The following is a 72,089-nucleotide window of genomic DNA, read 5'->3' as shown; positions in this document are numbered from 1 at the left end:
CTTCCCTCAACTCCAATGGAAAGATCTATCAAAGAAAGATGTAGCAAATTCTTCCTATTCTATAGGCCCTGTGTCTGCATCTCTATCCCCTTTCCACTACTTAACCCAAGTATGGGCTACATCCTGCAGCTGGTAAGCAGTTAATTTAGCACTTTTACTAGAATTCACCCCCATAATATATGTTACCTTCTGCACCATGACTAGGAATTCCTATGGATCCTCTTCAGACTTGGATCCCAAAAATAGAGAAGGATTCATTTGGGTAAAATCTAAAATCCTGGATGTGGCAGTAATGGCCACTGGGTTAGCCAGAACAGCGGCTGGACAAATATTTTGAGCCTCTATAGAGTGAGATAGAGTAGTTAATGCAGCTCTAAACTCTATATGAGAAAGATATTTGTTCAAGGGATCTTCCTAAATGGGCGGAGCTGCTGGCTGGTTTATATTTCTTCTTCCATTTGTCTTTTTGGGAGGCATGTTCTATAAATAGAAGGAAGAGTAGATTATAAAGAGATTTTAACATGAGCATCATGGTTAGTTACACGACATGAATATTAAAAGAAAGGAAAATTTTCTTAAAATTCCTTGTAGCCTCTTGCCCATAAGTGTGGCGCGCTTCACACCCTTGCACAAGACTCTAATTGATGTGGTTTTCAGACTTTCTATGACACTTTAAAACCTTAGGCTCTAATAATATGTTTGTAATGTCTCAAGAGTAAACCCTAGGTTCCACGCGGTGCTTATGATCCCAAAAAATGACAAGCTAACCCATGAACTGGTACTTTCTATGAGCACTAGGTAAAACTGATAACAAAAAGATCATATGCAGAATTTAACTGAGGAACGCCATCAGGTTTAAATCATAGTACTGATAATGTCTGTAAAATAATACTGGTAATACTGATAAAACTACTGATAATGATAACTGAAAAACTGAAGACTAACTATCTGTACTAGTCTAAAAATCCTCTAGTGATTGACTGTGGAGTTGATAGGAAAAAACCCCAATTAACTCTGAATGAATAGAAAAATATTGAACTAATAAATTAAACTGAGGTAAATAAACCATGTCCTTGAAGTATGAGGACTCACCACTGCTACAGCTGATGATCTGGTATGTCTATGCACGATCAGGGAACTGAGTATCCGACCCTATGATATAAAACATCATAGCACAAGAAATAAGTATCTGATTATTACTTTAAATGTACTGGTATGCTAAATAGGGTTAGGCTGACATGCAAAGTTTCATGTGCAGGAGTAATAACTGACTGAACAGACAGCATGAAGTACTAAATAGAATGTATGAAATCTACAAAGACTAAGAATGCATGACCAAGCATAAAACATGTTCTGAATATAATATGTAAACTAAAATACTGGATACTAATAAATAAATAACTTATAACTGTATGTTATGGTTAAGCAAAACTAAAATTGAATAACTGATCTTATCACTAGACTGAGAATGTGGGAGTTATCATCTAACCAACATGCCCCAATGAGCAAATTAGGGTCCAACCTTTGTCCCCAGTTGGAAGGATGTCAGTACCGTGCGATGGATACTAATGTTGGCTGTATGGATCCACTAATGTGTTGTCCCAAAGGACTAAGGGTGTCAAGCCAAAACTGATGGGTGACCTCTGAGAGGTAGTCAAGCCTGAATTGATGGGTGACTCCTCATATCCTACGCTGGCTATATAGTTCTAGAGTACAGGGACTGATACTAGTGACTTTACCTAACTGATGGGGAAGCTGCCATCCCTACACTCGCTTAGTGCTAAATCCGACTCCAAACTGAACTGACTCAGGATACTGAACTGTTCTAAGTTTAACTGATTATGATAACTGACTGAAGTGATAATGCTCATAACATATCTGAAACCATTCTGAAGATACTGAGACTAAGTAAATAGATAAGTTTTTGGGTATTCATAACCCCCAGGACTCGTTAGAAATGATAGCAAGATCATACTAAACTTTAAAGACATAATGTGAAAGCATTTATTCAAAACTCATTCTTATAGACATTTCATCAAACACTTGACATTCGTAGTTCAAGCTAAGCATGGGAATAGTTTTAAACTTGTAGTAATAGCATGATTTCAACATCAACATCACTAATTATGATTTAAATCATCGAACAACATTATTCAGACTTGTGGGGTTTAATAACAACAACAATTTCATGTAAACATGGTAAAGAATAAAAATTCATGAGGATTCATGGTTAAAAATCACAATAACTTGTAAAATCATAACATTGAATTTGAAATTATATTCTTGGACTCCATGGGTGGAAGGAACCCATGGATGAACATTTAACATATCTTGACTGAGAAATTCGTGAAGGTTCTTGATGGTTTTCTTGAAACCTGAGCTTGAATCTTGAAGGGCTAACATTTGTTCTTAAGAGAGAATTAACTTCTTGGAGGGAAATTATGAATAATAGGGCACATAATTCCCCTTTAGGGTTTTAATTTCATATTTTGGATGGATTTGGGGCCATGGGAAAATACCAAACTATCCCTGGAAATTTAAAATACAGACTGGAAATCTCAATTTTGCACTATGGTGCGATGCAGTGCTATTGCATGGCGCCACTGGAAATGGAAAATCCCAAATTTTCACCATGGTGCAATGCGGTACCATCGCAGTGCTTCACTGAAAAAGAACGAACATGATTTTGGCCATCACCGCGATGCGGCATAATTGCGATGAGCTACTACCTTTCACTAAAAGTGTCATAACTTCTCACCCGGGTATTGGATTTAGGCTAAAATTGGTATCGCTGGAAATATAATTCAATTTTCAACAATTTTGTGGGTCTTGATCTAGAAAATTCTCAGTAGAACAAAACATATGCTCGTTTGAAGTTGACTATAACAACATTCTTCTCAAAAACTCAATCGGTAAGGGATATTTTGATTCGTTCAATAGCTTGGAGTTATTTAAGGCCTTAATATGCATTAAACTCACTCATAAAACTACTAAATAACTATAATTTATTTTGCATGAGCTTGAAACATGGTTCTTATATTGGTTTGGATTTTTAGGGTATTACATAAGGTATGCTTAGTAGAGAACTTGCTATCTGTGTAGTCATTGTAGTGATAGCTTGAGTATCTTAATTTTAGAAGTATTTTTCTAGTATTACTTATATGGTTCTTAATGTGAAGAGTTGTTTGAAGACAAAAAAGGCTATAAGTGTGGGGTGATGATCTTAGGTGGATTTATGCACCTAAGTGTGGTTATCTACTTTTATTTAACTTAGTTTCAAGAACTTCTTCTATTCTTAATGAGTTTTTTCATATAATTAAGCATATCAGTGTAAAAATATTTATGTACAAGGTTTAAGGTGAATTCAGAACAAGTTCGGAACCAAACATTCATTTAGAGTTTAAACGAGGAAACTAGTGTTCTTAGCTTGAGCTATATGTTATTCTAGCTTGTCTTGTTGAACTCTATTGTGTTATAAGGGCTAATTCAAGGTATTTGATGATATAGGAAGTTTTGTGAGATTTTAAAATCAAGTTTGGTATGATATACAATCTGATTTCGAAGAGTAAAAGCAACCACGAACCAAGGAACTCAAAGCCAAATTGAGGGAGCAAGATTTGATGAAATCTGGAAAATTTGAGCACAAGGGCGGGCCATAATATTGGATATCTATTAATGGTGTGCCATACCCTTTTCCACAAACCAAAATTCAATTTAAAATGACCATCCTCAATAGGGGAGTACCACACTCTCTTTTCTCCATGATAAGGGTGTGACACATTGGTGTGTCAAAATCGACCACTTGTTTCCAAGAATAAATAGAACACTCCTATTATATTGTGCACATATTGGATGAATTTTTGATCTTGTAATACACTTGAGGATGCTTCTATTATGGTTTTCAATATTTCTTTTAATTTACTTTTGGATGATAAACATGAATTCCTAAATTGTGATTCTTTGTAAATCCATGAGTGGCTAAACACACTCATCCAGGGTTGAGGCCAAGAACATGAGTACTTAATCTTAATTAAGTTGGATTATGTTATTTATCATTATTGGTTATTCATATATCCTTGTATTTACTATTCTATGGACCCATAGAATAAACTCATAATTCTATCGTGAGTCCGAACAGAGGAACAATAGATTAGAACATAGGATGTATGGAATAGGATCCTAATCATTCAAAGAATTGAAGTTAAGATTTTTTGTTATGATAGGAATATGCCTAATTCTCCCTATTTTGTGCATGTACGAAAAGAAATACAAATGCATTTAACTTAGTCTTGTATCCTCGCTATTGATATAGTTGTGAGGCCAGGCTAGATTGATGATTGAGGCTCGACAAAACATAATCATGTTATCAACCCCATGAATCAACAACCAAGATAATTAACTAAATAAATGGGATTTTATATCTATATAGGATTATTTGCAGTGCCTTAACCTTGGTTTCTCCCCATTATAGTTCAAGTACTTTATATTAATGCATAGTCTACAATTTATTTTTAGTTTTCAATTATCAAACATTCTTGGTTACTTTTGCACTTGTTAATCTTCATAGTAAGACTATAACTAGATCATTGTTGAGCACAAGTCCTTGTGGGATCGATACTTGGCTTTCATAGGCCACTTTACTACTTGGGTGACCATGTACACTTGTGTGTGTGCTTGGGTGAAACAACGACTACCATTATTACTGGCCTATAGTTGTACCACTTGGTGATTGAAGCATCATAAGAAAAAAATGGGTACTAAAATCTGACTGAGCAGAAGAACGATAGTGACATTTTGCATTTTATGTTTATGTAATTCCCTAAAAAATTCTAGCTAAGCTTCTAACTATTCATCATATGTTTATAGGTCAAAAAATAATTATCTTTAATCATAGAGAAGTTCCATGACCACTAGTGTGTAAAGTGCTTTAGATGTGAAGAAGGTTCATAGGAAACACTTAGAGCAAAGTTGAGTTGAGAACTATTGTTATCGAGTGAATTTTGGAATTTGATCCTACAAGGGTCAAATTTAAACGTGTATAACTTATAAAATATATTGAATTTTAGAGATCAATATCCACCAAATTAAAGGTACTTGAGTCCACTTTCTAACGCATCTGATTTATTCATAATTCGGTACCCGAGGGAAAAGTTATGACCATTTTTACGAGAAAAGTAGTGAGTGCCTGTGATAATAGTGTGGCATACCTTATGTGATCCATGATAATGGAGCTCCATGCCCATGATCCTAGAGATGATAAAAATCACGTTTTCTTCAGTTTTTTAGGACAAAGAAGTCATTTACGCCCTAAATGATCATATGACTAATACTAACATGTTTTCCCTCATCCCATAACCCAATCACATGATTTCTCTTCTCACATACTCTCAAGAGCATCCAAATAAGGGTTATTCTCCAAAATTTAATATTCCAAGGCTCATAATCAAGCTTCATTCGAAAAGAATTTATCAAGTTCAGATATGTGGGGTTTGAACAAGAATAATCGTCCATCCTTATGCTTAAAAGTTTGTTTTTTAATTAAATTTAAAGAATTGATTTACTAGGGTTCATACCAATTTTTCTTATGTTTTAAAATTATGATGTTTTCTCATGAGATAAGCCTTATTTAGCCAAAGATTTCATGTTTTCTTATGTTTTTATCCATGAAAGTGATCTTATGCATTGAGTTTGGTATTTTGACATGAAATTTCTATTGAGTTGGTAAAAGATTACAATTTGAGCATTATTTTTACAAGAAGTTTAAGTTTACTAGTTCAAGTTACAAAGTATTATAGCATGATTAAAGTTTTATTTTGATCTTATGATCTCAGATAAGGCATGAAATTCACAAGTTTCTTTATGAGTATGAGTTAAGCAAGAGAAGCATAGTTGGTTTTCAGTTTATAAATCCAAATGCTATTTTAAGGTGAATTTCATAACTATGAGCATACGAGTATATATTTTGAGAGTGGTATTTAGCATTGAGAGGGGAATGTGGGTTTAGTGCATCCTATTTCCCAGAAACTACGTGCCACCATAGGTTTAAGGGGCCTCGCAGATAGTGTATCCTTGCCCCAAGTTGCTCAGTTTAGTAATCACTCTACGTTATGGTTCTATTTCAATAAAAAGGATAGAACAACTCTCCTGAACATGGGATAAATTTTGGACTCCATGCTAGCTCACATGGTTTATGTCGATTATAAGAATCTCCCATAAGAGAAGTAACGAAGATTTTAGAAATAGAGTGTAATAACTCACAAGCTTTATTTAGATGTTATTTTATGATTTATGCTTATGTTATTTCAGCTTTCAGTTTTATTCCTAATCAAGGTAAGTCTATTTACACTTATCATGCATGTTTTAAGTTTATGATATATATTAATTTTTACTTATTGCATTCACCCCCACATACTCAGTATATTATAGAAGTAATAAACACATATGCATTTGTGTGACTGCATTATTTCATAATATAGGTATAGTTGCAGGCCACAACATCATGATCAGGTTGTTCGCAGCTTCCAGCCAACAGGTGATGAGTTTTGTTTATTCAAAGGCTTGAGTCAGTTTGTAGATTTAGTATTTTATTTTTATTTATTTGTATTTATTAAGGATAGTTGGGGGTCTTGTCCTGGCTATCTATAGTCAGCATTAGTAAGGGCTTCATAGACAGTCAGTCAGACTTTATATATTTAATTACAGTTAGTTTTCTTTTATATCATCAGTGATTAAATGTTTTTAAATAGTATTGTATTGAACAAGTTTAGCTAATGACATTTTTTCTTCTTATTATCTCTATTTTTATGTATTTTATTTGGTTGCTCAAACGTTATGCTAGTATCACGAGTTAGCTTGGGGTCACTTATGGTTTTAATCACCGTGTGATATTCAGAGGGTAGTCTTGGGGCATTACAAACGTTGTATCAATACAGATTTCAAGTTTCCTAGGGTGTCTGTGAAGCTGTGTCTAGTAGAGGCTTGAGAAATAGTACAAGGTGTCTATACTTTTCTTCAAGAGGCTATTACGCTTTTAAGAAATTTTTTCTTTCTTTCATACTCTAGATCATGTAGTAAAGTTGTCCACGTAGAAATTTCTATGGATTCGTGTGTTAGTCCAAAATTTTTCAACTATGATTATGCTTGAGATAATATATGTAGTAAATCCTCTCGATTGATGCTCTCAGATTTACTATCAGTAACTTTAGAAGTTGCACAAAGGGCTTGAGAGGAGCTCGTTAATCTATTTTAAGCCATTCAATTTAAAATCTTATGTCCTTATCCATATGAGTTGTATCGTTAAGATATGATATGATATGATATGATATGATATGATATGATATGATATGATATGACATAATATGATATGATATGATATGATATGTATTCAAGTTTCGCTTTAACCCTTTATTGCAAATAGCACTTATGAGAGGAGAGAGTATGTACCTAGATTATAGAATAGAGTTTTTATTAAGGGATTTGTAACTTAGCGTGTTATGATTCATAAGCAGTGGAACAACCTTAGAGTTGGAAGTATGAATTTAGAAGTGTAGTGACAAGAAAGTTGGGAATATTGATTGGTTAAGAGTATATTGATGGTTTTATGTATGCTATTAAATTAGGATTGTGGTGATATGACTTTGGGTGTTAACTAAGGGTTAGTGAGTGAGGCGTAGATTTCATGGTTGAAGGTAAAGAAGGAATTATTTGTTAAGGTGACTTAGAGTATGCTTGAAGTAGGAGAGGAGTTCTTGATGGCGTTTCATTATGTTAGAAAAGCATAGGTCGTTAATAAAAGTATTTGGTGGCTAAGGATTGTTAATCTAGTCTTCCCTTTGTGATCGTGAAAAGGAAATTGGTTGATGCTTATAAAGATATAAATACAATTTATATGTATGGGTGGATAAGTAGTAGTGATGTGTGAAAGTAGTATATGCTAGTGGATATAATAGGATAGACCATACAATTATGATTAATTATTATTGTCGTGAGATTCTAGCGAACTAGTGTTTCTTGATGTTTTGCCAAGTAAGAATAGTATGTGAGGTTGTGTTATTAATTATGTTTCGTACTAGACACTAGGTTTGAACAATGGATGATCCTCAAACTGGAAATAATAGCTACTTGGGATGGTGATGCTAGTTATATAGCAGGTGATCTAGTAGGCTTGAAATAATGTATTCAAGGATTTAAGTTTATTCATTCACAATTATGTATAATGGTGTGTGAGTGATGTAGAGGTGTACGCAAGGTGATATATGGTTGTATTATTTTCTAAGATTATTAAGTATTGTATGTGCATAGATAGTACCCTTGAATTACGTATAGAGAAGGCTAGTTGTATAGTATATGTTCTTAATGGCTAAGTTAGGAGTTATAGGTTGACGATGTTGGGTCATTATGTGTATAAGTGGATGAATGCATTGTGAGCTAGTGAATTCCTAATAAGAGCTTAGAGTTAGTTGTTGAAGTGATAAAGAGGATTACTCTTGAGATGAGAGCTCTAAAGATACATATGATATTATGTAATACCCCGTATTTCTCTAGCTCAGTTTAACTCTCAGTATATAAGTATTTCTATATAAAAATTTTAAAATACTTAGAATTTTTCAGTTTAGAGCTTACTATTGCATAGAAAATTCAGTCAGCTTTCCAACGATATAAATTTTGCCCAAATCTGATACCCGGGTGAAAAGTTATAGCAGTTTTTGGTAAAACAGTGTACCACCTAGTGCAATACTGTGTCGTGGAGCCAGTTCAAATAGAATTCGTCAGTTTCTAGTGAAGCTCCGCGATAATGGCACATCGCTCCAATGTTCCAGTTCATAAATGTCATTTTCCAGTAAGGGATAGCGATCCCACCACATTGCGCCAAAGGCCATTTTCCCAATTGTCATTTTCCAGTAAGACTTTGCAATGGTGCCACATCACACCAAGGGTCAACTTCACACTCGTCCTTTTTACACAATTCCCAGTTGATTTCCAGTGGCTCACCGCGATGCCACCGCATCATGGTAAAGCCCAAAATCGGGCATCCAGTGATGAAATTTGTAGTTATTCCCAGGGGTAAATTGGTCTTTTTGCATGGCCCTAATCAGTACTAAATATAAGATTTATGCCCTAAATAACCTAATTAGTCATTATTTTATTAAAGTTTCCCCAAAATCAAGAGCTTTCTCTCAAAATACAAAATCCTAGCTTTAAGAAATCAAGAACAATTCTCAAGAACTCCTTCAAGAACCTTCAAGAATTAATCTTCTCAGGTATGTTAGGTGTTTTTCTTGGGTTTTCTTTCACCCATGGAGTCCAAGAACCCTATTTAAACATAAAAGTTTATATATTTATGACTTTTATAAATTCATTGTAATCATGTTCATGATATTAATTGGGTTTCGATCCATGATTTAATTACAAGTTTCATGGCATTGAATAGCATGTGTGATGAATATATAACTATATTGATAAACCCTTGAATTTACAAGTTAGTATAGTATCCATGATGTTCAAGTGTTGACTAATTTTATATGAAATAATCATGCTCCCTAAGTGTTTGATAAAATGCCTATGTGAATTGAATAGTAGAATCATGACATGTCATTATATGGTCCCATTCATGTACAAGTTCATGTATATCAAGTGTTTGAAAAAATGCCTAGGTGAATGTATTGTTAACAAGTATCTATTGTTATGCTTTTCAAGATCATGCCATGCTTTACTTTTCATGCTATCAAGTCCTTGGGGTATTTAATACCCGAAAATCTAGTTGTTTACCTAGAGCTACACTAGTACAGAATAGTCTCAGTAATGTCATAAATAGTAGTATTAAGTTAGTTACAGAACTCAGTGAAACTCAGTATCATTCCAGTTCAGCTCAGTATAGAAATTAGTGTCTTTAGTTGGGAGTAGGATTCAGCACCGAGTGAACCAAAGGATGGGGACTCACCTGCCAGTAAAGGGTGTGATCCTTAGAAGTGGTCCTTGCATTCTAGAACTACGTAGCCAGCGTAGGTTGAGATATCAACCTGCCATTTGAGGGTTGATAAGGTGTTTTACCTGCTAGTTGAGGGTACTACTGTTCTCTTTCAGGGCACCTGCCAGGTGAGGGTGACTCTTCAGCTTGTCTTTACCCGTGGTACGATACTTACACCTTTCCAACTGGGGTAATAGGTTGGACCCTAATCCATTCATAGAGGGGCATATTGGTTAGATGATTACCTCCCACAGTTTCAGTTTTAGTATCGGTATAGAACTCAGTTCAGTTCTATAAAATTAGGACTGTCAGATATAGTCACTCAGTATCAGTAATTCAGTTATTAGTAATCTCAGATATCAGCTACTCAGTATCATAAATTAGTACTTAGCTTCAGTAAAGGCTCAGATACAGTATACATGTATGTGCACAGTATTGTATACTCAGCATTTTACAGTAGTACCAGTTATTCATGTACTTTTGTTCAGTTACTTTATATCATTCAATCAGTTATTGTTCATGTATATGAACCCTTGCATTTAGTCTTACCTCATCTAGCATACTAGTACATTTCACGTACTAACGCATACTTTTTCTTTGCTCTATGATGCCTCATATTATAGGTTCGGATGCTTAGGTTCCTAACCGTGCTTAGATAGATTCAGATAGCATCCATAGATTCATTAGTGATTCCTCATCTATCGAGGATATGCTTTTATTTCAATATTTTAGTAGCTTCAGTATTTCAGTAGTCGAAGTTAGTTGGGGGCTTGTCCCATAAACTCCACTTTCAGACAGTTCAGTTAGAGGTTTTTTAGACCACACTAGTTCAGACAGTATGCAGTTTTCAGATATTGTTTTTAGTTACTATATTTATCAGTATTTAGATTATGAACCTTATGGAATTCCAGCCTATTTTATGCATTATTTCAGTATTATTATTCAGTGCTCACAGCAGGTACCAGTCATAGGTTAGCTTGTGGTCCTTCGGGGTTGTAAGCACTGTGTGGCACCTAGGGTGCAGACTCGGCGTGTTACAAATTGAATCCTATTGTTTGGACTAATATTATGGTGTTATATGTAGTACTTTGTGACTTTGAGTTAGGCTTGGACATGGTGAGAGTATGCAGTTCAACTCAGACTTTAATTGGGGTAGTAACATATACCCATGTGAAGGTTATAAGTTGCATCAAATAAGTGTAGTATGCAAGTGGAAATGTATAATTGAGACGAGTGTTTGAGAAGTGTTGTTAAGCTTGAAAGTTAACAACTGCATTGCCTAAGACTTAGTAATCCTATTCTAGCTTTTGTTCTATATGCTTATATCCTATGTTATATAGTATTAGCCATGTTGTGATTCCTTATTCGAACTATATACTCATATCATGCCCAAAATTCATTCTCTTAATTGTTATTAAAAGTTATTATAAGGAGAGTTTGAGGAAACTCATATTTCCTTCTTAGTAACTCTTGGAAATTTTATCATATTAGCTATCACTTTGTAGTTCTATATGTATGATCGTGTCATGAATCAGTTTCTTATAGTAAATCAAGTCAGCTCAGAAATCAAATTCATATTAAGGGTTTTATCTGTTCAGCTTGTCTATATCCTTCATCTGTAAACATGATGACTAAGTGCCTCTATTTGTTCACTTCTAATAATAATTCAAAAGGAGTACAAGATTTCCCTCCTAGCATTGCGCTCTTCTAATTTTATGTCTACATTATTCCATACAATTCCTAGGTAGGTGAACAAGTTCCATATGTATCAGCTAATTCAGTACTCTATTAAGGGGTGATTTCCATTATGAAACATGATAAACTTTACATTCAGTTTCATGTTAGTAAATACATTCTTTTTATCCCAATATCAGTCTTTACTCGAGGATGGATGATCCCAAGGAGGAGGTATTGTAATACCCCAAAAATTTCTAGCTAAGCTTCTAACCATTCATCATATGTTTATAGGTTCAAAAATGATTATTTTTAATCATAGATAATTATCATAATCATTTAACTAATGTGAAAAGTGTTTTTGATGTGAAGAATGTTCATAGGAAACACTTAGAGCAAAGTTGAGTTGAGAACTATTGTTATTGATTGAGTTTTGGTACTCTATCCTATAAGAGTTAACTTTAAATATTTATAACTTCTAAAATATATTGAATTTTGGAGATCAAGCCCTATAAAATGGAAGGTAATTGAGTTCTCTATCTAACGCATCTAATTTCGCTTTAATCCAATACCCGAGCAAAAAAATATGAGCATTTTTGTGAGCAAACCAGTGAGGGTCTGTGATAACAGCATGGCGCACCCTGTGTGCTCTACAATAAAATCATGGCATGCACTGTGTGCTCAACGATAAGGGAATTCCATACCCATGGTTCCAAAGAGACTAACACTTATGTTTTCTTTATTTTTTGAGGGCAAACAAGTCAGTTACATCCTAAATGATCCAAAAACTAATACTAACATGTTTCCCTCATCTCATAACCCAAAAACCTGATTTCTTTTCTCCCATACTCTCAAGAGAATCCAAATAAGGGTTCTTCTCCAAAATTCAAGATTCTAAGGCTCATATTCAAGCTTCCTTCAAAGAAAATTCATCATGTTCAGGTATGTGGGGTCTGAACAAGGATACTTTTTCATTCTTGCCTCAAAAGTTTGATTTTTAATTAAATTTAGAGAATTGATTTACTAGGGCTTGTACCCATTTTTCTTATGTTTTAAGACTATGATATTTTCTCATGAGTTGAGCCTTATTTAGCCCAAGATTTAATGTTTTCTTATGTTTTTAGCCATGAAAGTGGTCTTATGCATTGAGTTTGGTATTTTGACATGAAATTCCTTTGAGTTGGTAAAAGATTACAATTTGAGCATTATGTTTATAAGAAGTTCAAGTTTACTAGTTCAAGTTACAAAGTATTATAGAATGATTAAAGTTTTAGTTTTCATCTTATGATCTCAGTAAGGCATGAAATTCATAAGTTTCTTTATTAGTATGAGTTAAGCAAGAGAAGCATAGTTGGTTTTCAGTTTATAATCTCATATGTTATTTTAAGGTGAATTTCATACCTATGAGCATATGAGTATATATTTTAGGAGTATTATTTATCACCAAGAGGGGAATATGGGTTTAGCGCATCCTATTTTCCAGAACCTACGTGCCACCATAGGTTTAAGGGGCCTTTCCAGAGAGTGTCTCCTTACCCCAAAAGGCTCAGTTTAGTGATCACACTGAGTTAAGGTTCTATTATGATAGAAAGGGTAGAACAACTCTTCTCAATGTGGGTAAGACATTGGACTCCATGCTAGCTCACATGGTTTATGTTGATTATAAAAATCTCTCATAATAAAAGTAAAAAAGATTTTAGAAACTAAGTGTAATAACTCACAAGTTTTATTCAAAAGTTTTATGATTTATGCTTATGTTATTTCACCTTTAAATTTTATTCATGATCAAGGTGAGTCTATTTACACTTAGCATGCATGTTTTTAAGCTTATGATATATATCAGTTTATTAATTACATTCACCCACAAATACTCAGAACATTTCGGAAGTACTGACCACATATATGTTTGTGTGGCTACATTATTTCATAATGTAGGTATCAATTGTAGCCCCCAACATCATGATCAGGTAGTTCGCAGCTTTCAGCCAACAAGGTGATAAGTTCTCTTTATCTGAGGGATCGATTCAGTTTGTATATTTAATATTTTATTTTTATTTATTTTCATTGATTAGGGATAGTTAGGGATCATGTCCCAACTACTTATAGTCAATATTAGTAGAGTCTTCATAGACAGTCAGTCAGATTTTATGTATTCAGTTTCAGTTTTAATTTCCTCTTATATCATCCTATGATGTAAATGTTTTTAAATAGTATTGTATAGAACAAGTTCAGCTAATGACATTTCTTCCGCTTATTATTTCTTGTTTTAAGCATTTTATTCAGTTGTTCATGATTTATACCAGTATTATGGGTTATCTTGGGATCACTTATGGTTCTAGGCACCGTGTAACGTCCAAAAGGAGTCTCGAGGAGTTGCAGTTTATAATCAGTACGATAATTTATTAAACTAAGTCTTGCCATTAGGCAAGAGTTGTGTATATCAAGCTACGTACTACAATTAACGAATAAGATCTTTCCCCTAGGACAAGAGTTTCAATTTTAAGACATGTTACAAGTTCTAATAGTATTTTTCAGCTTTTAACAGGTCTTGCCCATGAGGCAAGAGTTGTGTATATTTTAACAAGCTAAGAACATCAATTAAAGAATAACGTTTTGCCTCTTGGGCAAGAGTTTTTAGTTTTAACATATGCAGAAGTGTACTTATTCTCATCGTCCCTCTTGATATTTGTGTACATACCGAGGTTGTTTTTTTTGCAATATGAAGATACGATAGCAACATATTATAGTTCTCTTCAAGTGTTCCTCTTATCACCACATAAGAATGTTTTATTGCTCGCCATCCTTTGTTGTAAGATATGATTATTTCATATCTCCTTCTTATTTTATATATTGAAAATTTTGGTGTTATTACATTAATAGAATCTTGCACAAGCTCTAGTATGTAGTCGCATATCACCTTTGACACCGCATTTCTATGGTCAAATGTTATGAAGTCAATCGAGCAACCGTGACTCTTTTCATATATATTAACCTACAAATGTAAAGATTCATCTATCGTTGTAGCATAAAATGTCATGTGCAATTGTTATCCAGACATCTCAGTCAATATCTCATTTTGCTTATTTTGACACTCTTGAATTGAATGTTACGTGTGATTGCAACATCCGACATATGCCTTGTGCCTCATAAATCAGTTTTGATATCAATTATTCTCCTATTTTTTCATGTCTTGTTAATCTTAGTGTCACAACCAAAAAACAAGGTTCATGATGGAACTTGCCGCGGCGTACCTTGACAAGTAAGCCTATCACTCAAACTGATATAAAAAGAGGAAAAGACAGAAATACCCCAAGGTACAACTTTTAGAACGAAGCAAACCATACAAGTAATCATAACAATGAGGAAATAAATTATCCAAAATACCAATCATGCCCAAAACCAGGTGTCAATAGTGTAAGAACTAATACTATAATCCAGGAGTCAAAGACATCAGAAAAATAACCACAAAGAAATAATATTTGTCTTCAAATACTAATGAAGACATAACTAATACAGAAAGATAGAGGTGAAAACTAGATATATCAATGTCCAAACTCTACCTTGAGTGATCTGAAGGTGCCCGAAATCAACCAGTCTGAGGTGCACCCAAACTTGAAGCTACATCGAAAGGGGTGAAGTAGGAGTGAGTTTGGTCCACTTGTACTCAGTAGATATAATAGACCGGCAAAGCAGAGTAGAAAATAAAGCATACAAAATATGCACAAAGGAAACGTCACTTGCAATCAGAAAATATCCCACAATGGTATCTCACACTACTTGAACTAATAGTTCTAATATATCCCATATATTCCAATATCACATCAGGATAGAAACAAGTACGTCTTATATCACATATAAGTAGAATAAAGGGTAACATGCATATACAAGATCATCAAATACAAGTAAAAGAAGGTAACACAACTACATAGATGGCAAGTCAATATGGCAATACAACACAATATAAACACAATAAAGTAAGTGCAATGTATATTATGATGATGATGATGATGCATGAGGTCATCGAATAACCTCCGGGATCATTGCAAAATCCTCGTATAAATCTACAGAGGCAAGCCTCCCAACACAGGACCCATGGGGGGTCGTCAAATCGTATACAATCCATATATCTCATATCTCCTTTTTGGAAATTTCTTGGAAAGGGTCTTATAAGGTTTTATAATATCTCTTCCCGGCACATCCCTCGGAGAGGGTGTTACTCAAGTATTGCCACGGTGGTACCAATGTTTCATGAATGAGTATGATATTAGGATGTAATGCTCACAACCAATCATAATGAGTAATTACACAACCAACCACATGATATATTTACACTACAACCACAATGATACATTTCCACAACTACGTGAGCCAATATCAAGTTATTATTTTTATTTCATCCATAAATTTTCACATGTCTCATATGACAATAAAGTATGAATATAATCACAATACACCATTGATATCACATTAAGCATTTTAACCACACAATACAATTATTCACATGTATTCAAGACTATCAATATCACATAGGACCCTACACGATAATGCATATCACATAATATCTCAATTTCGACAATTACATCACATATACACCCCCACACGGGTACAATACATAAATAGCCATTTTTCATGACTAGTTATTACCCTTAGCATGAATTTTGTACCATCATTTATTACCCATCCCAGTCTAAAAGAGTTAAGTCATAGCCTACCTCCAATGCCGAAACTAGTCTGCTACACTTCGAATCCATGACCTTACATTCCAAAACGATTCCAAAATCAACTAAAACTAATAAATATAGAATATATGCATCAAAAAAATCCAACGATACACATATTGACTATTTTTAATTTGGGATTAAAACGGACCCCCGAAATAGATTTTCAAAAGAGAAAGGTGAAATCGTAAATTTATGTCAAAAATGTGTTCTCCATATTTTTAGGAACTTAAAATTAAGTCAAAGATGAGGTTCAAATCAAATAAAAATTATTTTTAAACCTTATCGAGAAAAAACTTTGAAATCCAAGTTAAAATCAAGAATTAGAGTTGTTTTGAAGGTTAAATTGATGAAAAACTAGCAATTATAAAATTAAAACAATATTAATGTGAAAAGGAGTGAAATTGGGATTTAAAATCAATTCATTAAGATTTTTAGGGGTTTTGAGAAAATCAATCAAGAAATTACTAAGAAAACGGGTGATGTATTGCCTTAAATTCATAAAGGAATCAAGAAATAGATGTCAATCTAGTGTCCAAACTCCCACAAGCATTACTTTTAAGCTCCTGCCTTATTTTAGGGTTCAAGTCTCAAGAGGCAACATGAAAGAAGGAACAAAATGGGCCAAAAAGGGGGGGAAAAAGTTGTTATATATTCTAGAAAAATTTACTATAGTGCATATTTTTCTAAGTCAAAATGGACTTCGACGGGGTGCTCGGGATTCATTCGGAGTCCGATATAGGAAAACGAACTATGTAACCACACTAAATTCGATGCTCCAAACTCAATGGAGATATCAGATTTTCAAAAAAAAATTTTATTTTCACAAAATCAACACTCGAAATCCAAAATCACAATTTTCTAAATCGAGGGTCAAAATGAGATTTAATAGCTGTAAAATTACACCAAACATGCTACCACCATAATATCAATGTTCTGGATCTATTGGCGAAGTTGTATTTTCCATCCAAGATCTCTTTGACCAAAATGTGGGTTCCACACCTATATTTTTAATTTTTCGACTTTTTGATCAATAGGTTGAAATGAGCTCGGATGCACCAAGATCCGAACCAAAGGTCTACCAAGCCTAAAATTGATAGTCTAAAGTTGTTGTCATAGTGCATTCATCCATACATCACGTGGATCAAAATATATCCATATAAGTCCAAAATAAGGCTCTCAAAGCCATCAAAAATTATAATATTGCATTTATGATACCAAAATGTATCAAAAATTGTGTCAATCACCCCCACACCCCAGAAATATCATAATGCAACTACGAGGAAGGGTTAAAATAGCCAAATAAAATAGAAACACATATTTTACATATTTCATCAAAAAGTTGATCATTACATCATCCACCACTAAAATCTAGTTCGTCCTCAAACTAAAGGCAAAAGAAATACCTGAATCAACAAAGAGCTAGGGATAAGTACTTATATTAGACTCAACCTCCTAAGTAGGCTCATCTATAGTTTGATGTCACCACTAGACCTTAACCACAGGGATCAGTCTATACTACAACCGCCTGACATCCCTAGCGAATATGGAGACCGACTCCTCAACAAATGACAACTGCTCCTCTAACAGAACTGACTCCCAAAGAATAACATAATACTCATCTAGAATATAATGACTAAGCATAGAAACATGAAAAGCTGGATGGAAAGCTGATAAATTTAGAGACAAAGCTAACTCATAGGCCACATCAACAATGGTTCGAAGAATCTCATATGAACCAATATACCTGGGGCCAAGCTCACCCTTTTCCCAAACCTCATCACACCCTTCATGGGTGAAACTCGAAGGAATACATAATCACCAATACCAAATATCAAGGCACGAAATCTACGATCAGCATAACACTTTTGCCTACTCTGAGTCGCTCTAAGTCTATCCTAAATAACCCAGACTCTATCCAAAGACTCATGAAGCAAATCTATACCTCAAGATCTAACCTCAAAAACATCAAACCAACTAATTGGAGAGCGACAACGACTACCATACAATACCTCAAAAAGAACGATATCAATACTGGAATGGTAGTTATTATTATAGGCAAACTCAGCTAACGCCAAAAGCTGCTCCCACTAGCAACCAAAATCCACTGCACCAGCATGGACCATAGCCTCTAAAACCTAAATAGTCTACTCTGATTCACTATCAATCTGCGGGTGAAACATTGTACAGAGATCAACCTGAGTGCCCAACTCATCCTGAAATGTCTTCTAAAAGTGAAATGTGAACACAGAACCACAATCATAAATAATGGACACCGACAAATAATGCAGATGCACAATCTCACAAATATAGATATGGGCCAACCTCTCAGCACTAAATTAGACCTGAACTAAAATAAAATGAGCTGATTTGGTCAATTTATCCATAATGACCTAAACATTATCAGAGCCATGAGATGTACAAGGCAAACCTATCACAAAGTCTATAGTTGATGACGTCCAAAAAATGCCTCTTATTAGATAATGATATGGTCGCTGTCAAAATATAGTAACCCAATATAGGTTGGGGTCAAAACCAAAGGAAACACATGAATTTGTAGATCTCAGCAGTTGTAGTCAATGAGCAGAACAAAAAAATAAATGGAGGTTTTGATGTAGTAATCTCGAGCAAGTAACTGTTCTAACTTTAGTTGTAATCAGTGTAGGTTAACACTAGGATTGTATTCCCCCTGGCTTCTTAACTTCACAGGCTTATCGTGCTTCGCTGAACCAACCCGATACTTTGCATGCAGAATCGACAAGTTATGTACCTTCTACAGTCTTTTGGATGAGCAGAAGGATTTTACTCTTTACCTTTTGAGTCTCAGAATGTCGCATTACCAACCCTTATCTTTATCCCAGTTAAATATTACCTTTTGAGTCTCTAGTTTTAGATAAAACCTAACCATCTTACTAAGATAGGACACAAAAGCATGGATCGACAGTTAAACTCCAACTTATTATTGTCTTTATGTTTTTCTAATCATTGTTCCCCTTTTAGAGTAAGCGGCAATATCTAGGTGGGATCCTAAAGTGTGCACCGATTAAGAAAATGATCATAATGAATACAAATCAATACATACATGGGTATAGATTCAGAATAATGAAAGTACTTTCCTTACTTCATCAATCCGCCAGGGTTTCCATAATCCTAGCTATGGGTTTTAGCCTCTTATGCTTATGAAGAAATCAATACCATTCATATTCAAAAGCATAGATGAAATCACAATGATAAGAAAAAATAAAACCCACAACCGTAACTGAATTAATTAACCAAAGTTAATACAAGAAAATTCCAAGATCAAAATCAGATCTTGGAATAAAAATATATTTGTGAATATCAAAAGAGTGTAACTCCTACTAAAAGACACATAAAGGGTATTTATAGTACATGAGGAAACCCTAAGACCAAATCCCAAATGAAATAGGAGAAAACCAGGTTGATGGTCACATGTGGTCCGTACCCATAGTTTGGTACCGGGTACAAGTAGTACCTATAGTCCTGACACTAGGAACAAGTACAAACTGCAGGTACCGAGAGCAAAAATCCTGCAAGTTTAGCTCTTAGGATTTTGGACTTCTAGTACTTTCTTTGCCTACATGCGGTCCATAGGTCCTATATACGGCCACATGTTGACTTGGTAAGTGTTGGGAGTCATCTTTTTAGCTCTTTTTCAATTCCTGAACATGCTTTGATCATCAACAAGATGAAAAATATCTCGAATATCCATAATTGCTCTAAAAATGGACAAAAATATCTTTTTCATCTTTTTCATGATCTCATCATCAAAAATATGATTTCCTGCAAAACATACCCAAAAGGCATCATATCTAACAAAATAACCTTAAAAACTTGTATTTTTTCCTTATTTAAGCATCGAAAGTGCTATATTTTATAGCACATCAACACCCTCAACTTAGAATATTTGCATTTCCTCAGGCAATAAAACATAACAAAAACAACGCTTAACTAGGAGAAACTATGTTATTCAAGGCAGTCAGTCAACATGTAAAGCTCAAAACACAACATCCCTCTCCAATCTTATTTTTCAAAACCAACTTTGTATGAACAAGAAACACAACAATGTGACACAATGGGATCAAGGTATGAAAATTACATTATCAACAGACAACCACTCATATATACAAGTTATACTACCCCAAACAAGCAAATAACTAGCAATATAATTCAAGTACCCTTACAAAAAGAATGTCCCACTCACTCATATGAAATCATGCTTGTCGATGCATGGACGGTCAAGAAACACTCACACTCTGAAGAGAAGTTCCAATCAATGTATGTCAAATACCACAGGCTTTCCCTTATTTTCTTTACCTTAGCATTCAAATAGTCAAGTTAGTATCACTATAGGAATTTTCTTAACTTATAATGTAGGTTTGGGGATTGGTATAGTACATATGGACTTATCAAGCGAGTAAGCCTCCTTGGAACTACACTAACTTTAGGGTATCACTTAGTAGCTAATTTCCCCTTTATTCCGCCCTTATTTCTCCCTTTTTATTATTTATTGCACATTTAGGTTGGGTGTGGTCTTTTATTCTTTCTTTTTCTCTTTTTCACAATCTTTCTTTTCTTTTTCTTTTTCTTTTTCTTTTTCTTTTTCTTTTTCTTTTCTTTTATTAATCTACCACACCCAGCCCTACTAACTTTTTCTCTTATCTTACCCTTCTTCATACCAATTTATACTATGCACCCGTATAATAGCCACCTTCAACTTTGGCATTTTACCTAAGTTGAGGTGCACTATTGTAAACTTCTACCTAGCTTAAATTCATCCCGAAGATGTGAAAAACATTTCATCCCGAAGATGTGAAAAACATTCTTTAAAGATGAATACACCTTTATACATATGGTATTATCAATATTTTCACTTTTTATCATGTGAAAAATTGAATAAGCTTTCCATCAATACCAAATTCACCCAAATTCAGCACCCAGGCGAAGAGTTAAAGCCTTTTTAATGAGATAGTGTATCACCTGAGCCATCAACGTATCGTGGAGCAGGCCAAATAGGCAATTTTCAAAATCTAGTGATCCTCCATGATTATCGTGCATCACGCCAGGGCTCAAATTCAAAATTATTATTTTTCCAGTGTCTGAGTGCGATGTCTCCGCATCGCGCCAAACTTCTAGGTCCCATCCAGTATTACAATGCAATTTCACTGTATCGTGCTGTCAGCCCAGTTCTCAGTGGGCAATTTCCAGTGATACAGCGCGATAGCATCACATTGCGCCAGCCTACAAAACTGAGATATTTTGATAAAAATCAAAAGACGCATTAAGGGTTAAATAGGTTTTTTCCCATGATTTTAGTTCATCCTTAAACACAAAATTTAACCCTACATGACCTAAGGATATCATTATTCACTCTATTTTTCCCAAATTAAGTTGCTCCCTCTCAAGCCAAGGAACTTTAGCTCTCAAATTCAAGGGCCAAATCGTAAGAACTCTTCATTAGTCCTTCCAAATTCATTAACTCAAGTATGCATGGTGTTTATTCATGAACTCCTTTAGTCCATGAAGCCCAAGAATCTCTTTTCAAAGTTCAAGTATATGGATTTTTATGAATTCCACATTGGTTTTGCTTTTGTTCATGTTGATAATGACCAATTGAATTCTAATCCATGTTTGGTGATAAATTTTAAGTAGAATTAATTATTATAGGTATAGATTCATATGAACCCATGATTAAGCCCTTGAATGGTGAAATTACAACTGAATCATGATGTTTACTTATTGCGTATTGTTGTCTGCGTATACTATGCTTACTATGTGTTTGATTAAATGCCTATGGGAAGGAAAAGTGTCTTACTAGTATGATGATATGAAATCCCCATTCATATACAAGTTCATACATGTCAAGTGTTTGATGAAATGTCTAAGTCAATGGGTTATGGATATATGTGTAGCCATTGTTGTGCTTTAGAATTTATGCCATGAATTACTTTTATGATATTGAATCTTGGGGGTATTTAATACCTGACAATTTAGTTGTGTGCCTAGAGCCATTATCATGTTTTCATGATATCCTCAGCCAGTAGAATTCAGTCAGTCATGTGACTCAGGAAAATTCAGTAAACACAGTAATCTCAGTAATCTCAGAAATCTCAGTACTTCAGTAATCTCAGTAGTATTCCATCAGTCAATAAAACTCAATGAAATCATTCAAGTTTAGTCCAGTTAATCATATTCAGTATCTATTCAGATGGAAGTAGGATTTAGCACTGAGTGAACCCAAGGATGAGGACACACACTGACAGTTGAGGGTGTGATCCTTAGAAGCAATCCTTGCGTTCCAGAACTATGTAGCCAGCATATGTTGAGACATCAACACTGACAGATGAGGTTTGATGAGGTGGATAAACACTTTCAGATGAGGGTCCCACCATTCTCTTTTTGGGACACTATCAGATGAGGGTCACCCACAGCTTGTCTTTACCAGTGGTGCGGTATTGACACCCTTCTAATTGGGGTTACAGATTGGACCCCAACCTAGCTATATCTCTTTATTTAGGGCATGTTGGTTAGATGATTACTTCCCACAGTTATAGTTTCAGACTCAGTCTCAATAATAGAACTCAGATAGTTCTTCAGAATTTTAGGACTGTCAAATACAGTCAACTCAGAATAGTACGTAACTCAGTTAGTTCCATCAGAACCTAGACTGTCAGCTATAGTCACTTAGTATCAGTTATATTAGCTATCAGTGATTCATGTTATCAGTAATCAGACTCAGTAGTCAGTACTATCATAAATTTAGTCACAGTCACTTATTCATGCATGTATTCTCATGTTCATGTTATTCAGTCAGTTAGCATTGTTCATGCATTTGAACCCTTTACATTCAGGCTACCTTACTTGCATACCATTATATTCAAACATACTTACACATTTGCGCTATGGTGTTTTATACCATAGGCTCAGAAGCACGAGCTCCAGAGCATCAGTAGCATTCCTGTTTCAATAGTTAGATTTAGCAGTGAGTCCTCATCATTTGAGAATGATATTATGAGTTATTTTATTTATTCATTTTAGCTTTCAGTAGATAGATTTAGTTGGGGACATGTCCCATCAACTCCTTATTTAGACAGTTAGAGGATTTTTAGACTATCATGTTCAGATAGTTTATTTCAGTTATTTTGGGTATTTCATGCCCCATCCAGATGTTATGTTTTATCAGTTACATTATAGTTTTGAATCTTATGGCCTTTCAACCTTTATTTCAGCATTATACAGTACATTTTGTAGTGTTCAGGTACAGATATCAGTCATGGGTTAGCTTGTGATCCTTCGGGTTCATGAGCACCATGTAGCATTCCAGGTACCAGATTCGGGGCGTTACAATAATGTCCAAGAAGGACTAGGGCCAAAACAAGTTTATTGTACTAGAAATAGGAAGGTGAATAGTGAAATAAGAAAAAATAGGCTACAAGGATCAAAATAGGGATCAAGGGATTTCATTCACACATGGAAGGTCATTTAGGCTAAAAATGGACTAAAATCAAAATTGACCTATGATCCTTTACTAATCAACTATCCTTCAACCGAGGCAAGACTAACCAAGAAAGTCCTAAATTCAACACATAAAGGGAACTCGATAGTATCTCGCACACACATAGCATAGAGTCAATCTTACCAACTACTACCTATCTAATTCATGCATTGTTAGAAAGTGATTATCATGTCCCTAATTCTAATGCCATAACAAGATCCATAATGTTCACACATAGATACATTCAAACAGTTCTAAAACACAACTTTCTTTTGGAGGGGTATCAAAAATAAGTCAAAACATGACTACTGCCCTAAATACCTAAAAATCACATAATTATGCACAAACTAAACACAATACAAAATAAAAATACAATATGACACAACATTATCCTAGACATTCCAGTTCTACAACCATATTGTAATCGACAGGAAAACAAGAACGGTAATAAAAACCTACGGTGGCATTGTATTCCCACCCCTAACAAAAACTATGAACTACCCTCAATGCGCTAAATAAAGTAAAATAGAGGGCAATGAGAACATACCTGATATGTGCCAGGCACCCAAATTAGAAGCATCTCTAGATGGATCCATATTAGATGGCAGAGGTAATGGTGGTTGCGGTGCACTACTGGATGATGTACCTACTGCTATAGATGTATGCCTCTGTCTATCAAAGAATTCAAACTCCATTAAATCATGCCTGGACTTTTTAACGGCCTAGTGATATGGTAAACTAGGGTCCTATAAGTCATCTATGAGACCTCTCTTAGCCCCAACTACTTGGAAATCTTCATCACCCTCCACAAGAAAATCAAAGTATCTAGAAATATGTGAAGGTGATATCTGGACCATTTGGTGTATAACTGAGGGAATGGTTACAACATAGTTCTTTATGAGAGAGCGTACCTCTACTCATAATAGTGCAGCACTCAGTGCAGCCTTCTATTAGGCCTATGCCTACTCAAATCTAGTCCTAACCCCTTATCTCATTTGCTCATAGAAGGTAGTCATCTCACTCTCAACAGCCCTCACTCTAGCATTTGTGGCCCTCTGGCTGTCCACTAAGCTCTGAAAAAACTCACTAGAATAGTAATCATACCTATCACAGAAGTTGTAGTGGATGGGAGAGTAGGCTCTGTAGATGCACCAATTAGCTCTGAGGTCGACGTCAGGGCTGAAGAAGAAATAGCATGTGTCCCCTTACCCTGCATACTGGAGTTTGGAGCCTCTCTCTGCTCCCCTATCTCCATGTCAAAACTAGCATCATATCATCTTAATGTGCCTCAGTAGGCTCTGTGGAAACTGTTGGGCCCTCAAACTGAGACTGTGGTACTACTACATCCTGTCTTAATCTCCTAGAAGTGCCTAGATATGCCTAAACCTTTATGGTCTACGTTTGTGTAGTTGCCATTGCAGTTACTCTCTCGTCTACACCTGATATCTCAAGCACACCTGCCTCATCACACAATCTCTGAATCAAGAAAGGGAATGGCATATTAGTCAACTCCCCAAATATCATAAAACTCATGGCGAAGAATAGCAGTAAAATCAACATCATATCCAGTCATCAGATAGGCAACTAGTGTTGCTCCCTCCCATGTAAATGTATTATTCAAAAAAGTAGGTATATATTGGTATCTAATCAGTAACCACCAAAACTTGGCGTCCAATATCAGTAGGCCCTTCTTGATCACAGCTTGCCCCTTCATCCATGAGGTTGTATCACCCAGTGGTGAAATATAACTGGCTATCCACCTAGCCATCTCGACCCTCTCACATCAGTTCTCATCATCCCATATGATATGTCAATCATGCGATGATCAGTCTATAGTCGCACTAAGGTATAGATGTAGGAGTAATATACTCTGATCCAAAGATAACTCTGCGGATACTCTCTATTGATACATCAACTCTGACCCTTCTAACTAGTGTGTGCTCAAGCTATGGCTTCTTAGAAAATCTGATCAGGCTTGGATAATACCACATAGGAAGGACTAAGATAGCTCTATAGGATGCATAAAATTCCCGTACCATAGTCGGGCTGTAATAATCGAGTGGCCTAGTCATCCAATCTATTTGACATCTATCAAATATTACTCGCAACTATGGTACTCGATCTAGCCTTGATAGATCAATTTGGTGCTCCTCATAAATTACCTCGTAGGCCTGCCTAACTCCCAAAAATGATTGTCTAGCTCAAATATATTTTGCATCCCTTCCAGAGTATGTGCATGTGTGAGGCTCTTTTGTACTAATGTATCATGGGATGGCTGCTTGATACCCTCAGTAGACTGGGGTACCTTTACCTGTTGTCTATGAGTAGAGTTACCCTTCTCAAACTAGGACATCATAGATGGCTGCTCTTGCTCAACCTCATCACATAAATCCTAGGACCACTTCTTATATTGGGGGGCCTCAGAAGTAACCTATGGAGTAGACTCAGACTCTGTCTCCTCATCATCATCATCATCATCAGGTGGAGGATTATGTGGTGGTGGCATCCTGGATGACTTCATCCTCAGTTACGCTACAACTGACTGAGCATCCTGGGGAGTCTGTCCTCTCGTGACTCTACGTGTTGAGGGAACATCTATATGGCGCTGCCACGGATACTCCTCTACTGAACTACTAGGTTCGGGAGACTCTACCCGTCTCTTTGAAGTACCGGCCTTCATCTTCTTCACCACTTTAGGTGACATATGTACCTGGAAAAATAGTTGTTAGATTCCAATAAAAGTGAGGGATAGCAAAAGTCAAAGAAAAACTCAAAAGTAAAAAAGTTTGAATTTTTCCTTAATTTTTGCACCCTTATAACCAATTTGAAATTCCAACAAGTCCAATGTATGCACACTTATCATAAATCACAGCTTTCAAAGTAAACAAACATGCACAACTCTTGGCATTAATTTTATTCATTCAAGTTCAACTTCCGATTAGGGCCCAACTTTAGATTTTTGTTTAAAACAAGGCCCTACGTCATGTTTTTAGGCTACTTCAGGGCTCCAATATATAAGCATGATATTTTGATATTTTGATATTTTATGATTACCATCCTTCTAACTATATCCATTACTCTCCATTCCATATTGATATCTTCTCATTTATATTTGACATCTCTCTCCTCGTCATGTTTACATCTTACCGAAACCCCATGATGGCCTCAATTAAGGTGTCTAAACTTGCACCGCTATTAATGGGTTGTATCTCATCTCCCAGTGTCATGGTACCTATCAATAAGATGCACAACACAACTAACAAACAAGGTTAACATTCGTGAAATCAAATCTCTCAATCACTAGTATTTTCCAACTTAGATTGTCTCACAATTAGATCAACTTGTTGAACTTTCTTGCTTTACATTGGTATATGAGGTATCAACTTGCTACTCCTGGTTAGAATGGATTCTTGTTAAGAGAATAATAGATGAATCGATTAAAAACTAAATAACTTGAAACAAAAAAGGTAACTAGGAAATTAATGATAAAACATACAATGAGAAAGGACAAGAAAGAAAAACAAACTCAAAAACCAATTAATCAACTAAGTAGATCAATTTCTAGCTATTAATTAGCGTTAAGAATTAAGAATGAGATTAAGAATCAAGGTAGGTGATAAGAATGATGGAACCAAAGTGAAAACAATTTTGGAGTGCCTAATATGTGTTTGTTGAGTTGTGATCGTATGTGGTAACTTGCTCACGCATGTAAGGCACACAGATTACACCAGAGAACTGGTAAGAGAGATATGTGGATAGCCTTCTGCATGCACAAGTGAGGCCGCAGGTCACCTTAGAAGATTGTCTACTAATGTGTCATGGAAACACGATACTTTCAATGCTTAAAACCTTGAATTTATACTTGGACCTCGGTTGTTTTAGTAGATATGATGAACTTTGGTGTTTATTAGAGGTAAAATAGGTCTACAATAGTGTTGGGATTAAAATGAAAGAAAAATACCTAAAAACACAAGTTCTGATTAAGATATGAGTTACCTCACGAGTTGTCAACACACCATATGACTCGTTGGAGGACTCATAAGCATAATAGAACCCAAATCCAAATTGAGAATCTAAGTATAGAGAAGATACAACTGGAGCATCTAAGTCATAAGCTGAAGGTACAGGTTGTGACTAAGAATGGTAAGCATAATAGAATCTAAAGCTACCATTCAATATTTAAGTCTTAGAAGTATACGAGTCCAAAGTATGAGTACGAATCGTATAGAGAAGCTGTAAGCAGACCAGTTTTCAAAGCTTGGAAAGAAAGAATTCCCAAATGGATATGAGAGAAGGCCACGAGTCGTATGGTTTAGGTATTACTCATGTACAGAAGTCGTAAAAAAATAAAAAGTTAAAGCCTTAGGATATCAGACACTGGAATGGATACGAGAGGTAGGGTACGACTTGTATGATGGTGGTATGAGTTGAAGAGCGAGTCGTACCATGTATCGACATAACTTTACCTTTCCTATTTTTATTAGAGTTTCCGAGTATTTTTGAGATACTATAAATACCCTAGGGTTTATATTTTATTAGGTAGCATTCTTTAATATATTTTCACATTCCAATATACTCTAATACATATTTTTGATTTGTTCTTGAGATTTTAGGTTATTATTGAGTAGTAGATTTAGAATTTTATTCTTTTATTTATTGTGCAATTAGTTACATATTTTCTTTATTAATTATCATGGATTGTTGCATGAACATGAGTGGTGAACTTCCCTAACTAGGGTTGTGGTAACCCTAGTGGATTAACTGCATAAGGGGAGTAGGAGATTCATTCATTCTGAAGTAAATTGCCTGTATCTTAATCTTCTTTGTATAAATTGACCTCAAAGCTACTGCAAAAACTTGGGGATAGCCTATATTTGTAAACATCCTCACAGGGGAGTTTGTGATTAGGAAAAGAGGATTAAGGCAGTAAATTGAGATTCACTTCTATCATTACTATTCCTCCATCTCATCTAATTAACTCGAGACTCAAAAGGTGAAAGTTTAAGTGAAGTCATAGACAAGGAGCTATAAGGCTACTCCCTGGGGATCACAAGGTAAAGAGGGAGATTTATCAAAACATTCACAAGACTGTTAATAATACATAACTTGTAGACTTTACATACAAAGCAGTAGAATAAATGGGTTGAACATGAGAAACTTACAGAGTTAAGAAGCCAAGAGGAACACAGTCCTAGTGTTCATCTTCTATTGTTTGCAACTCAAAGCACTCAAGTTCGGTTACTACTTATTGATTTCTTCAAAAATCCCCCATTACCTTTCCACACTGCTCGTGAATTACATCAATTTAAGCAATTATTTAGCATCTTCCCTGTGGGTTCGACCCCAACTTAGTTGGGTTACTATATTTGGCATCAATCGCAGCATACTTTTTTACGAGGTTAGTTTTGGACGACATTAAATTTGGCGCCGTTGCTGAGGAAGATGGTGTAATTTGTTGATTGAATTTGGTGAAGTTTGCGGGTTTTATTTTCTATTTTTGATTTTGCATACACCATTGTATGTCAAACACTAGAAAAAGAGGCAATCCCTTACTCTCTTTGATCTAGAGCCAGAAAGAATTATTCAAACACCATGAAAGATGGAAAAACATATTTGTAATGGTGTTTTGGCTGGGGTTCAAGAACCTTATAATGTGCCTCCTCCTCCATCACTAGATGATCCATAGAATATTGCTAATAGATAGACTAAATAATTATTAGCAGCAGTAACTGAAGAAGCTAGAGTGTCAGAAGAGTAGGCCCGAATGAAAAGGCTAGACTAGATCAGAATGTAGAGCTACCCAAGCCAAGACAAGCGCTTGCACAGCAAAGGAGACTCCAAAAAGAAAAAGGTCTGATGATTCTTGCTTATAAACACCTTCAACCATATGATCAAGATAAAGACATTGGATATGTTGAACCTGCTAAAACAGGAGCCATCGTTCCACTTGCATTACCCCCATAATGTTAAATTTGACATTACCATTGCTATGATTTAATTTCATAATTTGAAGGGTGCATTTTTGGGATCAACAGCTGATGATGCAAGCATGCATCTTGCTAATTTTGCTGGATTTGTTTGTCACATGCTATTCAGGGGGTAGATCAGGAAGCTTTGAGACTACGGTTGTTCTCATTTTCATTGATCGGAGAAGAATTATTATGGTTAGGGGAACTTCCAAAAAGTTCAATCACTACTTGGGATGAGTTTTGCAGATAATTTTTGAATAGATTTTTCTCTCCTACAAGGATGTTGTAGTTGAAAAAAGAAATTTACAATTTCAGATAGTTACCTACATAATCCATAAATGAGGTATGGTTTAGATTTAAGAAGAAGCTGATCATGGTACCTCATCACAGAATCTCAGGGTCCAACTTATTGGAAATCTTTTATAGATCACTAAATATTAGTTCTAGAACAATGGCAGATATAATTTTTAGGAGGTGCATTTCCACATCTTCGATCGGATACTATGCAGAATATGCTTGATGATATTTCAGTGACTAATAAAGGTTGGCATACTAGAGATGCTGAGCGTGGTGTTAGTACATATACTATTGGAGCAGACAATGCTTAAACAACTAGTCATGATATGGTATCATAAGAGGTTGCACAGCTTCAGATAGCTATTGGGTTGCTTACAAAATAGCTCGCAACGATAACTACTAGGAAAATGAATGAAGTTATGGCACAGGTATCTACTTCTAGGACTTTTGAGATTGAATCTAAAGAGGAATCAAAGTATCTTGATCATAGGTTGGCAGATTTTAGAGCCCAAAGGCAAGGAAATAAAGGTTGGAACTATTATAATGATAGATACAGAGATAGAAGTAGAGAGAGATAGTGATTGGAAGTGGAAAATGACTACAAGGACAAAAGTGACAAATACATTCCACCAGACAGTCGTGATTCAGAATCTAGAATAAAGGCAATGTTGTTGAAATTGGTCAAAGGGCAAAAAAGTCAAGAGAGCTATTTTAAAGAGATTAAGACAGACTTGTCAAGGCTGAATCATAAAGTTGAGTCACATGCTACCATAATCAAACAACTGGAGCAACAGTATGGCCAAATGTCGGATACATTAAATCAAAGGCAACCAGTCACTCTTCCTAGTAACACAATTGCAAATCCAAAAAATATGGTCACTGCCATGAAATCCACTCTGAGGGGTAAAACTACTATGAACCCACCTGTACCCACTGTTGATGAGCAAAAGAATAATGATGATGTTATTGATATGGAGAGTAGTATCAAGCAAGATACAGGAAAAGGTGAGACCGGGGAGCCTATTCTGAAGCCCATTCCTAGACCTCTTACTCTTTTTCCTCAAAGGCTAAAAAAATAAGAAGAGGGTAAGTATAAAAAAAATCTATGTTAAAGAAACTATCTGTCAACATCCTACTTGTAGCGGCATTGGAGAAAATGCCAGGATATGCAAAATTTATGAAGGATCTAATCAGTAAGAAGAGGTCAACTAGTTATGACCCAGTCGACAATATCCATCATTATAGCACTATAGTAACTAGATCTTTGGTAGAGAAGAAAAATGATCCTAGTGCTTTCACTATACCTTGTACCATTGGATCTTTCAAATTCACTTGTGCTTTATGTGATTCGGGTACTAGAATTAACCTCATGTCATTAGCAGTATTTAAGTAGTTAGGGTTGGGGTCTCCTACTCCAACTACCATGAGACTAGTGATAGCAGATAAGACATTGAAAAAGCTAGTTGGTATTTTATATGATGTATTGGTTAAGATGGCTTCTTTCATCTTTCCTGCTGATTTTGTGATATTTGGTTGTGAAGTGGATTTTAAAGTCCCAATTATCTTGGGAAAACCTTTCTTGCCTACAGGAAGGATGTTCATTGATTTGGAGCTGGGACATCTAATGCTGAGACTCAATGATGAACACGTGATATTTAATGTATGTAAATCCATGAAGTATACTGATGAGTTGAGAGTTATATCAGTTATTGATGTGTATGATGAAGAGATAGATTCTTTCTATGATGTTGATGTAGTAACAACTTAGGAAGATACTTTTTATATTGTTCCTATTGAAGAGAGGTTGGGTGTTGAAGCTCTAGCAGCCGTGATCATGAACTTTGATAGTGATGTTATTGAAGATTATGATGAGATGGTATGTGAAATCCGTGGTAGCGGTTCATACACTTATGCACCAAAGAAGCTTGATTTGGATAAAAATAATAGAACCACTCCACCGGCTCATCCATCTATTGAGGAGCCACCCATCTTAGTATTGGAGGCTCTCCCTTCTTATTTGCGGTATGGATTTTTAGGAGCCAACAACACTTTATCAATTATCATTGTAGCTGACTTGGGAGAGACAAAAATAGAAGCTTTATTGTCAGTACTACAGAGGTTTAAGAGGGCCATAGGTTGGTCCATTGTAGATATTATGGGCATACCGCCTGGTATTTATACTCATAAAATCCAACTTGAGTTGGATTGTATTCCAAGTATAGAGCATCAATGTCGACTCAATCCTCCTATGCAGAAGATGGTGAAGAAAGAAATAATTAAGTGGTTGGATGCTGGTGTGGTGTATCATATTGCTGATAGTAATTGGGTCAGTTCGGTACAATGTGTACCAAAGAAATGTGGTATTACTATTGTTCCTAATGACAATAATGATCTAGTGCCAATGAGTCTAGTTATACGATGGAGAGTATGTATGGATTAAAAAAATTGAATGCATGGACTCAGAAGGACCATTTTCCCATATTTTTCATGGACCAGATGTTAGACAAATTAGCGGGGAGAGGATGGTACTTTTTCTTGATGGTTATTCAAGTTACAACCAAATTACTATTCCACATAAAGACTAAGGGAATACAACCTTCACTTGTCCTTATGGGACCTTTGCATTCACACGTATGCCATTCAGGCTATGTAATGCTCCAGCCACATTTTAGAGATGTATGATGTCAATATTCTCTGACATAGTAGAAGATACCATCAAAGTGTTTATGGATGATTTTTTAATCATTGGTGATTTTTTTTATGACTTCTTAGTTCACTTGGTGAATGCTATTAGGAGTGTGAAGAATTCAACTTGGTATTAAATTGGTAAAAGTGTCATTTTATGGTCAAAGAAGGTATAGAGATTGGACATATAGTTTTAAAAAGGGGTATTAAGGTAGATAGAGCGAAGATTGAAGTGACTGAGAAATTACCTCCATCAATTTCTGTGAAGGGCATTCATAGATTTTTGGGTCATAATGGGTTTTATAGGCGGTTCATCAAGAATTCTCTAAGATTGCCAACCCTTTTTGTAGGCTTCTTGAGAAAGAGGTGAAATTTAAGTTTACTGAAGCATGCTTGAAGGCTTTTGAGTGTCTAAAAGAGAAGTTGATCACTGTTCCTATCATTGTATCTCCAGACGTCCTTGCCATTTGAGATAACGTGTGACGCGAGTGGTTTGGCCTTAAGGTCTGTACTAGGTCCATGAAAAGAAAAGATCCTTCATCCCATCTACTATTCTATCAAGTCACTAAATCCTGCTGAGAAGAACTACACCGTGATGGAACAAGAGTTATTGGTAATGGTTTTTACCTTTGAGAAGTTTGGGTCTTATTTGATTGGAACAAAGGTAATTGTGCACACTGATCATGCAACATTGCGGTACTTAATAGTGAAAAAGTATACAAAGCCTAGTCTGATAGGTGCGTGTTATTGCAGCAAAAATTTGATTTTAAGGTCAAGGATAGAAAAGGACTAAGAATCAAGTTGCGGATCATTTGTCTAGACTTGAGGAGGAAGCTATGCAGAATGTTGAAGATGGGCTTAAGAATAATGACAGTTTCCTAGATGAGCAGATATTAGCAGCTTCCCAAGATCTAATTCCATGGTTTGCAGACTATGTAAATTATCTAGCAAGTGGTCTAATCTCAGAAAATCTTTTCTTTCAGCAGAGAAAGAAGTTTATGCATGAGGTAAGGAAATTTTTTTGGGATGAGCCTTATTTATTTATAATTTTTGTGGAAGGTATTATTCATAGATGCATACCTAAGGTGGAGATGATAAGTATACTTGAGGCTTGTCATTCTTCACCAGTTAGGGGTCATCATGGAAGAACCCACATAGCCCACAAAATTTTTCAATGTGGGTACTATTGGCCAATAATCTACAAAGATGCACATGATTTTGTTTCCACTTGTGATCAATGTCAACGACAAGGTAACTTCTCTAGATGCCATAAACTCTCTATGACTCCTATCTTAGAATTGGAATTGTTTGATGTATGGGGTATAGACTTCATAGGTCCTTTTGTGAGTTTGTTTGGCATGAAGCATATTCTTGTGGCTATGGATTGTGTTTCTAAATGGGTGAAAGCAGTTGCACTTCCAAATAATAAAGAACGTGTTATCATTAGTGACAGTGGGTCATATTTTTATAATCGTCTATTACAATATCTGATTGAGAAGTATGGAGTGAAACATAAGGTGGAAATACCTTATCATCTACAGACTAGTAGACAAGTTAAGGTGTCTAATAGAGAAATTAAGTCCATCTTGGCGAAGACAGTGAATGCCAATAGGACTGATTGGTCACAAAAGTTAATGATGTATTATGGGCTTACGGAACAGCGTTCAAGACCCTAATTGGTGCTTCACCTTAACAGCTAGTGTATAACAAGGCTTGTCACTTGTCTATTGAGCTTGAACATAAAGCACTATAGGCTTTGAAGAAGCTGAATTTTGAGTGGAAGGATGCATCCAAGTCAAGGATGAATAGTATGAATGAGTTGGATGATTCCAACTCTGGGCATATAAAAGTTATGCACTTTACAAGGAAAAGATGAAGATGCATCATGATCACAAAATTGAGAAAATAATCTTCAAAAAAGGTGACCAGGTATTGCTCTATAACTCAAGGCTTCGTTTGTTTCCAGTTAAGTTAAAGTCTAGATGGTATAGTCCCTTTACTGTGCTTAGAGTGTTCCCATATGGTGCTTTGGAATTGAAGAGGGATGGTGAAACCCCATTCAAGGTGAATAGGCAAAGAGTAAAGCATTATATGGGTAACACTAAGGAAATTAATGTGATTTTTGAAATGGACCTTGGTGAAGTCTGAGTAACCAAGGTAGCCATGTCGTGCCATGATGTTAAATCAAGCGTTCCATGGGAGGAAACCCATGAGGCTAGTTGGTGAAATCTGAGTACCCAACTTAGCCATGTTAGGTTGCTACGTTAAATCAAGCGCTACGTGAAAGGAAACCTATGTTTTCTACTTATTTATTTATAGGGTAATATGTTTGTTCAGTGTGCAGGACTAAAGATTGCAGAAAACATCCAAAAAATTTCAAGAAGTTTGGTTATATGGACTTTTCATGAGTCGTATCTTCATGGCATGACTCGTGAGTAGGAGTCATAGGACCTAAGAGAAAATTCAGAATCAAATAAACTTATTAGAATCTTTACGACTCTTAGAACCAGTCGTACCCTAAGGTATGACTCATCAGATTGAGTCATATCCACTTTAGAACCTAGGTAAGGTTCCAGGTCTATACGAGTTAAATAAATGACTCGTAAAACTGGGTACGAGTCGTACACATGACTCGTACCCAAGCCTATTAAGTCAGGTTCATGGGTAAAGAATTGAGAACCCAAAAATGGGTATCCAATACCCGAAATTAAACCCACATCTATTGTTGATGAATTTTTTAGCTTCAAACTCACGAAATTACTCGAAAACACTTCAAATCACACACCAACTTGGTTAGAGTTCTTTACTTGGGATGATCTAAGCACGAATTTAGGGGAATAAAATTTGAAATTGGGAAAACTACAAATTCATCCAAGCAAGTAAGTTTTTGAACTCAACCTTATTATATTTCAAGCTGAAATCATAAATGTGAGTTAGTTATAACTTGCTTTAAGTTGAAATTACTTGGTTGTTGCATTTTGGAACCCTGGTTCTTAGGTTTACATTAAAAATGAAAGTGGGGAAAATTTTGATATTTTTATGTGGCTATTTTGTGTATTTTGGACTGATATAGGGTAAAAATGCTCTACAATTGATAGGTGGGCAGACGGATACTACACAGACTGATGCAACGAGTAGTTTGAGTACTCCTCCTCTGGTACAGTCTGTACCACCATGCTTGAAAGGTATGACTTCTGGTTTTATGATGATTTCACAGGCCATGTGGACCAAGGTGATGATGAGATTGGGAATGCGAGAGGCCAAGGTCCACAACATGGAAGGAGGTGTAAAGCCCTAGGTTGACATGCAGTTAGCGAGCCATGACAGATGAGTACAATAGCGGCTTGATGTGCTTGGGTAGAGGATTACTCAATAGTTGGGTAGCGGGGAGACAATTGATATTACTGAGATCAAGTCTGAAGCTGAGATTAAGAAGATGTTCATGGAGTTGTATGGTAGAACAGTGATCCCGAAGCCTATGATTGAGACAGTTATGCCCATGGTCTATGTGGATAATATTTGGGCTATTCCGTACCCAATAGAGGTATCGATTAAGGAGACCCAAGAGTAAAGAAGATAGAGAAAGAGAAGAAGGCGTGAGGAGAAATATACTATGACAAAGGCTATGGAAGATAGCCTACAGAATGAGTAGGATCGAGAGGTGAGGGTCTGTGAGATAGCTGTTGGAGTCGCTGGTTCGAGACCAGCAGTTACTGATGCTGAGGGGGACGGTGTTGTGCCCCCAACTACTTTTACTGACTCAGTCCTGACAGTTGATGGAACGATTGCTGAGGAGAGTGGGACCCAACCAAAGGGCCCATATATTGATACTGCATGATTCGATGCCTTGAGAGCCCAGGTATGACTTCTCATCCTTACTTTCCATTTTTTGGAACTGGGGATGATGCAAGATTTTTTTAGGTAAGGGGGTGTATATTTTGAATGTCTGGAAGTAGCTAAAAATCTATTATGGCTTGCGGGTTTGGTGCTGAAAAGTAGCTTAGATAGGGAGAAAATCTGCACCTATGATAGAAGACTAATTTTTAATTGATTTTGAAAGTGATTTGTAATGAATTGTAGTTCTGAAATTGATTTATGAATTTGGAAACATGATTAACGGTGAATTTGAAATGATTATGTTGAAAGAATTTGTGTTTAATTGAATTGTGCTAAAAATTTCAGACCCCTCCAAAATTTTTGTTAACAATGTGATATGTGTATGTGTGAGACCGTTGTGAATCTTATAATGGCATTAGGATTAGGGATAGAAAAATCAAGGCAAACAATTGCATAACTAAATATGTAGTACTTAGCAATGTAACCCTGTGTAAATGTGTGTGAGGTATTACTGAGTTTCCAATGTATCAGAATCTAGAACTTGTCTAATTACTTTTACCTAGGCCCAGGATCATCGAGTAGGAAATGATCACAGGCCATTTTTATTCTAAGTCCACTCGATCCTAAATACCCAACCAAATAAGTATGAATCCCTTTAATCCGAAAGTTCGAGCCAAATTGACCCTTTTCTTTGATTACACTGATTTTACCTTCCCATTTTCCTTACAATGAACCTGTTTTAGCCCTGGTCCTTCTTGGGTACTGTGCACCTAAACTCAGGCAAATTGCCTAAGTTGAGGGTGGCTATTATAGGGGTACGTAGGAGAAAAGAAGTATGAAGAAAGTCGTGTAAAAGAAAATTTTGAAAAAATTAGTAGTTAATTGCTATCCCCTTTTTACCTGTATTTGGAGTCGTATCAAGTACAAGTGCAGTGAAAATAAAACAATAAGAAAAATTTCAAGAAAATAAAAAGAAAAATAAAGTGAGAAAACCGTACCTGGCTCAATCTGAATATGTCAAAATAAAAAAGAGAGACATAAGGGCGGAAATAAAATTGAAGAATAAGTGAACCCTGAAGAAAGCATAGTGACAAGGAGGCGTAGTCACTAACTAAATCCTAAAAAATATCATGCCAGCCCCAAGCCTACGTTACAAGCCGAAGAAAGTCCTGTAGTGATCCTACCTCTACTGTCTGAAAATTTAGAAAAAGAGCATAAGGGCAAGCCTATGGTATTCCACATACACCGGTGATACTTCTTTGTGAGCGAGAGAGTCATTTTTTATATCCCTAAATAAATTAATTGATCCATACTGAGAGTGAATGGAATTTCTTTGACAGTGAGCGCATACGGGTTATATTGCTATATTGCTGGATTATTTGGTGAATGTAATTTGTGTCTAGTCCCAGTTGTTTATTATTAATGTAATCCCATCGTCGGATTTCCTTGTGTTTCTCTGTGTGCTAAATTGTTATACACAGTTTGAGTCTTGAAAAGTTAAAATTAGGAGAGGAGTAACATGGTTGAAAATTGAGTACAAAATCACTGCCATGGGATCTTAGGATCTTCCTATTGAAGCATCATTTTTATGTTTTGAGATAGAGTTTGATTTCTATTTTCCTCAGGACACACAAAAGTCTAAGTTGAGGGTGTTGATGTGTCATGGAAACACGGAACTTTTGATGCTTAAGACCTTCAATTTATGCTTGGACCTCGATTGTGATTCACTTTGGTATTATTACAGGTAAAATAGGTCTACAATAGTGTTGGGATAAAAATAGAAGAAAAAGACCTAAAAAGACAAAGTCTGATCAAAGATACGAGTTACCTCATGAGTCTTCAACACACCATACGACTCGTAGGAGGACTCATAAGCACAACAGAACCCAAAGCCAAATTGAGAATCTAAGTATGGAGAAGATACGACTGGAACATTTGAGTCGTAAGCTGAAGCTACAGGTCGTGACAAGGAATCGTAAGCATAACAGAATCTAAAGCTACCATTCAATATTAAAGTCTCAAAAGTATACGAGTCGGAAGTCTGAGTACGACTCGTATAGGGAAATCGTAAGCATACCAGTATTCAAAGCTTGGAAAGATAAAAGTCCCATGTGGATACGAGTGAAGGCCATGAGTCATATAGTCATGGTATGACTCGTGTGCAGAAGTCGTAAGAAGAACAGAAAGTTAAAACCTTGGGAGATCAGAAACTGGAATGGATACTAAAGGCAAGGTACGACTCGTATAATGACGGTACGAGTTGAAGAGCGAGTCATACCGTGTACCAACATAACTTTACCTTTCCCATTTTTATTAGGATTTCTAAGTATTTTGGAGATATTATAAATACCCTAGGGTTTATCTTTTATTAGGTTACATTCTTTTTGCTTCTTTTCACGTTTTAATATACTCTATTACATACTTTTGCTTTGTTCTTGAGATTTTGGGTTATTATTCAATAGTAGATTCTAATTTTATTCTTCTCTTTATTGTGCGATTAATTACATGCTTTCTTTATTGATTATCATGGATTGTTGCATGAACATGAGGGGTTAACTTCCCTGACAAGGTTTGTGGGAACCCTGGTGGATTAACTACGTAAGAAAAGTGGGAGATTCGTCTATTCTAAAGTAAAATGCATGTATCTTTATCTTCTTCGTATAAATTAACCTCGAAGCTACTGCAGAAGCTTGGGGATATCCTGTATTCATAAACATCCTTACTAGGTAGTTTGTGATTAGGAAAAGAGGATTAAGGTAGTAATTTAAGGTTCACTTCCATCATTACTATTCCGCTATCTCATCTAATCAACTCGAGACTCAAACGGTGAGAGTTGAACTGAAGTCATAGACAAGGAGCAATAAGACTATGCCCTGAGACTCACAAGGTAAAGGGTGAGATTTATCAACATGTTCACAAGACTGTTGATAATACATAGCTTGTAGAATTTACATGCAGAGCAGTAGAATAGGTGGGTTGAACACGAGAAACTTACGGAGTTAAGAGTCCAAGGAGAACATAGTCCTAGTGCTCGTCTACTACTATTTGCAACTCAAAGCAGTCAACTTCGGTTACTACTTACTAATTACTTCCAAAAATCTCCCAATTACTTTTTCTCACTGCTCATGAATTACATCAAGTTAAGCAACTATTAAGCATCTTTCCTGCGGGTTAGATCCCAACCTAGTTGGGTTACTATATTTGACATCGACTGCAACATACTTCTTTAGGAGGTTATTTTTGGGCGCCATCACCTAGAAAGCTTGAATTCCCTTCTGTGGGCCCCTATTTTTTCCATCTCTTGAAATATTCCTTTGTCCTTTAGGTTATGCCTTGTACAAACACCTTTTACTTGCTTTTTCTTTCCCTTTTGTGGATCAAACGCACCCTTTTTTGAGTAATCTTCCTCTTCAAAAGATAACATCATCAAGAACATAAGAACATTCAAAAATGGAGCCTTAAACAAATGAACTCAAAATTTGAAGAAATTCGAAACACGGCCCAAGCAATTTTAAACTCAAAAGTTCAACCAAAAATTTCAGATTTTAAAATCCACTTTCAATTTTCTTTAAACTCAAGCTTCATCAATGGTAGAGTCTTCAATTTAGCTTCGATTAAGCTCAAACTTGAGATTTAGATTCAAATTGGTGCTAGGGAACAAGAATTTAGCACTAGAGACTCAAGAAAACACCACCATCAAAAACTCAAAATTTAGACTAGACCCAACACGTGAATAATACGTTTTTTGTGATTTTTGTTTTTTTTCTTCAATAACACACTCAAGATTGAATTCTTCAGAATGAATCTAAGCTCGGTTCTAATTAAATGATAGGAGTGAAAATACGAAAATAAGGATAAAGTAAAGGAAACCGATAACAATTAAAAGAGGGATAAAAGATAGACACAAGTAAAGAAATCATAAACGAACTATGATATATTAAACCTGGACCCTTAAATGATAATTCTAGACATGCACCTAAATCCTATGAATACCGAGAAGGATATTAAACCCCTCCAACCAACGTTTCTAAGCAAAACACAAAACTCCCAATAAGCTTGATAAACACTATCAAGTGTGATTTTCATCCAAAAACATTTAACCTAAGAGAAAATTAGTTATTTATAGTCAAGGATATTTATTACAATTAGGTCTAAAAGTGACCCTAAATGCTAAATGAATTCAAAAGCGGCTCAAAAATCAAATACCCAAGACTATGAACCCAAAAGTGACCCAAAAGCCCAAATACTCGAGACAAGGCACTCTTCCTTCATCCATCCTCGGGAGATTCTCAAATATAGATCCAAATTAGGGTGGCTTTTAAATTTTAGCTCCAAATAAAAAGGGTTTGTTAAAATAGCCTTAACTTGTTAAGTCATATTTTTTTGGACGAAAATACCCTCCTGCAAAATATTTGTCGTTAAACCTCTTTCTTCTAAATTTTAGAATCGACCTCCTACCTAAATACTCATTATTAAATCTCTTTCTTCCAAATTCCAGAATCGACTTTCAAATATTCACAGAATCGACTTTAGCCATAAGGGTTCTTCAGGTATGAAACTCATCACCAAAATTCATTGTGGTAATTTTTGCTTATTGATGCATTATGGTAATTTTAGCTCGCTATATAATTATCATATTGATTTGATTTTTGGGAAGGTGAACGTAAGCTAAAGTTAGGATATGTTGTTGTTGTAGTAACATATTTATCATTGATGAATTGCGTCGAACAGGTTGTGAGGAGTTTGTTATTACCGTTATAATTATGTTTGAGTAGTTGTGGGGGGTCGGTCTTGGAGGGAAAGGTCATTAATATGGTAGTTAACGTTGATCATAACATATTTTAGGAAGGCCAAACGTATAAGATCAAGGTGGTACAAGAAATTAGTTCCAAGTATTTCAAACTAGTGATATAATTAGCATTAGAAGATGATGAGGAATTGTGCCAAATAGGTTGTGGGGAGTTTGTTATTACGATTATAATTGTGTTTGAGTATTTGCGAGGGTTTGGTCTTGGAGGCAAAGGTTGTGTTTTCCATCTCGGATGAATCCAGCCTATTTTTTAGAGAGTAAAGAAGCACTAACTTATTGATTCTAAGAGAAAGCACCTTAGCTATTAGCTTGTATAACATAGAGCAACAGGTAATGGGTTTAAATTCTCTAATGGTAGTAGGATTTGGCACTGTAGCTAACAAGGTTACTATTGTACAATTCACTACATTATACAACTTTCCCGTGTTAAAAAAATCCTTCATTGTTGAACATGCATCATATTTAATCCTTTATCTTTTGTTAACTATAGTAGTATTGGTTACGTCTACTTTAGGATAGTAGTATTCATGAATTCATCTATTTTTACTGCTCGTGGTATGGAAGGATAAGGGGTTATTAACTGAGAGATTTGGAAGCATACAATAAAAGTCTAAGTATATATTATCATTACCACATCCTTTATCATCTAGTCTTTGTCTTTGTCCAAAGCAATTTTGTTTATGAAATTACCAAAAAGATAAGAATATCAAGGAAGCGATCCTCTATTTATTAGAGCCCCAATACAACCCAACAGCAGTAGTACTATATCCAAATTGGTTGAGTATTTGAACAAGCTTAGTAATCTAACTTGCTTAGGAGCTGGCGTGTCATCTTCTTCATCATGTATTGGGTGATTCTGGTCAGGATCATTGTATAAATCATTTCCATACAGATGGAGATTTGATTGTCTAGAATGTTGAACATGGTGGCTCTTCTCCTCATAAATATGATCAACACATTTTACCTCACAATCTGATGTATCGGTGTTGAAGCTATGTCCCATCTGATTGCCGTGTCCATAATGACCTCTTACAATGCAACGATTATGTGTATTTGACCTACAACGTTAAATTAATATGATTAGAAAATCTTTATACATGCAAATTGATGTTGTGAAACTAATTTGACCTGTTGTATTTGCTTAAGAATACATAGTGAAGTATTCGAAGTTTGCTCTCTAACATCTAAAGCTTTTCGATGAGATGTTCACATAATTAAGCATTTATCATAGTGTTTAGATATCTTATGTTTGAGTCTAACTGCACTAAAATACATGGGGTTTGAATCACCTAGCTTATACACAAAGCCCTAAATTTTTATTGTAACATGCTCTCTTCAATATTGCTCCGCTTCTCAATAATATCAGTACATCATTCTCTTTCAAGGCCATACTATCAGAGTATTGAGTTGATGAACTATGTTGTATCACTTGCAACGTATCTCTGAAGTAAACAACCCTCTCAGAATCACCCCTACAGTGTGTTATTTAGTAGTTTCAAGTACGATTTTAGCATCTTCAGATTTTGCCATACATTTCAAGTTATGCCCCATGGGTAATAGTTGACACTGTCTTAGTTAGTAATGATTTGGCATATAAGCTATAACTCTTTCCCCAAAGTCAAAACTTAGACAGTTATGCCTCATGGGTAAAATTTGACACTACCATAGTCTGTAATGATTTGGTAAATGACCTATAACTCTTACCTTAGAGGCAATACTTTGACAGAGATGCCCCATGGGTAATAGTTGACTATGCCTTACTCTTTAATGATTTTACTTGTTGAAGATATATATTCTAAATTAAATTGTTACTAATCTTTTGTTGTTTTATTTTTCACAAGGGTTGTGCTTGGAATGGATGAAAATGAAATGAGTATTGAAATTATTGATAGAAATAATGAGTTACAGGTTATTGAACAAATATTGGAGGCTAAAATAGCTAAGCCATCCAAGATTAAGAGGGTACGCCAAAAAAAAAAAAGGATACTTGATGTCAAGACTACTCTCTTGAGACACAATGCCTCTTTGAATGAGGTAAATGTCAAGTTGATCTTCATTGACAAATAAAATATGATGACGTGCATGTCAAACATTGCAATTAGACACAATATCCAATTTAAGATTATCAAATCAAGCACAACAAGATATTCACTGGGATGTTTGGACAACAACTACATGTGGCAGTTTCATGCCTCGAAGATTGCAAATTCTTTGCTCTTTCAGGTTACTACATATGAAAAGGCTCATAGTTGCTCAGTTGATTTCATAACGTTCGACCACAGGAATGCAACATCAAAGGTCATATGTGACTACATACTAGAGCTCGTGCATGACTCTAGTAATGTAATCATACCCACCTTTATGGTAGATGAAATGAGAAGGAAATACGAAATCATCATATCCTACAACAAAGAATGGCAAGCAATACAGCATGCCTATAAGGTGATAAGAGGAACTGCGGAAGAGAACTACAACAGGTTGCCATCGTATCTTCACATGAAGAAAGAAAACAACCCAAAAATGTACACAAACATAAAGAGGGACGATGAGAACAGGTACAAATGCTATACTATTGATATTGACAACTTTTACCCAAGGGGCAATAGTTTATCCTTTATTTGCACTGATTAGATTATTAACATAGATGGAACTCTTGCCTCATGGGAAAGACTTGGTTTAGAAAATTGTTGAAATTGAAAACTTTTGCCTAAGAGGCAAGAGTTCATCCTTTATTTGCACTGATTAGATTATTAACATAGATGGAACTCTTGCCTCATGGGAAAGACTTGGCTTAGAAAATTGTTGAAATTGAAAACTTTTGCCCAAGAGGCAATAGTTTATCATTTATTTACACTGATTAGATTATTAACATAGATGGAACTCTAGCCTCATGGGCAAGACTTAGTTTAGAAAATTATTGAAATTGAAAAATTTTGCCTAAGAGGCAAAAGTTTATCCTTTATTTGCATTGATTAGATTATTAACATAGATGGAACTCTTGCCTCATGGGAAAAACTTAGTTTAGAAAATTGTTGTACAAATGCTATCCTGTTGAAGTTGAAAACTTTTGCCCAAGAGACAAAAGTTTATTCGTTAATTGGACTGATTAGATTATTAATATAGATGCAACTCTTGCCTCATGGGCAAGACTTAGTTTAGAAAACTGTTGTACTCTGATTATAAACATCAAATGCAAATTATTACTAATATTCTTTTGCTCAACACAGGTTTCAATATGCATTCTTTGCTTATGGCGCTTCAATCATTGGATGGACCAACTATAGACCGATAATAATGATAGATGCAATATTTTTGAAGGCAAAATATCATGGTTTCCTCATGATAGCAGTGTCAAAGGACGGAAACAACAATATATTTTCTTTGGCTTTTGGAATTACAGACTCAGAAAATAATGAGTCTTATAACTGGTTCTTCAATCAGTTAATACATGTAATTGGGGTACGTGAACAATTGTCTATTCTATCAAATCGTCACCCAGTCATTGCAAATGTAATTACAAATATCTATCCAGAGTGTCAGTACGGGATATGCATCTATCACGTAGAGAAAAATTTAAGAAAAAGATACTTCTCAGATGTGGTTCTATCACTCTTCTACAACGCAGCAACACATACAAATGAACTGAATTTTATACTTTCATGGATGAGATAAAAAAAGTCAACAAAGTTGCTATGGAGTACTTGAAAGAAGAAGAACCATAAAGATGGGCTCGCTCGTTTTATACCAGCAGAAGGTACAATATGCTTACAACTAAAAACGTGGAGTCCATGAATGCAGTACTGAGAAAAGCCAGGTAACTGCCAATACTGGGACTGATTGATTACATTCAGAACAAGTTACAAGGTTGGTTTTATGAAAGAAAAATAGAATCACAAGGAAACTTTCATGACATCACACGTTGGGCGGAAGTGGAGGTGACTGACAAGATTCAAGTCGCCTTGATAATAGGGAAATATACTGTTACTATTTTTTTATCACAGATTATACATAGATGGTTTACTGTTATTTGTGATTTATTGCTAGTTTTTTTATTTCTTTGAGATTCGCACGCGAAATATGTGTTTTGTTGCTTCTACTCATAGTTGCGTGATCGTTTGTGATTTGATATTGTATGCTTGATTGTAGCTATTTTTTGGTTGCCTCAAGATTCGTCCCTATATATGTTTGATTACTCTGTATGGCTGATTATGCTCATATACTAGATATTTCACTATCATAGTTGATTCTACTCCTAGATTAGATGCATTATCTATTTTATCGCTGTTTATTTGTAGTTGATTCTCTTGCTCATATGTTGGAAGCATCACTATTGAATCAGCTGTTGTTCCTGAGCAAGGTTCTGTCTTTTCCATATAATACAGGGTATTTGACTTTGAAAGCTCATTCTTTGGATGACAGATCCTTCTTCTGCACTTTCCCTGACCAAGCCAAGCTTCAAAAATCTAACTATCTCCTATATTGGCCCTTCTCTTCTATTTTGAAATAGTACCTAAATTATTACTCCTTATTATTGGTCACTTATTATTATATTTTCTATTAGTTCAATATTATATTGTGATTTGATGTCATATGCTTGATTGTAGCTATTTTTTGGTTGCCTCAACATTCGTCCCATATGTATGGTTGATTGCTCTGTATGCTTGATTTTGCTCATATACTAGATGTTTCACTATAATTTGTCATTTATTTATCATTTTATTTACAGGTAGACCCCATTGATGCAACAACATTTGTTGTAAGAGAAGAAGGAGTTGAATATTTTGTAAACCTGAAGAGTAGGACTTGTCAATGCTTGGTATTTCAAATAGATGAGATACCATGCACCCATGCAATTGCAGCGATAGAGAGTAGAAATCCTACCAGTTGGAAGCACATCATCATGGATTATTCCGGATAGCATAAAGGATCTAATCACAAACCCCCCAGATAAGGAGGTTTTTCTTGGGAGAAGACAAACATCCAGATATCCTTGCAGAACAGAACTTCAAGAAATAATTACAAATGTTCAAGATGCAAAAGAATCGGGTATAACATATCAAATTGTCACTATACTCCTATCCTTCATCCATATGCAAGAAGATACAGAAAGAAAAATAAGAAAACATGATTAGTTTTACTTTTTTTCTGAGAAGTTGGATCAAAATAGCAGTTATAATAGGATTTTTTTATCCCTATTTTAGTTAGTAACAAGTACTTTTGACTTTCAATCACGAATGTCTTCATATTTATATTGAAGTTTTAACTTGTGGTGAAGTATTTAACTCAATACCTTCTTATTGATTGTTTATAAAAATTACTTAGCATGTTAAATTTTTTTATATATTGATGTGCCAAAATATATCATATTAACTAGATTTGGGGAAGGACTACACTCCCAAGAGATGTGATGTGAATAATTCCATGGGATACACTTTAAAATTTGCCTTGAAGGCAAGATGCAGAACAAGTTGTGCCCCATGGGCAAAAGTTGACACTAGCTTATTCTGCAATGATTCGGCAGATGATCCACAACACTTGCCCTAGAGGCAATACTTAATCCCCAAGAAACAAGTTATGCCCTATGGGCAAGAGTTGACACTAAATTAGCGTGTAATAACTTAGCAGATGATCTGTGGCTCGTGCACTAGAGGAAAAACTTAATACAACAAACGAAAAAGTTATGTCCCAACGCCAAACGTTGATACTAAATTAGTGTGTGATGATTTGGTAGATAATTTATAAGTCTTGCCCAAGAGGAAAGATTTTTAGACCCAAAGGAACAAGTTATCCCTCATGGACAAGAGTTGACACTAGCTTATTCTGCAATGATTCGACAGATGATCTATAACACTTGCCCTAAAGACAAGACTTAGACATCAAAGGTGGTTCAATTCTAATTTTTTTCAAAGAACATTCTTCCTCTACCATACAAAATATATTTATAGGAATATTACAATCTTACAACCATATGAGAATCAATTTTCTTGACCAAAAACTAAAATACTATAAGCCAAGAACAAAAGCAATAAACATTAAAAACTACAAACAGAAAAGTACAGGGGAGTATTCAATTGCGAGTAGAAAATAAGATGATACCAATCAACAAAACCAAGCATCTAACCAAATAAATAAAAGTGGAGAACCAACTATTGAGGAGAAGATTACAAGGTCTAAACTGTTTCTTATTTTATGTCATTTAATTGAGGACAAATGTGATTGAAAAGTTCACAATGATCAAAATACTCATATAGCATTTGCACATAATTAATGATAAGACAGCCCCCATAGGAACAAGTTATACCTCATGGGCATGAATTGGGCTTACCACATTGTTTACTAATTTAAGAGATACTCAATAACTCTTTGCTCAGGGGCAAGACTTGCCACAAGGAAAGGCAAAAAATATTCTTCGATAATAAAACATAAATATACAAAGATACCAAAAAATGAATCAGTAGCAATTCTGCATTGTATACTTCACGTTATCGCATCAAAAATAGCCTATTCAATTTGAAAAGACTGTTTAAGCTTTACATAATCGCATAAAAATAGCTAAAAATCCTTCATGTGCAGTGAGTTTCAATAACTACAAAACTAAAAATAGCTAAAAATCCTTCATGTGCAGTGAGTTTCAATAACTACAAAACTAAACTACTACTCGTGGTGCGTCCTCTTCCTCTTTTCCTTTCCAAATGATCTGCCAACTTTTTCTGTACTGTTGTCTTTTATACCAGCTTCTAGTTTTCTCTTTCCATAATCCCACAACAAAGCTCCATACCTCATGCGAACATGACCAATGTCATCTCTTTAGGAATATCTCTACCATGAATGACATATTTAGCAAACGCACAAACAAATGCTCCACAATCACTATGATGCAAAAAAAAATATTGCGTGAATAATTGAAAAACAACAAAAAGAAAAGTGAAATGAACATTTAAAAAATGAATGCAATGAGATAACATTGAGTTTGAGCCTTCAACATTAATGTAAGCACATGATATAGAAAGAATGTAAGCACCCATACCATGTAAGCACCCTCCCTCAACATTAATGTAAGAACCCATACCATGTTACGATAATGTATATGTATAGAAAGAATGTCCTAATTGTGCAAATAAATTTTGCACGGTATGCCTTTTTCATCTTTGAAACTAAGGCAGTAACCTGCTTGCTACAGTACATACATAAGTAAGACAACCTTATAGTATAGTGTACTGACGATATATATGATTATATTGTTTCATTAATATCCAGGCATCGGAATCAAGTAATCAGGAAGAAGGGTGGGTGGTGTGCTGTGTGTTCAAGAAGAAGAATTACCATAAGACTCTTGACTATCAGCAGAACTCTCCAGAAGTACAATTATTCAAAAACCAAACAACGATAGTGTTCTTGATCAAATACTAATGTACATGGAAAGGTCATCATGCAAACAACAAGACTTTGAAACAAACACAACAACAACCTCTATTCCACATGGAATGCACCGTTCTTGATCTTTTACATATTGTTGCAAACATGCCACAGACTGAAAATTTAAGCTTCGTAGGAGGGGATATGTTTCAGTCTACTCCCCATGCTGATGCTACTTTGCTTAAGGTATGCACAAAACTTTTATTCTTAACATGTCCTTCAAAGTTCTATTTTGCTTCATGCTAAAGGTAATCAAAATAGAAAAAGTAAACACATGAAAAAGATAACGTAATTCAACATGTACTATATAGAAATAAAATACGATTTTGATCTTGTATATATAGTGTAATTTTCTAATTAACTTTTGCAGCACTGAGTATTTCTAGTTTGTATAGTAGAGGCTACAGGTCACTGATTATGATGTTTGAGAAAATACGACTTTTTGCAGCTAGTTATGCATAATTGGAGCGACAAAAATTGTGTGAAGCGATGAAGGAAGAAAAGAGAAGGTCCTTATCATTGACATGGTATTGAATAGAGATGAAGATGAAGTAGACATGACTGAAGTGAAGCACCTTTTTGATGTACTGATGACGGTGATTCTTGCCGGGAGGGGGGGGTAGAGAACTGAGAAAAAATGGGAAGGCTTCATGAGCTACAAGATTATTCTTTTTCTTTGTCTAAGATCCCTCATTCAAGTTTTTCACTAAAAATTATACACTCATGGGTCGTTTAGTAGGGTGCACTAGTAATGTTGACATTATCTTTTATTGACAATTTGCTTTTTTATATTTAACAAATAGGTTGCGTTAGAATAAGAATGTTACTTAATAGGGCTTATTTGAATAAGAATAGTACTCTCATTGTTAAAGTCGTGATTACTATGTATTAAACTAGTAGGAGTACTAAATATATCGTATAATTACATGTACTACTTATACATAGGATTAAATAAGTAGAAACGATTAAGTCTTTTCTATCAAATGATTGACTTTAATAGAAATTCATAGCCTTTAATTAAAAATTGAACTGTCGAAAGCAACTGCGATGGGATAACAAATCAAAACAACAATCTGCATTTCAACAATAAAAAATCCAGTGTAATCCCACAAGTGCAGAAATCAAAACAAAAATGTGCATTTCATCAAAAGAAATCAAACTATAAACAAAAATGTGCATTTCATCAAAAGAAATCAAACTATCATCTAAGAGGCAAAATAAAGATATCCACATTACAAAGGCCTATTACAAGACCTCCAACTTGACACAATAGAAATTACATAGTACTAGTAGAAATTATCAAAGATCTCAAATCTAGTAGCACAAAACTTTTTTGGTTCAATTGGCGATAGGGTATTACAAGATGGGAAATCGAACCCTCACCAACAAGGTGAAAGTTTCGTCAACCAACCAACTGAGCTGCTAGGTTTCCTGCTAGCACAAAATTCAGGTAAACCAACTAAGCTACTGAGATTTCCCAATAGCACAAAGTTCAAATAGTCAGTCAACCGAACTACTAAGATTTCTAGTAACATAAAACTTTTAATTTCAATCAAGATTTACTTTTTTCATGAAATCAAGAATGTGGGATTATTCAAAATTCACTTAGTAACACACAACTAATAAAATTAAAACTTCTTAACCATACACCATCAATCTGACAAATCACTAAACATAACTCTCAAAAATACAACAACTTTGTATTATGAGTTAAAACCTTTAACGTAAACAACAAAAAGAGATTTAAATACCCAATTCAAAAATCACACAAAAAAAAAAAAGATAAAATACATGTAAATGACAAACTGAATTTAGTAGCAACTTACCTCAACAATGATGTCAATTAAATTTGAAGGCAAAAGTCCCGAAGAGTTGGAAGCAACATCCACTGAAAGGCACGCTATTTCTTCATCAAAAGCAACATCCATTTTTTTTGTTAAGCGAGTTTGAAATATTGAGAGAAATCGGATGAAGGGGAAGAGGAGCAAGAGAAAGGATTTTGAGAAATGAGAAAAAAAGATGAACAAGAATTAACTGACAAAAATTTTTGGGGGGGGGGGGGGGGGGGGGGGAGAAATTAAAAAAACTCTAAATAAAGGTTAAAGAGAAATAAATTTTAAAAAGGAAAAAAATGAAGAAATAGATAATGGTTGGAAAAAAAGGAAAAGAGAAGAAAAAATAAAGGTTTAGACAAATAAATTAAAACGTGAAAATAAAGTAAAAGGAAAAAACAAAAATTAAAAATAATAAAAATCACAATAATAAATTTAAAGGAAAATAAAGAGTGAAAAAAAAATAGAATAATAAAAGTAATGAAAAAATTAAAAAGTAAAAATAATAAAAAATAAAATTTGAAAAATAAATGAGTATGGAAAGGTTAAAAATATATTTGAGATGTGGAGGGGCAAAATGGCACTTTTAGTATATTAAAAAGTAAGGAAGGCTATTCTTCAAAGACATTCTTATTTGGAATCAAATATCTAAAGCCACCCATATTTGAAATCAAATATCTAAAGCCACCCATATTTAAATCTATGGCATGCAATTTCCTGTCCATCCTCCCCATGGTGAATCACAATACTACTCATCCCTAAAGCTTCGCCAATTACCTTGAGCTAAAATCTTTGGAGCAATGTAACTTGTATCACTAGTTCTCCCTCCAAAGGTTGCAACTTATGGGACACCAATGAGATGACATATACTCAAGCCAGTATTCCCCTTCAAAAACTGAGAGGTATCCAAAATTTGAAATACACATTCAATTTATCCATTCAAGGTGTACTTTTTTCTACTTACTTTGTTTTCAAGATGAGATATTAAAATTATCGGTCAAATCTGATATAAATTTCGATAAATATCTAAGGAAGATTGAAAGTTTTAACTTTTGATAAACATAAAAAATCAAACTACTAAGTGCATCCTTCTTTGTCATTTTCCCCAAGTTGGATCCAGAACAAAATTTATGAAGTCTGTTATCAAAGCGACCTCACTATTTCTTTGATACAACAGAAGCAGAGCCACGTGGATTGAAGGATGGTTAACTGAACAATCTTCATTGAAAAAGTATGTTGTGTATATCTGCATATATATATAGGCTCCAAAAATTGCTTACCAATATATTAAAGAAACACACTAATGCTACAAGGATACAAAACATTGGTATCAGCTGCCAAAAGTAAAACTGCACTCTCTTTCTCAAACAAAACTGACAAATAATTGGAGAAAAACAACAAACAAATAAAGAATAAAGCCATGACCTTGTACAAACTCTATCATGGACACATCATCTTCACTTTTACATATGTTGTATAACACATGATGATGCTTGTTTCACTATAAAACACTCTAACACCGCTGCCATATAATGAGGGATTTTACAGCTACATGTGAAGGTCTTGCAAACTGCAAGAGCTGTATAAATGTTATTTGGATTTAACTTGTATACACCGACAGCATTAACAATTTTCACATTGTTATAAGGTGTAACCTGTCTTATTTACTAGATTGCTAATTCCACTTTACATGTACGGTTACTTGTCAGTCTATAGAAGTTAAACTCAACTTTGCTGCAACTCTAGTCAACTGCATAACTGGTAACTGCATGCTCTTTCACCTTTTGCTAATCAGTCATTAACAGCAACATACTCAGCATTAGGGCAGGGGGTGAGGGAAGCCTAAGTTTAACCTATTGACTTTGATAGCTCTAACCTCTTTCAGATTCTAACATATGTACCCTAACTTTGTATTTTGACAAACCAGAGCTATATGTGATTACAGAGAGAGCAACATCAAATTACTCGGACGGTTGAAGCTGGATATGCGGGCAAGGCCTATATGGTTCTCCTCTTGTCCACAGATGCTTCAGCTCACCTCTTTTTGTTGCCAACACCAAAAATGTGCCTGAAATTGACAGTAGCAGATCTTAGTGTACTTTTATATCGAGAAACATAACAAGAATATGAAAGAATGAGTTTTTAATGTTTAGAACAGTAGAAAAAGACAGCTCAATGCACAAAGGATGCTGCGTAAGCAGGGTCTGGGAAGGGTCGCACCCCAAGGGGTATTGATGTAAACAGCCTACCCGAATGCAAGCATTAGTAGCTGCTTCTACGGCTCAAACCCATGACCTGGTTACACGTAGAGCTCTACCGTTGCTCCAAGGCACCCCTTCAATGTCTAGAAGGGTGATTGATACAAGCATAAAGAGCAAAAAAGAGTACAAGGCATTATCAAAGGTTCAAGCTTCGGATTGAAGACCCTTTTGGAGCCTTTTCAATCCTTGTTCATGCAAATGCGAGCTTATCAGAGCATGATGCCTTCAACCAAGGGAGTGTATTTGCTAAAACGTGAAGAAGAGCTTTTAATACACTCCAAGGCAGCCTTGAATACACTCTAAAGGCGCCTCAACTTAGGGATATTATGGTCTTTTGAGACTCCCTTTCTACACTCCAAAGGAGCACCCTTCATTAAGGGTATTTTAGACATTGTCTTGTAATAGTATAAATAGACCCTTAGCTTCCATTTTTCATTAGACTTTGATGAATTGAAATTGAGTATTACTCTTAGTGTAGTTCTTTCCTTAGTGTAGGGCTTGGAAAAACCATCTTAGTGTAGGTCTTGAAAAAAGACATCCAAACTTGAGAGATTAATACATTTGATGGATTTCACTTGTGTTGATCAATTGGCAAGAAAGGTGTGATTGAGGAAGTGTGAGTCCTTTGGTTCACCTAAGAGGAAGGTTTGAGCTTCTATTGGTGAGGTGTGATTGATGGTTTGATACACCATCTTTTGTTAATCACTTGGTAGGAGTAAAGGTCTTTCTACTATCTTTACTTTTATGCATCTCTTCTTCATCCCCTTTCTTATTGTGTTGTTTTCTTTATCTTGTGGTTGCTGATTTTTGTGTCTTTAGTCCTTAATTTCGTGTATTAGGTTTAGATCTTGTATCAGTGATGATGTAAAATATAAGGAAGACTTCAGCCTTCATCATGGACTGCCAAATTGTGTCTACAGTGTATCCTAAAGTCCAGAACTGTTCTACTTTTTGCTATATAGACTCACTCTAAGACGACTATAGGTATGCATTTGTTTTGTTAATTTGTGATGGCGTGGGTTTCAGCATGAACCCCCATCTATATATTATTAATACCCAAAAGGCAAATACATGGAGAAGGGGGAGGACCTCGGTTTAGGTACTTCAATTCATAGTTCACAAGGGAAAAATTAGGTTAACATTACCACAAGGAGAGGATGAATAAGGATCTGTCAATACCCTACTCAAACCCTACCACTATGATTCTTTCAGTTGACAAAAGCCTACAACCCGACTGCCTTGCCCAAGAACTTGAAAAGAGAGCAAAAAAAAAGGAACGAAGTCAACCCATTCTCATAAAGCATGTAATGTGTTTTTCATTTGTTGACTAAAATTACACGCTCAAGATGCAATTAAATCAACCCCACCACATTTGTCTACTCAGTTTACTGTCACAGTCACCTATATCATATCCTTTCAGCATCTATAGGTTCTTTGTGCAAATGGGTGAAGATGCAAAATCCTATATTTAGCTAGACATATTGCTTCAATGGTTTTAATAGTTAGGCATCATCCGTCTGCGCTATGATACCACTAAATCAAAGTTCAAGTTGGTATTGGATACTCCTGATTATATCTTTTTTTCTAGTAACAATGGCACCCTGTCCATCTTGTGCGCATCTCAACTATTCCACCTAGTACGTGCTACCTCCCTCCAACACAATTATAAGGTAGCGAAATCACCCAGTGGTATTTTATTTTTTTTGGTCTCTGCTGGGATTTTAACCATGTTCTCCAAAATTTTCATCCACTTCATTGACAGCTAGGCCACACCCTTAGGTGCAGGACTCCTGATTATATCTTCGGAGTCATAGCTGACTATTTCTTCTGAGTTATAGATATAATAATCCCAATTCCAAATTGCTCTCTGTATAAGATTAAAAGGTCCAAAAAGCAGTTTGCTTCTCAACACCTGCCAGTAAATTTTGTGGACATAAGACACTGATGCCTAAGTGGCTATTTCCTCTTTCCTACGGAATCACACTAAAAATATGTGGGTGTAGACTCCACCTTCACTATCAGAATTTAAATATTGGCCCCTCCATTATATATTTTTTTTGACAGTAGGGATATCTTTTTATGCTTCCTGTAACATACCTAATGTGCAAGGAACTATATATAGCAAAGCAGGTTGACCATGGCCATCCATCAAGTTCAGACCCACATAAGTTGCAAATAAACCTGTTCAAGAAAATTGAAGTCAAATGAGAACTTCGATTAAACCTAAATCTAGCAGAATTTGGTAACAATTTCAAAGATACTGACTTTTCGGTTGGTCAGGAAAAAACATGTTAACTTTTGATGAGAAGGAATGATGGAATGAAGATCAAATGTAAACACATGGCCCCCAAAAGAAAACCTCAAACATGGAATGTTTCATGAGTAGTAACATTTATCTGATCTAATTAACTAATGCAGCAATGCTCTGTTTTTATCAAACTGATAAGATCTGTATTGACAAAAAGAAGATGGTGTAAACTTGGTTACAAGAAGAGTATTATGACAAGTAAAACAGAGCAACCCCAGTCTTCCTATGCAGAAGTCATACCTAAACCATAAGCAGTCATAGTCCACAGAAAATAACCAGCTCGAAGGCTCTTCTTGCACAACCAGTCGTATCTGCAACAAAGAGCATAATGTAATAAATAAATCCTAAGAGTTAAAAAGCTTCTGACTGCCTTTATATTTCAAGTTGTGAGCATGCCGCATTAATCATGATACCTCAAATCTTTTTTCTTTATTGATAAGTAAACAACTCCCAACTTTGGTACAGCAACAACAACTACTACTAAGACCTAGTCCCAAACAAGAAACTTGGTACAGCATTTTCTATAATTTATCACTTGTTTGCGCACAAGCAAAAGTGCTCTAACATGGAAGCTGTAAGCAACCATAACAATTAACATATAGCCCCCCATAGGTACCTGCTGGGCTTTCAAGCTTTCACCAGTTGTGTAGAACCAGTGCATAGATCAGGCCTTCTTTGGAGGATAAAAAATGTGGTGAAACTAAAAGTCTGAAGCTTTTAAAGACTCAGGGATTTGTGGAAAACATTAATGGATAAAGTGCAACTGTGATCCAGCTCAACAACCAAATCTTAAAATGAAAGCTACTAGTGATCCAGGTATTAAATACACGGGGCTTTATGGAACCATATTAATGGATACGCAAAGTCTCTTTCAGCTAGTGGTCAGACCTTAGGGAAAATGCTACTAGTAACCCTGGTAAAATTATGTCGCCAAACCCAATGATGCTGTAGCCACCCCAGGGATCACGTATTCGCGGGATTTTCAGTAACATGGGAATTCCATCTTCTCCGCTTTTATCACCACGCGCAACCTGCATCAAGGAAAACAATTTTACGTTTGTCAACAACAACACCCTTCTGTGACAGGCAGGGCTGAAAATCCGGAAGTGGACCTAAAATAGAGACAAACAATCAAGTATGAGCTTACCTCTATCATCACACTCTTGTGGAACAACCATTTAGAAACAAATACCCAGAAAATGTCATAGAAGAATGCACAAGTGAGAAGAACTGTTCCCACCTGATAATATCACAAAAAAGAATAATGTTAATCTCCTTTAATGGCTTCACAGCTAGTTCCTGTTAAGGTCCCAAAATTTGACTTTAGAGGGGCATAAAAGTAATCACACCTGAGGAAGTTTCTAAAACATACTAATTAGAAACTACTGTGCTTAATTCTTACAATTTCTTAATTGCATGATGGTTGAAAAGCTAACAGAAGCACAAGATAAACTGGAGGAAGAGAAACCATTTCAAACAGTTAGGAGGACGAGAATGAGAGGAATTACAGAATAAAGTTTGTTATCCCGCAAGTTAGCTTTACAAACCTCCCTAGTGAGTTCAACAGATTACGCTGCATATCTGTTTACTAAACCATAGGGTCTTCCAGATTGTGTTACATTTGCAACAAGCAAGGGGCTGGGTGCACATGATAAACGTCTCTAGCTTCACCTGAGTGTCTTAAGAGAAAAAGGGTTCCATATCTACTTATTGTAAACCATTGTATTCATTCCTGTACCTACAAAGTCCGTCTTAAGTGACTGACAACTTTACTCCCTACTCACTCCTTTTTTTCCTCTTTTGGGAAAAAAACCAAAAATATATATTTCACTCAACTCGAAGGTAACATCAGTAAAATTTAGCTTTTTGCCGACCACTTATCTGCTCACTAGTTGACATATAAAATTAATGGCACCACATTCAGGAAGGAATTGCTAACTCAAAGTTAGAAGCACTGAGGGGAGAAGGTGCTGTCCTAAATTATGTGCTTGTGGTCTAAATACCAGAAACAATTACATCACAAAATCCATCCCATAATGAGAAAATGCAGCACAATGAATTGATTTACCTTGAGGTTGGGAACTCGTATGATCTGAAGAACAGTGATGATCAATGCCATACCCTAGAGTTAAGAGAAGAAAGAAACTAAGATCATACATTTTTATTGAGAAAGGTAAATCGGTCATTAATGAAGAGACATACGCCACATATAAAATATTAAACTGATAGGAGCAAGTACTACACTTGATATCAGTCAAAAGACGGAGTAAGGAATACACCATGTATACATGCTATATACAAAAAATTAGAAGTTGCATGAAAACATATTTATCAACAAACAACATCCAAGCCTTGACACATTACGAAATGATTCCCCTCATACTTACATAAGAACTTTCAACTACCTCATATGCTCTTCTATTTTTCTCCTTCCACATGAGCAGAAAGGAGGTCACCTCCCATGCTTTCCTCCACATGTTCTTCCTCCTGAATTCCCTCCAAAGTAACCTAATGATTCTTGGCATTACGCACTTATATATCTGATACTGTGCTCCACAATTTTGACCTAGCAATATAATGTGTAACACGCCCCCCCCCCCCCCCCCCCCCCCCCCCCACAACCTCCCCACCCCCCCCCCCCCCCCCCCCCCCCCAACCCAAAACCCCAACCTTTCCTCCTTACCAATCACATGGAACCACCAACCAACATATTCTTCTCCAGCCAATATTAATAAAAACATGAATATCTTTTAGTTTTACCTCCTCTTTTTTCTTTCAGGGTAGACGGGGAGCAATGAGAGTTCTCCTTTAGTCTAGCAGTCTGTTTCAGCATAAATACTACTCCATCCATTTCATTCTGTCTTTTATTTGACTGGGTATAAAGTTAAGGGGGAAGTTTTGAATCTTGAGATCATGTAAACCAAGAAAAAAAAATAGAAGCTGAATTCCAAAAGGTCATAGATCCCCCCCCCCCCCCCCCCCCCCCCCCAACCCCAAATCTCTCCGCTTAAAAGCAAACTAAACAAACTAGCTTGGACCAAGAAGCTTCTGTGTCACCATTTCCATGTCTCCACATATAAGGACTCCTAACAGATACACTTCCCTCCTTCCCATTTTAAGAAGCACCCTTTCCTTTTTAGGCCGTCCCAAAAGAAGGTCATCTTACTATAATTAGAAAAGTTTAACTTAAAATTCCCTTTTTAACCTTAATAAAATGATTTACAATCACACAAATATTCAAGGATTATTTCCGACCACAATCTTCAAAAGCCTTCCTTTTTTTCTTAAACACCGTACCAAGTGAAAGGGTGCCACATAATTGAGACGGAGGAAGTAGGTAATTTCACTTTTTGCAGAAAAACACGACACCTCAGCAGAAGTATAGTAGTTCCAACGGAATGACAGTTACTATGATTTGTTTTATAGAAGAGAGATAAAAAGGTTCCCAAGAACACAGATAATGCAATATTGTAAGTGCTGAGGTTTTTACCCCTAGTTTGAAAATAGAAAAGGAGCAAATTTGCTCCTTTTTTCACACAATAAAAAAGGTTGTCAAGTTCAAACCTCAGCGAAGACAAAAAACACTAGGTGATTCTTCCCATATGTCCAAGCCTTTGGTGGACAAAGTTACCTGGTATCTGTTGCTGGTAGAAGGTGGCAGGTATCCCGTGGGTTTAGTCGAGGTGCGCGAAAGCTGGCCTGGACACCACGGTTATCAGAAATATATATATATATATATATATATATACAAACAACAAACCCAGTGTATTCCCACCTAGTGGGGTCTGAGGGGGTAAGATGTACGCAGTCCATACCTCTACCTCTGATGAAGTAGAAAGGCTGTTATATATATATATATATATATATATATATATATATATATATATATATATATATATATATATAATAATAAAAAAATTTAAGTACATGCCTACTCTTTTTCAAACATATCACGACTCCACGTTGACAAGACCAGAACAGCTGCTTTTTGTTTTGAAGTACATAAAAAGGAGTTTATTCATTTGACCGAAAAAGTTTATACCACAGAAATGAAATTTGTCCACTAGCACATAAGACTAATATCCCAACTTCTTGAATACCCAGTTGTTAGACATCATTCCATGACAATCCTAACACTAGAGCATCTATTTAACCCGTAGGCAGAATCAGTTAGGGTTGAAAACAGGGAAACAAAAGCCAGATTATTTGCATTACGTGAAGGTAGCAGCTGTATTTAAAGATAATACAAAAAATTACAAGGGAACAAATGTAATGATAATAGTTATGTAATACAAAAAATTACAAGGGAACAAATGTAATGATAATAGTTCTTACAAGTATGTCTTGACCTATCCAAGCAAAGGAGACACGGCGGAAAACCGCCCACATAACAGCAAAAGCTAAGCAGAACGGAGAAATTGCCAGAGTAAGATATGAAACAGGCCCCAGAAGTGGAACTTTAAGAAATGATTCTTGAGCATGTTCAAACCATCTGAAACTATAAATAATGACTCTTAGCCACATGTGACATGTCTGAGAACCAACAAATGAAATGACATTATGGTAAGAAAAAAGAAATTAAACCTTGTTTCAAGAATAAAATAACAGAAACCTGGTCACAATCACCAATTCACCATTACTACTGATGATGAGGGGCTCTTCGAGCACCACCATGAAAGAAGGGGAGGAAATTAGACTAAGGGCCCATTTGGCCATGCAAATTTTTCCCTTTTTTCCGGAAAAATTTTCCGGAGTTGGAAATTGTGGTGTTTGGCAATGAAAATTCGGAAAATAATTCCGGAAAATTTTTCTGAAAAGGGAAAACAGGTTTTTATTGTTTTCACAATTTTCCAACTCCAATTCCAACTTTTATTATTATTACATATAACCCCAATCTTTTAAATTTTTACATAAAACTCTCCTTATAACATTACTTTTTCAATATTACGTATATAGTAGTTTTAAAGAATAAGATAATTATAATTTCAAACTTAATGTTATCCTAATTAATATATATCTCTTTTTCTCTCTCGTCATTATTTTTATCCCTTATTTAAAACATTATTTTACTGTTAATTTATATTTATACCCATAAATATATAAAGTATTATATTTATAATAGAAATATACAAAGTATGTTACATATAAAGTTTATACTATGTATACCATATACACACATATATAAATATAAAAAAGTATTAAGAAACATACTAAGCATATTTATAATATAAATATACAAAGTATGTTATATATGAAGTTTATACCATGTATATACCATATACACACATATATAAAAATACAAAGTATAAAGAAACATACTAAGCATATTTATATATTTATGGTACATGATATAATATACTCCCTCCGTCCCATTTTATGTGTCATCATTTCCTTTTTAGTCCGTCCCAAAAAGAATGTCATGTTTCCTTATTTGGTAAATATTTAAAAACACAATTACACTTTTACCCTTATTGAGCCCACTTAATTAAAAAAAAAAAAAAAAGATAGAAGCACATTTTTTTATAAAAGATAATTTGGTAAATATTATCAAGTCTTCTCTTATTTTTTAAACTCCGTGCCCGGTCAAATGGCTACACATAAAATGGGACGGAGGGAGTACCATAAATATGCAAAGCATGTTTTACATAGAAATAATTTATTCATACACAGTAAAATCTTTCATATATAAGAAAATTAAAGAAATAAATTAGCAGCACCCTAAAATTTAACAATTCATCATTTCCTATTTTTTAGGAACGGAAAATGAAGGAAATAAATTAAATAAATTCCTAAAAAAATAAATTTATTTGAAAGATAATATTTGTTACCTAAAAAAAGGAAGCAGTGATCTGTTAATAGAACATCCATATTTAAAATTTTCAAATATGAGAAAACGGCTATTAATTTAAATATTATATATGTCATAATTGAAATTCATTAAATATGACCATGTATATGTAATTATTTTTATAATAGTGGCTAATTGTGTTCTTTTTCCATTAGTAGGTAAATTTTAGTTGGGTGATTTTGATAATTTGTAAAAAGTTAGGGTATAAAATCATATTTAAAAAAGTTTTTTCAAAAATCAAAAAAAAATTCAAAAAAGACATGATCAAATACAACTCCAGCTCCAATTTCAACTCCAACTCTGAAAAATTTTAGTTTTCATGGCCAAACGGCTACTAAAATGTTTAACCTGATGAGAAATAGGAAACCAAACCTATGATAAACCCAAACAATTTTTAGCCCTTTACACGGAAACTGATGTCATTTCTACTTCATCTGAGGTAGTGATATGAACTGCGTAAATTTTACCCTTTCCAGACCCCCTTTTGTGGGAATACACTATTTTGTAGGAATACACTAGGTATGTTGTTATTGTTATTCTATTTAAGGGAATATTTTGCCTTCCTCAAAAGCCTATGTCTTCTTGAAGCCAAATAATTCCAAGTAACTGAAAAATCAAATATTGCAAAGGAGACTCCTCCGAATTTTCAAATGGGTCATTGTCCTAAACAGATTATACACTTATCCCTTCAAGTAGTCAAACTAGGTATCTTTAACTATGACTTTATAAGCCATATTTTGGCATCTTCATTTACTAAGAATACTGTTTGGTTTTCTTAGACATTCCACCGCTTACTAGAAATAGTTAGTACTCCTGCTGCCTATTTTATGTGACACTTGCCATTTTATTCTATCACAAAATAATTACTCTTTCTATACTTCGAAACAGTTTTTAACTTGACCCTTCCCAGGTTCCCCTTAATGACATGATTTTGTAGCCACATAAATGTCTATGGGATGTTTTAAACCACAAGTGTCTGAAAAATCTTTCTTTTTTGAACTCCATATCCAATTAAACACCATCACAGAAATTAGGACTGTGGGACTAATATTTTTATGGTTCAAATAACAGTAAGTCCAAAAATGGATGGCTTTCTATTTGAACTACTATTAAAAATTCAAATTTAATGCCAGCAATATAAAAAAAGATTTTGAAATGCTAAGGTTTGAATTAAACAGAAAGATCCAACTTTCCAAACTTTTGCCTCTCATTTGCGAAAGCAATTCCTCGTCATTGTTCTATACTCATTATTCAACTGTCAGTGCTTTCAGATCTTATTCCACATATTTTCATCTTTGCTTATGAGTTCATGCTATTATCACATTGTAAGACATGAATGTATGTAGATCCAGCCCAAACCAAAGCCTGCAAGAATGTCGGCATATTTAAAATGCCATGATGCATGCAACTATGGGTCAATATCATCCACTGTGCCAGGATTACATACTTATAAAGCATAGAGGACTGAGGAGAGTATATGTGCCAATGGTTCCACAAACAGAAAGACAGCTTTGAACTTGCTTATAAGCACTGATGTTGCCAATTTGGATGGCATATCAGCTCTTAAACAGATTGATCACTCCACACCCGAGAATTACGTTGAGGTCCCTGAACTCATGGAAGAAGTTTAAAGAGGAAGGTTAAAGGATGTGTAGGTTGATCCGAAACTTGTATAAGTTATTACTTATTAGCTTGTACAGCAGCACATTAAGGGGAATAAATCCTCCTTTCTGTACTAAATTTCCAAATAAGAAAGAGGTGCCACAGTGGAAACTTAAAACTAAGGAGGCACCTGCATCCATTGAGTGAGAGGGATTCGGTATTTATCCACTATAATGGTTAAAATAGAACGAAGAACGAGGGGGACTGAATCAGCCAACCATTTAAGAAAAGGGGGAAAATTTCAGTTTGGTCCTAATTCCACTCAAGTAATAAATTTCTTGAAAATTTTCCTCCAACACGTTTCCTCTTTGCCCTCCCTATTTTGCCTAACAAATTGTTTGGCACGACCTAACTAACACAATAACAACCAGTAACACCAATAAAATAAACATACCATGATAACAAGGTCACCAAACAGGTTTGTAGCCCCTGCAAGCACAATGAGGAATAAGTGTCAGCATAGAATTCGTATGTTGTCATGTGGAGACAAGATGAGTTTATTCCATTCTTTTTTGTTCATCTACTTCAAATGCTTATCTATCCCATGCTAGCAACTTATTTGCTTCAGCTCGACTAATATTGAATCACCAACAGATGGAAGTTGTTAATAAGTACCAATGAAAATGTCTTTCATTGCTACTTTTATAGAGATCTATTAGTTGAACTAAAACTAATGTATTGCATCCTTGGATGTGTACTTCACATTCTGTACTGTTAAACTGTGTCATAAATTTCATCTAAAAGCTTAATTATAGAGAGAGCACACTATTCAATATTAATTAATTACTCCATATGTCTTCAATATGCCAGCTCACGTGCTGATCTAACTCTTTTTATTTCCCTAGCTCAATAGCACGTGAAAATTTTTGATAATGAGGCGATGGTGAGGCTTGAACCCAGGCAAAGATTACCATGATGAACTACGTGACCATCTCACCTATGTACCGAAGTTATTAGACAAACACCTTATTAGTTAATCACTTTATTATGTCTTTTATAGCTAAGATCACTTGATTATGTCTTTTATAGCTAAGACATACCTCAACGCCACCAATGGAAAATAGAACCACCAGAACCTCAATAAACCAGAAGGACATCAATTTGTAAAGCATTATCAAGAAGCAGGATGCAACCACCACAAACAGAAGTGCTGATGTTGTGTTGATGTCCACTACACCAGAATGAGTAACCTCCTTGCCACCATAATCATCTGAGCCATCCTACAAGATCAAGATACATACTTGAACCAAATTGTCAAGGAGATATACAATGAGCATTCGTGTATCTAAGAAATCCGATGACTGTCACTAACGAGTGGGAAAAGGTAGTAGAGGAATGATTGTGACTTACTTTTAAGAATTTATCCTGCTCAATTGCGGCTTCTCTAGCACTCCATGCAGACCAATAAGAAGCACATAATATGGTAACAACTGCCATAAGCCATAAAAACACTTCAGCTACATCAATCGATGGACGTTTCGGAGAGTACAGCTGCACTGACACTGAACAGAAGGGAAATCTGTAAGTCACAATTTTAGGAACAAATACACGTTAGTAGATTCCACATTAAATATCAGTGGAGCAAGATAAGGCAGCTAGCAGACCACAAGTAACTAGTAATAGCATGTCTAACTTGCATCCCCCCAAACGAACTAACAAGAAGTAAAAATACAATAAGCCTACCTGCAGAGCTGTTCCTGAGAAACGCTATCAGGCTTGTACCTGCATCTTGTGGCAGCATCACAGCAGGGATACCGATGTCTACATCAGATTCACCGGGATCACAAACCATCTTGAAGAGCTCTATAGAGAAAAATGAAAACACAAAATTATATTTAAACCCTTGGCCTGCGCATATCAAGAAATGACACTCAAAAAGTGTCTGTTTTATAAGAACAGGAGATTCAGGTATTCGTTTGTTTTCCTCAGGGCATATTCTAATGAAGCTTAAAGCATAGGCACCATAGCCGATTGATACTTTATAATGACTTCGACGTAGCTTACAGCAGTTTGCACAAGTACACATCAGGTTAAGAGCCTATATTCATATTAGAACAAGGGAAAGGAAAAGGTGAATTACTGAAGAAAATGTTGAAATTAGAGTAGCAAAACCTGTTTGATTGTTGATAATGATGATTGCTGAAGCGCCAGCAGCTTCTGCAACTTTTGCTTTGGTGGTAAAGCTGCAATTACCTCGGTGCACCAGGATGGCCTCACTGGTGAGCTATCACACAATCAAGACCTAAACGGTGAGTTTGCTACATATATGACAACCTTGTTGATGTTTCCGATAAAAGGAATCATGTTTCGCAAAAAGGCAAGATAAATGCGAGATCAACCTTATTCCTCTGCTTGCTACAACAATCTGGTGGGTCTGCAAAAGCAAGCCTTGTCTGATTAGCACGCTTCTCCTTTGATTCCAATGTGGGGCCAAATCGGGCCCCTAGGCCAACAAACTGTGTTACTTCGTTCCCATCAACCCACGTTGGAACTTTTACCTATTTGAGGAAACACTACCTTAGGAGATGAGTGTTGTTACAAGTTCAAACTTTGAGAAAGACAATCAAAGTACGTAGGAGCAGTATTCTGCTAACACAACACCAAACAACAAAACATAGCTTCTATGCCAGCCATACCATGAAATTTTGTCAAATGAGTCAATATAGCACCATGAATCCCAATAAGTTTTACAAACAACATGTATGCCCAAACTATAGAATCTGGAAAATTCATCTCTATCTATACAATACAACAACAACAAACCCAGTGTATTCCCACATAGTGAGGTCTGGAGAGGGTAAGATGTATGCAGTCCATACCTCTACCTCTAAAGAAGTAGAAAAGCTATTTCTGATAGACCCCCGGCTCGAGACACAGAATACTACACAAATACATAGTAAAGCATGGAACAAGATGGCATATCTCTATCTATACAATGATCAAGGAAATAAATAAGTATCATGACAAAAGTGAAATTCACTTTGTATCAGCTCTAGTTCATCAAATTCGGGGCTCTATACATGATGTATTAACAGAAGACTAGTCAGGATGGCTAATTTCCAGTTCCCTCCATTTGGAAGTCCTTCTGATTTGACCTAATAAACTGATGCCATGGAGCAAACTGGTGGTGAATTTAATCTATCGAGCCTGCCTTTTCAGTTCAGAAGGTCTAGTCCTTATTTTCTTACAGAAATGAAAAACACAAACTGATGAATGCTTCTCTCAACGGCAAAAAAAAATGTGCCTAAGAGACATATCAACTAAAGATGCAACTCAAACTTTTGCACTCATATTTTCCTCTCGTAAGTTCTAGGTTCCAAAAACGAGCACCTATGCAATTGACTGCCTAAATGGTTGGGTTAGCAAGATTAAATGATAAGAACAGGAACAAATAAAGCAAACAAGCAGAGGCCCTCTATTATGTGGAGAATTTGGAAACAAAGGTACAGCAGGCCTTCACAAGAAATCATGCTTGATGATTCGTTATCATGATATTTTGAAGATTTTTTGAGTGGTAAAGATATCACACACTCCCAAAATCCTGATTCGATGCTCCTGAGGAGTCAGGTCAGTATATGTGGACATAAATATCAATCTGTAGTTGCCAAAAATGAGCTCAACACAATAAAACCTTCAATTCCTGTTCTGGATGCTTTTAGACTGATACTTTATCTATGATTATCAAAATAAGGGTACAACAAACGCAGTTTCTAAGTTCTATAATAAAGAATCTGATCTTTTTTTTTTTTCGACCGTAAACTATTTTAACTTCGTACTTCCAATTCACTCCGCATATTTTTTATTTTAGACTGAAAATATGACACTTGGACCTAATGCAACCCTAAAAGCTATCTCATGAGGAGAGGAATGTCCATTCCCTCAACCAATGCGGAACTTAACATAGCCCATCCCTTTTACTTGACCCATTCAGGAAAAGAAAAAATAGGCAGCCCGGTGCACTCTACTTGACCCATTCCCTTATGGGAAAGGTATTCATCTCCAAAATTCAAGCAGCTAATAAAGATTAATAGCCTCTCCATCCAATTAATTTAGTTCACTCTCGACTTGGCACAACCATTACGAATAGATGAAACGTGAGCATATTTCAAACGCAATACTAAATGCAGAACCAACTAACTAAAGCCAACTGTAAAACATGTGGATGCAAATTTAAAGTTTTTGGATTTTTTGAGGTTGAGAAAGTATTACATAGTGAAGGTACCGTGTACTATCTGGTCTACATCATACTTCCTGGGCATAAGGTCTTTCCTTTTAGGAAAATTTGCAATTATTATGGATGGCTAGACAAAAAAAGGTGGAAATTTAATTTGAAACGGAGAGTTTCAATTACTTGGACTCTGTGTAATATCTATCCAAAACTTACCCTCAAATTATTTGACCAACACATCTTAAGATATACATTTTGGATTTATTTATTTATTAGATTATTGCATTTCCCTTCACATGCAGCCTAATCCTCTCTTTTGGGGGGGTTAGGCATGTGAAAATATTTTTGTTGATGGGTGCCAGTCAAACAAGAATGTAGGACCGCCACCTTCTCTAATACCATGGGAAATAGCATGACCACCTCATTTATTATGTATATATGGAGAGAGCACATTAATTAGTTTGATTTTAGGTCTACAACGTCAGCTTATACTATGAAGTCATTTTTTCTAACACTTCTATAATAAACCATTCCAACTTTCCTTTGTTTATCTCTACTCCAAGGGACCAGCAGTTGGGAGAAAATTAATCGCCAAGATGCAACGCATAAACCCCAAAATAAGCAATCAACGAAATAAAAACAAAGCAACCATGCTCTTCAGTGAAAATCTAATACAGCATTAAATAACATGGAAAAATAGCAATGGAAAATCCAAGCTTTAACCGCTAATGAATAACTTCAGCTAAAACATAGAAACGGATTAAATGTAGTCATTGATCACAAAACCAACCAAAAAGAAGAGAGACCGAGAGAGTGAGAGAGAGAGAGAGAGAGTACTTCCACTGTCCTGAATTGTTTGGCACTATTACTTTTAGATTAAAATTCTTATGGATGAGTTTACAATAAATTTTTCAGATATCAGCACTTTTTTATATGATTACCACATACATAAACTTCATTTTTACAAAAAATTACCCTCAAATTATTTGACCACCACATGTCCCACATCTAACATCCAAAAGCTTAAGGAACAGAATTTATTTATTTGTTTTGGATTATAGCATGTCCCCAAGCGCAAGACCTAATCCTCTCTTTTTTTTCAGCTAAGCACGTGAAAATACTATTGTTGTTGGGTTATGGTCAAACTAGAAAGTAGGACAACCTCCTTATCTAACAAGGACCACATGCCCCATGTAATCCCACAAGCAGGGTCCTAGGAGGGTAGTGTGTATGCAGCCTTACCCCTATCTTATGAAGGTAAAGAGGTTGTTTCCGATAGACCCGCGGCTCAAGTAAAGTAGAAAAGAAAAAAAGCAAGCAAGCAAATATAGTAGCAAAGAAGCCACGCAAAAAACAATTTAAAATAAGAACAACTAGACAAAATGTATCGATAAATGAAGCGAAAGAAACGACACATAACACTATAATCGAAGAACAAGACAATAGGAGTAATGAGTAGGAGAGAAATAATAACAATACTAACAATACTCAACTACCTACTAATCTTCTACCCTAATATCTGGATTCTATGTCTTCCTATCTAGGGTCATATCTGGCTTCTATGTATTCCTATCTAGGGTCATCCTCGGTAAGCTACAAGTGTGCCATGTCTTGTCTAACTTCCTTAAACAACACCATGTGAAATTGTATGACTACCTCATACATTGCGTACAAAGAGAGAGAACACATTTATTAGTTTGATTTTAGGTTTAAACATCAGCTATTACTATGAACACCTTTTCTAACTCAACCCCACAGCACAAGTGGAGTAGAAATTGGGTAGTTGGGAGTAAATTCATCAAGATGGGACGTGGATAAACCCCAAAATAAGTATTTAACAGAATAACTACACGACAAGCATGCTCTACCACTGAAAACCTAATAAAACAATAAATAACATAGAAAGCAATGGAAAAAGTTGAAGCTTTAACCGCTAATAGATGATATCAGCTAAAACATAGAAACCAATTAAATGTAGACCAAACCAAAAAGAAGAGAGACCTAGAGAGATAGTATCCTCTCTATCCTAGATTGTTTGACACTATTACTATTTAGATTCTAAAAAATTTAATGATCTTGGTGTCCAGAACAACTTTCACCCACCTCGACTAGTTCCGTGGGATACCTGCCACCTACCAACAACAAGTACCGTATAACTCGGCCCACCATAACTAGGACAGATGGGAGGAAATCACCTAGTATTTTTAGTCATTTGCTGATATTTGAACCTAAGAACTCATGATTCTCAACCACTTCATTGACCACTAGGTCGCATCCTTGGTGCCAATTTACTTTCAAATTCTTATGAATGATCTAAAAATAAGTAGATATGTGTACTTTTTTTATCATCACCAAATAGTTAAACTTGAATTTAAAAAGTTAATAAAATTAACCTTAAAATTCAAAGTGAAAATTAGATAAGTTGATAAACCACATCATAAACCAGATTCACATTTATACAGACAGAACTGGAGCATTAGCACACTAACAATATTAAAAAAAAAAAAAAAAAAAAAAAAAGGTTGGAAAAAACACCTAGATAACACATCCATATACAAGCTTATAGCAAGAACAACTCAAACTTTTGAGAACTCTGGAAAAAAATCAAAAAGATCCAAACAAGTATCTCTGGAAAATCACCTAGTATTTTCAAAATGTTTTAAATTGCCCATTATTGTGACTTAATAGTATTCTTTAAGTAATTTCTAAATATATCAATTTTATTTCAAAAAATTTAAAGATTTCGTATCCGAATTCATAGTAAAAATTAAATTGTTTTGACTCTCAAAATTCAAACTGCACCACGAAAATTGATACAGTGGGAGTAAAAGAACGAGATACTTATTTAAAGCTTTCATATAAATTAAACAATTTGACTCTCGAAATTCAAACAGTGCCACGTAAACTAGTGCAGAGTGAGAATAAAAAGAAGCAGATATTACCAGCACAAAATTGTTGTTACAACCAGGCTTGCTTGGAGCTACATTATCTTGATGAACTATATCACCTCCAATAACCGAATAACAACAATTCAGCAAAATAACAGCAAAAACTAAACAAAAAACTCCTCCTTTGAACCCCATTTACTCAAAATCCCAACAAAAAAATTTTCTCAATCTTCAAAATAAAAGTCAAAAGGGTGAACTGGGTGTTTATTGTTTTTTGTTGAAAATGAATTGAACAGCGAAGGGAAGTGGAGAGATATGTATGAAATGAAGGAAAGAAGGAAGAAATGTAGGAATTAGTCAATAAAGGGACTGTTTGGGTCGTGTTACATTTACTGATTATTTACGGCAAGTACGACCGCCTTGTAACCGTTGATTTAGTCGTGCACATTTTAAGATTTATGGACTTCTCCACACGCGGTATTAACGATTGGCTGACACGTTCTCGGTTCTACTAAGTTTGTTGACTGTTTGCGGATGCAATTATTATTACTCTCTCTGTTTATTTTATTTGGCTCCAAATATTAAAATTTATTTTACTAAATTAATTCTATGAATTGTGTTTAATTAAAAGTATTAATATTTAGTAATATTTTATATAATTATTTAATAATAGATATAATATTTTAAAATATGTTAAATTTTTCCTAATTTTATAAATTAGATAAATAAATTAAAATAAATATTTTTAATAATAATGTTAAATATACTGATGATTTACTATTATTTGCATGTCGACTCTTTGATATTTTCCTTATTAATTATTACACTTTCCTTGCTATTTTCTTTTCCTTATATTTAATTTTGTTACACATCAATTGAAAGTCCCGTAAAAAAAATATGCATATCCTCTATCTTTTTCAACCACATTATAAAATCTTAAATAAAATGAATGGAAGTATTATTGTGGATATTAGTTTAGCATTAGTATTAGTAATTAGTTTCTTATACATAAGAGGGAGTTTCATGCTGAAGCAGGCAGCAGATTGATATATCTGCTTCAACTATTATAATTGGGTTTTTATTGTATCATTTTTAACTAATTATTATAATTATTTGTATGTTAAAAAGTTAATAATATTTAATATAAATAGGTAAAATAAATATTTTTGATATATTTGCTTTAGTTCAGCTACCTGTTTCAGCTGTTATGATCGTGTTTTTACTATATCACACGTAATTAATTATTATAAGTTATTTACGTATTAGAAAATTAATAATATTTATTACAAATAAGTAAAATAAACATTTCTGACATTTCTGCTTCAGCTGCTTCAATCGTAATTTTATATATCACCCCTAATTAATTATTATAAATCATCTAAGTATTAAAAAATTAATAATATTTAATAAAAAATATATATAAAAGGGAGTTTCATGCTGAAACAGGCAGCAGATCGACATCCCTGCTTCAGCTGCTACAACCGTGTTTTTACTGTATCACCCCTAATTAATTATTATAATTATTTGTGTATTAGAAAATTAATAATAATTAATACAAATAAGTAAAATAAATATTTTTGACATATCTGCTTCAGTTCAGTTACCTGCTTCAGCTGTTACGACCGTATTTTTATTATATCATACCTAATTAATTATTATAATTTATTTACCTATTAGAAAATTAATAATATTTAATACAAATAAGTAAAATAAACATTTCTGACATGTCTGCTTCAGCTGCTTCAACCGTAATTTTACCATGTCACCGCTAATTAATTATTATAAATCATCTAAATATAAGTCACAATAAGCAGCTGAAGCAAGCTACTCATGTTCGACATGCCTGCCTTAGTTGTTTCAATCGTTATTTTACTATGTTACCCCTAAGTAATTATTATAAGTCATTTACATATTAAAAAATTAATAATATTTAATTAAAAAACTAAAATAGATATTTATGACATGACTGTTTCAACTACTTCAATCGTAATTATACTAAATTATTCATATTTAATTATTATAAGTCATTTAAATATTAAAAATTTGATAATATTTAATAAAAAGGGGGTAAAATAAACGTAAAATGATAAATTATTTTTGATGTTTTAAATTAACATGACGTCTTATATGGAGCCACTTAAAAAAAATCACAAGTATTTTTTATAATAATTTTACTATGCCACTTCTAATTAGTAGAAAAGAAAAAAAATATTATAAATCACAATAATTAAGAACT

The 72,089-nt window shown here is 35.0% G+C and overlaps 2 protein-coding genes across 5 annotated transcripts; one reads left to right on the top strand and one right to left on the bottom strand.

Annotated features, from left to right (window-relative positions):
* The first annotated feature begins 43,543 nt into the window (after positions 1-43,543).
* On the top strand, positions 43,544-49,704 carry LOC124887746. Its single transcript, XM_047397662.1, has 6 exons — positions 43,544-44,025; positions 44,698-44,929; positions 46,197-46,286; positions 48,728-48,829; positions 49,001-49,072; positions 49,690-49,704. The coding sequence occupies exons 1-6, from the start codon at positions 43,544-43,546 to the stop codon at positions 49,702-49,704; spliced, it is 993 nt and encodes a 330-aa protein (XP_047253618.1).
* Positions 49,705-52,267: 2,563 nt separating this feature from the next.
* On the bottom strand, positions 52,268-70,232 carry LOC107845329 (signal peptide peptidase-like 4). 4 transcript variants are annotated; one of them, XM_016689591.2, is made up of 14 exons: positions 69,908-70,230; positions 65,137-65,295; positions 64,910-65,021; positions 64,481-64,600; positions 64,148-64,227; positions 63,838-64,017; positions 63,192-63,226; positions 59,623-59,785; positions 57,356-57,409; positions 56,435-56,527; positions 56,176-56,318; positions 55,528-55,598; positions 55,077-55,160; positions 52,268-52,786 (listed from the first exon to the last, which is right to left on the bottom strand). In XM_016689591.2, the coding sequence occupies exons 1-14, from the start codon at positions 70,046-70,048 to the stop codon at positions 52,680-52,682; spliced, it is 1,542 nt and encodes a 513-aa protein (XP_016545077.1). In that variant the 5' UTR covers positions 70,049-70,230; the 3' UTR covers positions 52,268-52,679. The 4 variants fall into 4 exon arrangements, with proteins under 4 accessions (XP_016545077.1, XP_016545076.1, XP_047253963.1 ...); XM_016689590.2 differs by having other exon boundaries at positions 64,148-64,299; positions 69,908-70,228; XM_047398007.1 differs by lacking the exon at positions 55,077-55,160 and having other exon boundaries at positions 64,148-64,299; positions 69,908-70,232.
* Between the last annotated feature and the right edge of the window lie 1,857 nt (positions 70,233-72,089).

The sequence above is a fragment of the Capsicum annuum genome, chromosome 10, assembly GCF_002878395.1.
Source record: "Capsicum annuum cultivar UCD-10X-F1 chromosome 10, UCD10Xv1.1, whole genome shotgun sequence".
Taxonomy (NCBI): Eukaryota; Viridiplantae; Streptophyta; class Magnoliopsida; order Solanales; family Solanaceae; genus Capsicum; species Capsicum annuum.
The sequence above is the reverse complement of the archived record's forward strand: the minus strand, read 5'-3'. Positions and strand labels throughout refer to the sequence as shown.

Excerpts from the sequence above, each read along its gene's own strand:
- LOC124887746 (XM_047397662.1), top strand. The coding sequence starts at position 43,544 with ATGACGTGCATGTCAAACATTGCAATTAGACACAATATCCAATTTAAG. Across the intron at positions 46,287-48,727 it reads GTAGGACTTGTCAATGCTTG|GCATCGGAATCAAGTAATCA; the intron begins GTATTTCAAATA and ends ATTAATATCCAG. Across the intron at positions 48,830-49,000 it reads ATCAGCAGAACTCTCCAGAA|ACTGAAAATTTAAGCTTCGT; the intron begins GTACAATTATTC and ends AACATGCCACAG.
- LOC107845329 (XM_016689590.2), bottom strand. The coding sequence starts at position 70,048 with ATGGGGTTCAAAGGAGGAGTTTTTTGTTTAGTTTTTGCTGTTATTTTG. Across the intron at positions 65,296-69,907 it reads GTAACAACAATTTTGTGCTG|GTAAAAGTTCCAACGTGGGT; the intron begins GTAATATCTGCT and ends TTCCTCAAATAG. Across the intron at positions 56,528-57,355 it reads TACGAGTTCCCAACCTCAAG|GTGGGAACAGTTCTTCTCAC; the intron begins GTAAATCAATTC and ends TGATATTATCAG.